Here is a 72,089-nt window from a genome sequence, read left to right on the forward strand (position 1 = left end):
TCTAAGTTTCCAAAGGATGGTTCAGTTAGGGCCACATGCAGGTTGCAGCTTGTGCATAGTGATGTTTGTGGACCCATGCAAACTTCGTCCTTGGGCAATTACCTTTACTTCGTGACTTTCATTGATGATTACTCTAGGCATGCATGGGTATTTCCGCTTAAAGCAAAGTACAAAGTTTTTATGTGCTTCAAACAATTTCTGGCTATGGTTGAAAATGTCTCGAAATGTAGTGTGGCTACCCTCTGTTCCAATCGAGGGGGGGAGTATATGTCTCATGAATTTAATGCATTTCTATCTAGTCGTGGGATAAAACACCAATGTACATTGCCTTATACACCTCAGCAAAATGGTGTTGTTGAGAGGAAAAACAAGTCACTTACGAAAATGGCACGATGTATGGTCAAAATTTCCCATTATTTTTGGCTTGAGTCCATCATATCTGCCACTTATATACTAAAAATGTGTCCTACGAAAGCTTTGCAGTCTATTACTCCATATGAAGCATGGCATGATAGAAAGCCTTCTATTGAGTACATGCGTGTTTTTGGTTGTTTGGCATATGCTTTGGTGCCACAAACATAGTGTAGAAAATTGGATGATAAGGCTATCAAATGTATTTTTGTTGATTATAGTGTTGAAAGCAAAGGTTACAGATTGTATCATCCATAAATAAAGTGTATTCTGGTTTCACGGGATGTGTTTGTGGAAGATTTTGTTCAACCCTTGTTGCCATATACTAGAGACGGTAATGTAAGCTCACAATACATTTATGACACTTTGTTGCCTCTTTTCAGAGGTGAAAGTTCGGATGTAAATTCCAATGAGGCAAATGTACAGTATATGACGGTTTCTGAAAATGTTACAGATCAACCTATTACTGATGCAAATGTACATGATGTGGATGCACCTTTGTCTAGTCGTACTTGTTCAGGTTCTTGTCATGCCTCTTATGCATCATATTTTTATGCTTTGGCTGTGTCTAGCTTACATGATGTTGAGGAACCTCTGTCTTTTAATGAAGCACAGAATTCAAAAAATTGGATGGTTGCCATGCAATCAGAATATGATGCACTCATAGAAAATGACAAATGGACTTTATGTGATTTGCCTTCTGGAAAAAAGGCCATTGGTACAAAGTGGGTTTACAAGTTGAAAAGCAAACCGGATCGTGAGGTTGATCGCTATAAGGCTCGACTTGTTGCAAATGGCTATGCGTACCAAAAAGGCATAAATTATGAAGAAACGTTTACTCCCACTTGTCGTATGACTACTGTTCATTTCTACGTGCATTAGCAGCTCATTTTGGTTGGGATGAACATCAATCAGACATTGTTACTACTTTCTTGATTGGTGACATATTTAAGGAAGTTTATGTAACGCAACCTCGTGATTTTGTCAAGAAAGGACAAGAGGACAAAGTGTGCAGATGTAAGAAGGCTTTGTATGGGTTGAAGCAATCTCTTTGTGCTTGGTATGAGAAAGCTAACACTCATTTGGTCAACCGAGGCTTTCGTAACAATCCAACAAAAAGCACATTGTATGTCAAGCATGAGGGCGATGTACTTCTCATTGTTGTTCTTTATGTGGATGATTTGTTGATCAATGGTCCCAATGAGGCACATACTGCTGAATTAAAGGCTGATTTGAATTTTACTTTCAAGATGAAAGATTTGGGGTTGTTGCATCATTACTTGGGCATACAGTTTTAAGTAGTGTGATGGTGGTATTGCTTTATGTCAGAAAAGTTACATAGAGACATTGTTATGTAAGTTTGGACTTGAGGATTGCAAACCTAACCCCCAAGTTTGGACTTGAGGATTTGACCATAACCCCCGAGTTTTGTTCAACCTTTTTGGCTAGACCATGTGGAGCTGCGCAGTAAAATGAAGACCAACTATGTTTTCTCAAAACACTAGGAGCTGCAGTCGCGGTCTGAATATCTGACGGATGAGTGAACAACACTTGCCCATGTGATGGTAAGTCTCAAGGAATTTATGTGGGAATGCACTTCGCAAACTGTACTGAACTATTCAACAAAATATACACCTAGCATGTGGTCCGAACGAGTCCTTGACCACAAGGGGCCAACGAATAGTTAAGAATCCACATCCCTATCCCATTCCTCGAGATAAACCTGCTAAACACGTGCAGCCACCACTTTGTGTTGGTGAACAGTAGAATAACACAACTCTTGGAGTACCCCATCACCCAGTATTATTTAGGACCTTCACATGACAATCACTCTTCATGAAAATGCATTCTTCTGGTGATCCAATGAGGCAATTAGGAACCTTTCCACCTATTAGTCATATATGCTACAAAATGTTACCGAACGCAAGTATCGAATTTAGCCATTAAAACTTACCACAACTTCACGAGTTGTGCATAACAGCTTGATGCAACTAGAACTTCCATGTTAGGTACTAGAGAATACTATCAGATGGTGTTCAAAGTCCTCAAAACATACATGAGCTATGTTGAAGGATTAAATGGTCATCCATTTGCATGAGATAATGGATTATGGACAACACATATCAAGCTTCAAAATACAAGGGATGACCATCATAATAAACACAATACTTTTATAGGCTTAAAACTTAAAACACCAAGAGATGTAAAACTTTGCATTAGACGAAGTAAGTCAGGTCATGGCAGAAGGCTAAAAGACAACAAAAGAATTACGCCAAATAAACTTCATTTTAACAATTTTACTGTGAAAATGCGTGCGCGTGTGCGTGCACGTACGTGTGTGTGTGTGCATGCGTGTGCACGTATGTGTGTGTGTGTGTGTGTGTGTGTGTGAGAGAGAGAGAGAGAGAGAGAGAGAGATTGCACAACAAACGCAGCTTTGCGTCATCAAAATTAGGGCAATCATTCTTCAATGCGACAACCAGACAGACATTCTTACTTGAAACCCCGAACCAAATACAGTTGCAGTATGCTAGAAGAAGACCAACTAAAAGAACATCAACAGCTGGATACTCTGCAACAATTGAGTAGAGATATAAATAATCCGATGTATCCTCGAAGCTTCGGCTCCCATTTGTGGGGTATGTAAGCATGGGTAGACCTCACTAGCAGAACTGGCTATGGCACCTAGCCCTGAACCAAAGCCCTCTGCTGCATTTATCACTAATGGGTGAATAAAGTCTACACTACACCAAAGGACATGCGACTAGCCAGCCTGCTTTCGAGTATCCTCTTGTCAATTGCTGCGTCAACAGAATTCATCTGATGCAAAAGAAGTTCATCAGTGTTTTTGAGAAAACAAATGAAAGAAAGGTGGTACCACACTAGTGTGGACATTACATCAAACCAATTTCAGAAACCCAATGAGATTCCTGACCTGTGTCAATGGCCACTCCCAGAGCAATTATATAAGCAAGGTTAGCACGAAACAAAGGAGTACGCATGCCTCCAACTTAGCTTCACTTTGTAAGGCAAAGGAGTTAAAAAGTCCTCTAATAGCTGATAGAACTTACAGAATTCATTCAAAATCTTATGCTGCACAAACATGTAAAGTTGAGGACCTCGTGATATGATGATACCAGGGCCATTCACTGCCATGACTATCTAGAATCGCAACATGTAATTGGCTCGATTTATGGCTAAATATATAGACTAAATAGATACGCACATAACCTCAAGCAAGGCTAGACCCATTCGGAAGTCCGCTCTCACTATCCTACAGTAGAGGCACCTGTATGAATAATTTTCTTTTGGAGTCCCAACAATATATTAAAGAGAGATTTACTAGGCCCATTTGGTTGAGCTTGGTCATCTTCTGGCACCAAACAAGAAGCCCAAAAAAAGAGCGGCTAGAGCCTTACCTGGAAAGCTTCATCATGAACCTGATATCTCGGGAGTGATAGCCTGCGTTCCTCCTGTGGTAATGACACAAACGACATGAGCTTTCCAAGCCAGGCAATATATAGCAGCAAAAGAAGTAAAAAGGCTTACCATAGACATAGCTTCGTCATCCCAAACTAGGTAAACCTCATTAGCAGTGGTTTGTCCAGGAGCCCTGTTAGCAATGACAGGCGGAGGACCAATGCAAGGCGCTCCAGTGTTTGGTGCTGCAGCATACATGTGCTGTCCGGGGACTGGGGGCGGAACTGCAACCCCTAGTTGTTAAGCAAAGGCAATGAGAACACTACTTTCAAACAAGTAAGATAGAGAGCTCCCAATGTAAAGCAAATGCTTAAGTCATAGGTGAATCAAGGAAAGCCTGAAGTCATGTACGAAACTGAAAGAGTCATCCACCACAAAGCAACATCAGGTATAGCATCGACTGATTACAAAATCTCACTAATGGGTGTAGAACTGTGTCAAACCCACCCTCCCCCCCCCCCCCCCCCCCGCAAAAACGCAGACACATGCACACTCGCGAGCGCGAGAATCCAACATTCAGATGCCTGTATCTACAAAAGATAACCACCGTGTGACTACACGATGTAAACAGCAATAATCCTCAACATAGCTTGGCTCACAAGCAAATTGGTGAATTCACAGGTCTTAGATTTCACTCTGCCTCATAAGCTTTGAGAAATGCAGAGACATAGTGCAACCAAAAACAAGAGACCACCAATTAAAGCAATTGCATCACCCTAGACAAATGCAGAAACATAAGCCGACCTTTTAAAATCACCCCTCCTAGATATCTGAGCTTTAATCAGCCTTGAGAAATGCAGAAACATAATGCAAACAAAAGCAAGAAACATCCTTCAAAACCACAGCTATTCAAATGGACAAATAACAAAATCTCTGCTACGGATACGTAGCCAACCTTTAGTCCAGCCCCACCCCCTAGTTAGGACCACCATCTGACAACGTGGGGTAGCACCTCTAAGTCATGCCATACCACCCACCATCAACCTGGCTCCTCTCCACTAGCACTCTACCAGTGGTAGTCGTTACAAATGAGGCCAACAACTCCCTATAAGTGACCAGTGACTCCAACAGTGATCGCACTGGTGTCCTCTCAGACATTGTACACCTATCCCAGCCATGTCCTAGACTAGATCCCTTCTCTTATGCTAAGGACATATCTGCGGCAAGCCCACAAGGAGGGAGTTTATCAAATCTTGATGGATGACCTCACAAGAAAGAAAGTTTTAGCCAAAAACTCGTGGCTCAAGACGAGTGCACCACATATTTGAGAATACATGCAGAGCGTAGTGGAAAAAATAGAGGATATTGAAATGACTTGACAAATGGAGTCGGAGCACCATACCTGGTAATGCGTGAGAGTTTGGCAATGTACTTGACAGTGTGGAAGAGATACTTTGAATCATCTCCCCTGGAGGAGTTTCACCTGGGGCACCCATAGTTGAGGGCAACAAATTTCCAACTACTGGAGGCGGAACACCTGGGGGTGCGCCAGGAGGCCCAGGAAATGAATGTTGAGGCTGTGGCATGGGTGCAGACGCTTGGGGTATAGATGAATGAATTGGGAAAAGTGGCTGTGGTGGAGGTTGAGGGAAACCTGGTATAGGTGGGGGCACAGTGGCACCTCCTTGTATTGGGAAAAGGGGCTGCGGCACAGGCAGAGGTGCCCTTTCGGGAGCTGGCCTTTGAAATGGGTAGTTGGGAGGCCATTGTGATACCGAAGGTTGTGGTGGCCATACTGGGGGACGGGGTGCGCCTGGGAGAGGAGGAGCGTACCTGGAATAAGATAGTTTTCACCAAGATCAATCATCACAGTTAGCCCAAAACTGCTTTTTCAATCGCGGTACTCAAGACTTGAAACAGAATCTCGAAACTCACATAGGGGGCACCGGGGGGAAAACTGGCTGAGGAGGCACCATTGTAGATGAAGTTATCAGGGCTCCTACGCTGAAAGTAGGAACCTCCACCTTTGCAGCTTTAGCAGGCTTCTCATCATCTGACAACAAAAAGAACTTTAAAAATTTACAGAGCATTGGGATGGCATCGCAAGCATTGCTTCTCCACATTACCTGGATCTACATCATGTGCAGCTAGAATATCTGCAGGAATACCTTCCATGCCAAAAATTTCCAGCTCCGTAGACTCTCTTTGAGGTTTAGCATTAGGTACTCTGTATGTCAAGTGAATGAGAAATTTAAGCACAAACCAAACAAGGAGACAAAGCAGCTTGCCCCTCCAACAAATGAGTAGCACTATTATTGAGCATTGTTTCAGATCCTAAAATGGATTCCAAACAAAAGCTGCTTGAACAGTAAGGCAGCTTACTGGTTCACACTGCATAAGTGCTCAAACAACTAAGGAAGATGATCTACGACCGAAACCTTCAAAATTGCAAGAAAGCCCAGCCACTATAGCTATCCAAAAGCACATCCTGATACAAAAAGACCGATGACTGACCAGACGAACAAAGTACAGCTAAGTATTGGCCTACCTAAGGACATACACACCCTTCAAGGAAGGACTTTGCAAGCTAACTAGTCGAACTTTCGCCGTGACTCGAAACCCTCCATCAGGTCATGCAGCATTGATTGAACAGAACAGGAAAGGGCTATAATTGAGTACACTGACATCAAAACAATACATCATATAGTTTGACTGTACAACAGACAATCGCACAACAAATACGAAATAGGGAATGAATGCATGTTAGAGATATTCACAATCTGGACGAAAGACACTGAACTGATTGATAGCACAAGGAGTACCTCAAGTACTTGCATTATGGAACAACTATGTACTGAAAATGGAGTTGAGCTTTAGAAAATGAAAATTGAAGAGGACAGCAGCAGTATGTACCTTAATCCCTTGTCTGGACTGCTCAACAAGAAGCAACCATATTCCTGAACCCTACTCACTTCAACTTGTACAGCAATCGAATACTTGAGAATCCATTGATACATATGAAGGCAATGCTTAACTGGAATGTCTATCATGATTGAAAGTTACCCTCAAACAAAAGCCACCAAGTGTTAACAAATGGCTTAACCCTTGCAGAGGTTCACCGTCCACATGCTTCAAATTCTGCATTTTTCTCTCAATCACAGCATGGCCCTCACTTATGGTTGGCCATGTGCATATTAGGGCTTGTCCTCAGTCCTGTCCATTTCCATCTTAGGACTCCTTTGGCAACCTTGCCGATTTTTAGGCATTTCCATTTGATTCCATTTATCATGGTTTTCTAGATTGGGGGGTCATGGGACTCTTGCGGTGGGCTGCCCTGCGTGCATGGCCCTTTAGACAGGGCCCCCTCCAAACGGGAGCAGATCTTATTTTTGAGCAATTGAGTCAAAAGCAGCATCCATGGAGTTCATCAGCTCCTCACACTCCCGTTTTGTATCGGCACCTACTTTTGTAGTGCTGCCCTCTTCTTAAGGTTCTCTTTTAAAATATTTTAGTGCTGCCCTTTCAGAGGGTTAACCCTCATTCTCTCCCCCCCCTCTCTACGCTACTCTCTCCTCCTCTAGAAAACTGCGACCGAATGATGATGTGGTGACCCTGATGGCAGAATGGATGACAGTATGGATGCTGTACGAACTGCTGATAGCATGACAGAGTAGAGTTCAGTGCTACTGATGTGGCAGAACTGTACGAACTACTGAACACGCGACAGATTGTGAGGATGTGCTGACAATGCCTGACATGGCAAGCTATATGCTCAGCTGACATGGCAGGACCACATCAAAGATGCTTTTTGCAGTTCCCTATGTGGGCTGCTTTATGTACAAGGTTTTTAGCAATTGCTTATACAACACAAGCTATAAAAGTGGCACCAATGTTGTACTCAGATTCTAAGAGTGGTCTCGCCAAGCGGAGAGCATGGAGCTTTTAATCGATTAATAAAGAAATACCGCCAGAGCCACCTACCTTCGGATCCAACGCATCTCAAAGGAAAACTATGGCTCTCTTGTCTCTTGCAGGTGTTCTCTTGAGTCTTAAGTGTGTTGCATTTTAAGTGTTGTGTCGAGCATGTGCAGTTATCTACCGTCTCTGCTGCCAGCAGGACACAAGGTCAAATAACAAGAAACTTCGCAATAAAAAACCCTGAGCAGGGAGGTATACAAGGAATACAAACCAATAGGGGGGAAAACTACTACTGATACAGATAAACAAAATAGAGGTTACGATCAAAGAGCTCATGGCTACATGAAAGATGGGAAGCTACTGCACTCCATGGCTGCTACAAAGCCACCAAAAGGGGCCACCCACACATTCCAGCGGATAGTCTGGCAGGATAGAAGAGTCAGTAAACCATCTCCAAATCCGTATCAAAATCACTATGAAGGAACACAAAAGTCTTCAAGAAAGATCATCACCAAAACCAAAGAAGGCCTAAAGGCCTTGAAATCACCCCAACAACAAACAGCAGGCTATGGAACCTTGCAACCCACAAAAGCCAACGTTTGTCATAGCAAAGCAACACAAGAGACTAGAGACTCTTCTCCCCAGCCTATCAACCAATCGAGACCATCAAGAAGGAGATATTACAAAAACACAGGAAGAGAGGAAGAAGTTTTAACGTCATAGGAGCAATCCCAAGAGGGAAACCAAAGAAAGTCAAGGAGAAAAAACAAAAACACACAAAGAGAGGAAAAAGTTTTAACGTTGTAGGAGCAATCCCAAGAGAGAAACCAAAGAAAGAAAGCAACCTAAAAGACGATACACATATATAAATACAAAACACGACAGAATAAAGAACAAACATGCAAGAACAACCGAGGAAAAGAAGAAAAAAAGAAAATGCATATAGCATTAAGAAAAGAATTGAGAACAGTTCACACTTGAATATTGTAAATGACACAAAAATTGTGCTGCTAAATTAGCTTTATCTAACAGGAAAAAAAATCGAAATGAATTTAAGTGAGGGTTTTTCTCATTCAAAGAGAACTTTGAAGAAAAACACTTGCTTTCTGAGAAAGTTGGTTGCTTTTCGGAAAAGCGGTCTATGTATGCATTACATCTGTGCATGTGGTTGCATCTAGGGACGCCTGGGAAGTGATGTGTAAACATTGTTTTCAGCTAATAAAGTTTTATTGAGTTTTAAACAGGTTCATACCATTTTTAAAAAGAGGCCGGCTTCCCACTTAAATCTCTAACAATAGACATGTCACAAAGTGATGACGTGGCGGACAGCAGAAACCCTAATTTCTAGCTGAAACCCTAAAATTCCTGCAAACCCTAAAATCTGCCAGAAACCCTAATTTGCAGGAAACCCTAATTTCAGGCTGAAACCCTAATTCAGTAAACCCTAATTCTGCCGGGGGTGCCACGTGGCAGCAGCAGTACGGAATTCCGTGATTTGCGGTGGAATTTGCGCTGGCAGCTTTTCTTGCTTTTTCTACGCAAATAGCAAGAGAAAGAGAGAGAGAAAAAGTCTTTTGCTTTTTCTTTGGGACTCTCTCAGAGAGAGAAAGAGCAGATGCTTTTGACTTTTCAGAGCTTTTGATTTTGAAGCTTTTGGGGCTCTGCTTTTGCGCATCCCTTGTAACCTTTAAATAAGTGGTGAGGGCTTCACTTCTCAGAGCATCTGGACGCTGAGTCTGAGAGTGAAACCCTAGCCACTCTCTTGTACTTTGATTTGATTAATATAAAAAGAAATACCGAAAGGGGCGCCAGTCTTTGGGGCCAATATCTCTAGGCACGGAACTCCGCCGGGCCAGTGCAAATCTATTGTGATCTGTGAATTGTTTTGAAGTGGTTATTTGGTGCTGTCGCGGTTGATTCTTGACTTGGAGTGTCCAAGTCTGTTACAATGGTATCAGAGCACGGCTGATTTCTCTTCTACGGGAAATCCGATCCCCAATTTTTTCCACGGCACCTATGGCTTCAGGAAATGATCAGTCGACTCCCTCTGCATCTGGAGATGCGGGCTTGGATCACAACGAAGATTCCGGCACGGAGTATGGCCCGCCTAGGCCTACTCAGGCGGAGCAACGAGAGATGGAGCGTCGTCAATTGATTGACGATGCAACAAAGATGATGCTCAATTTTGCCAAGGACCCGAAGATGGCAAAATATATGAACCAGACCTCTTTGGAAGAGGTACAGGCGGAGTGGCAGAGAACCACAACACCACTCCCGAAACCCGCTCTCAAGAAACCTTATGCCTCCAAGAAATATACAGAGAAGGAACTGGAGAACGTGGTTGATGCACGGATTGCTCAGCTTTTCGACGTGCAAAAGAAAGACAAAAAGCACAGCAAAAAGCAGAAGAAAGGCACTAACTTCCCGGGATATTTGGGTCGTCGGTCGACATTCGACAAGGCAAAGAAACAGAAGAAGCGTGTCAAGTTTGAAGGCTTACCCAATTCTTCTTCTTCTTCTTCTGACAGTTCTTCTAGCTCTTCATACTCGAGCGATAAGACAAAAAAAGCAAAAAGCGAAGCAAGAAACAACGCTTTGGAAAGGGCAAGAAAAAGGCAAAGAAGTCTAAATCTCGCCCAGTGAGTGACACTTCTACAGAGGACTCGTCTACGGACAGTTCAAACTCTGACAACGGAAACTTTTATGCGAACAAGAAGAATTTTTACAAAGCCAACCAATATGACTTTCTCGAAGATAAAAGCAAGAAAGTCCGAGAGTTTAAGGAAGGTGGCCAAGCACTTAAGTTTGATACTTTTTCAGGATACTCCGATGCTTCGAAGGCTTTGTCTTTTATACAACAGTTTCACATCGCTTTCGCGGGAGGACGCTATTCAGAGCACTCCAAGATTCGGAGAGCTGCTTCTTATTTTAAGGGGAATACTCGCACTTGGTGGTCCACGCTTCTATTAAGCAAGACTATGCCAATTACATAGCTGAAATTCAAGAGGCTTTTTATTTCTTCTTGGTTGACTCAAGAGTTTGAACGAGATATACGAGCTGCTTGGAACCATCTCCGAATGACCAAGAGCGATTCAGTGAATTCTTATTGTGAAAGATTCTAGAGCTCTTTTCTACCCGCCTCTTCATTCAAGAAGATCTCGTTCAGAGAACAGATTGAGCGGTTTACCTTGGGTCTACCTACAGAGATCCGAGATCACTGCTTGGAACAGAAGTCAGCTTCTATTCAGAAGTTGATGAGTCATGAAAGTAGAAAGAGAAAGAGCAACCCAGAGAGAGGATGCACGACCCAAGCTTACTCCTCAGGAGAGAGCTCGCTTCATCAGGGAGGGGAAGTGCTTTGGATGCGGGGAACTTGGACACATCTCCGCGAAGTGCCCTAAAAAGGCACAGAAAGAACGAAATGACAAGGACGACGAAAGGCCTGAGAGTTCGAGGGCAGCTGAGGACCGTGTACGAAAAGGCAAGATGAAAACAGGACTGATTCCAGATTGTGTGGGTACTAATCCCGACACCATGGATGAGAGTACAAAACTTTGCCAAGCTTGGGGCAAAGAGAAAGATCAAGAGGCCCTGATTTTCTTTGATGGAGGAGCCAAGGCCAACTTCATTTCACCGGAATTGGCGGCGCGGCTCGAGATTACTCCCGATCGGATGGGACCACTTGCAGAGGCAGTTCTAGCGGCACCCGGCAAGGACGTAGCCATTACACCCGTCATTGGCAAACTTCGGTTGCATTGTCAGGGGTATTTGGGGCATGAGAACTTCTTCATAATGCCTTTGGAGGGTTGTGATGTTCTCTTAGGGATTCTCTGGTACCACAAGAACAACGCCGTGGTCGATTATCGGGCGAGAAAAGCGACTTTGACTACAGAAAAGGGCAGAACAATTGTACTTGATATTAAACTAGAGGACGAGTCTGTCCCTATTGTATCGGCTTCTGCCATTTCCAAATTAATGAAATCCGGTCTGTTTGTTTACTCGATCTTTATGAAAGAGTTGAGTGATGATGATAGGACAAATATGTCTAAACTTGATAAAGAACGCCAAGATTTTCTACACTCACGCCGATTGCTTCTCAGAAGGCCTGCAAGGTGAGTTACCACCTGCTCGTCCTGAAGATCATACCATTGATCTGATACAACACCACCGAACCGGCCACCCTATCGTGTGAGCCGAGCATAGAATGAAGAGATTATGAACCAAGTGAAAGACCTCTTGGAAAAGGGTCTTGTCCAGCCTAGTACTTCACCGTAATGCTCTCCAGTGTTGTTGGTTTTGAAGAAAGACGGATCTTGGAGAATGTGCATCGATTATAGAGCTCTTAACAAAATCACCATCAAGAACAGATTTCCGATCCCTAGGATGGATGATATACTCGACAGGTTACAGGGATCCTCGTGCTTTAGCAAGATTGACTTGAAGAGTGGATATCATCAGATCAGGATAGCGCCGAGAGACGTCTACAAGACAGCTTTTCAAACGACTTTTGAGTTATTTGAGTTTTTGATGATGCCTTTTGGCTTAACCAATGCTCCTGCGACATTTAACCAGATGATGGACAGGATTTTTTGAGAGTACAGGCTATTTGTTGGCACTTTCTTTGACGACATCATTGTTTTCTCCAAGAATGAGGCAGAACACAGAGATCATCTGCTTCAGGTCTTTCAGGCATTACGAGATCACAAGTTAGTGATTAAGGCAAAGAAAAGCGAATTTTTCCTACCAGAGATACACTTTTTGGGACACATTGTGTCAACAGCAAGAGTGCAAATGGATCCAGCCAAGATAGAGACTATCCGTGATTGGTCAAACTTGAGGAATGTCCATGAAGTTAGAAGCTTCTTGGGACTGTGTTCGTACTACAGGCGGTTCATACGAAAGTTTGCAGAGGTTGCTTCCCCTTTGCATATCTTGACACAGAAAGGAGTACCTTTCTCGCGAGGACCCACAGAGGTGACTGCCTTTCAGACATTGAAACAGAAATTGACTACGAGACCAATTTTGCCTTTGCCGGACTTGCAGAAGTCATTTGAAGTATATTGTGATGCTTGTGATCGTAGTTTGGGTGCGGTCTTGATGCAAGAAGGCCATGTCATAGCTTACGAGAGCCGTTTGTTCTCTAGGCCGGAGATGACAGCACAGATCTATGAGAAAGAGCTTTTGGCGGTTATCCATGCTCTCACTCAGTGGCTGCATTACCTACTCGGAGCGGATTTTACTGTCTTTACAGACCATCAAAGTTTGCGCTACTTCTTGTCACAGAAGCAGCTTTCGGAAAAGCAGATGCGGTGGGCGAACATCTTGTCACAGCTCCAATTACACATTGTCCACGTGCAGGGACAGAAGAATGTGGTGGCAGATGCTTTGTCTCGAAAACCATTGGTTCTGGCTATTTCCGCGATTCATCATACGAGCTTCGAGGATATGGTCGATCAGTATGCCCCAGATACAGATTTTGCAGATATTTTCACACGGATACGGGATGGGGAGAGAGTAGCGGGATACTCCCTTCGGGAAGGCTACTTGATGAAAAAGACTATGTTGTGCGTAACACAACCGTTGAGGGAAAAGGTTATGGTTGAATGCCACTGTCCACCTTTTACGGGTCACCGCGGCATTGCTACCACCATGAAAGGGGTAGAAAGATACTTCTTTTGGCCGAGACTCAAGAAGGATGTGGAAGAATTTGTGCGCAATTGCTTGGTATGCCAGAAGGTCAAGTTTGACAGGCATAAGGCACAGGGATTGTTACAGCCTTTACCTATACCCACCCGCCCTTGAAAAAGTATAGCGATGGATTTCATTTTTGATCTCCCGAGAACACAGAGTGGTCACGATGGTATCTGGACTATTATTGACAGATGTAGCAAACAGGCTCATTTCATTCCAGTGAAGAAAACAGTCAAGCCGGATCACTTAGCGAGACTGTTTGTGGCCCAGATTTTCAGATTACATGGCATGCTTGAGACGATTGTCTCGGACAGAGACCCCAAATTTACAAGTTTGTTTTGGAAGGCAATTTGGGAGAACATTGGCACGCGGTTGCAGTTCTCGTCATCGTTCCACCCGCAGACTGACGGGCAATCTGAGATTGCCAATTCAATGGTTCTAGATTTATTGAAGTCTTATATCACTGATCAGAAGACTCAATGGGAAAGATATTTACCTTTGGTGGAATTTGCCTACAATAACACGATACATTCTTCAACGGGGAAGGCGCCATTTGAGATGTTGAAGGTGCTGCGAAGGTCCCACCCTTCCTGAGCACGAAAGATAAGATCTTTGAAGCGGATGCATATACGCGAGATCTGGATATGAAGGAGGATGATTGGGTGCTCTTACGTTTTGAGAAGGCACGCCTACGAAAGAAAAAGGGAAAGGAGAGGCTTTTTCCAAAGCTTAGTATGCGATACTACGGCCCTTTCCAAATTACTGAAAAGATAAATGATGTCTCCTTCCGATTGAAACTGCCAGATACTTGGAGGATTCACAATGCATTTTATATCCTTGTTCCTGAACAGATTTTGGCACATAAGGATACGAAGAATAAAGGTAAAGTCCGAAGGCGGTTCTTGGTTAAGTTCAAGAATTATCCTACACCAGATGCGAAGTGGATGGAGGAGGAGGACCTAGCAGATACTCCTCAGATTGTGAAACTTTACCTCGATGCTTTTGGTTTAGCATAGTCTGCTCCAAATGGAACCCAGAATTCAGCTTGGCCGGAGATCTGGTGCAGTGGGATGCACAAGAGGGGAGTCACTCCACTCCTTTGTCAACAGATGCCTTGATTTAGATACTAGAGTCATTGATGTCTCTTTGAGCTTCAGGGATACTGAGAGCTGACAGTATTCTGCTGTATGACTTTATGAAATGGAATTCCTGATAATGATACTGATTTGTTTCTTCACTTCTTTTGAGTGCAGGAACTGATAGACGAAATGACTGCAGCATTTTGGTCTACTTGATCTCGAATAGACATGGTTGCAATAGGGGTCAGTCAATCGGACATCGATGAGGTCCCGATTGGACCTAGATGTGATTGCTAGCTACATTGCCGATAGATCATGGTCTAAGATCCGAATGAATATACCTAGATGAACCCAGGATAAGCCTAGATTCACCCTTGAAGGAAAGTGCAAGGTATAGACCCATGGTAGTCACCCACAAGACAATATAACCATCAAATCCATCATGCATAGTACCACGACATCCCCACTAACGTTGAATGTTGAATGTCATGTGATGTCCTGTGATGTGACTGTCGATTTGGTACATGTGCTAGATGTGTGTTCCTAGTACGTAGGTACTAATAGTCAGTGTCTGCTAAGACGGTTTATGGCTTTTGTCGGTTTTGCAGGCGTAATCATGGTCGATTACAATGCTTTCAAGAGGGGGGTATGTCACAAAGTGATGACGTGACGGACAGCAAAAGCCCTAATTTCTGGCTGAAACCCTAAAATTCCTGCAAACCCTAAAATCTGCCAAAAATATATACCTTCATAAGTTCAGAATAGTCTGAACTCACGAATTATAAGAGGGAATAAAGCACTCATTAAACTATAAAAGCAAGGGACACATGAAAAGAAAAGAAAAACAAAAACAAAAAAACAAACAAACAAACAAACAAACTAAATCACTTTGTTTGCCACGAAACAAAACTAGATAAAACAAAACATTATTAACTTAAAAATGTTTTTTAGAAAAGGCATGTGTAAAATAAGTTGACGCGACTTACTTGGCTTAAAACAAGTACTCAACTTTAAGCAAAAAAAGGATAAGACATCTTAAAAACTTAATCCTAGAAATCAAACTTCACACAACAACTTATAACGGAACACATTCTTAAGTCCTCAGGTAAGCTAAATATGGAATCGAAAAATAACAAACCTACGAAGAGCAAAGAACCAAACTAAAATATGCCAAAAACCCTAATTTGCAGGAAACCCTAATTTCAGGCTGAAACCCTAATTCAGCAAACCCTAATTCTGTCGGGGATGCCACGTGGCAGCAGCAGTACGGAATTCCGTGATTTGCGGTGGAATTTGCGCTGGCAGCTTTTCTTGCTTTCTCTACACAAATAGCAAGAGAAAGAGAGAGAGAAAAAGTCTTTTGCTTCTTCTTTGGGACTCTCAGAGAGAGAGAGAAAGAGCAGATGCTTTTGACTTTTCAGAGCTTTTGATTTTGAAGCTTTTGGGGCTCTGCTTTTGGGCATCCCTTGTAACCTTTAAATAAGTGATGAGGGCTTCACTTCTCAGAGCATATGGACGCAGAGTCTGAGAGTGAAACCCTAGCCACTCTCTTGTACTTTGATTTGATTAATATAAAAAGAAATACCGAAAGGGGCGCCAGTCTTTGGGGCCAATATCTCTAGGCACGGAACTCCGCCGGGCCAGTGCAAATCCATTGTGATCTGTGAATTGTTTTGAAGTGGTTATTTGGTGTTGTCGCGGTTGATTCTTGACTTGGAGTGTCCAAGTCTGTTACAAGACATCCAGTGTGTCCTCCTTGGTCATCCTCAGATGATTCCAAGCTGTGATTACATCTCATTCGTATTCATGAGCGAGCCATTAGGAAGTGAAAACTCACTTGAACAGTAGCCACTTTGTTGGTGCTTCTCTCCGTAGAAGTAGGGTAGATCACCAGGTTTGTGCGTTCCCCTTGAGGTAGGACGTCGTTCTCTGTACCTGGAATGCTCTGAGTAGCGTCCTCCAGAGTAAGCGATGTCAAACTGTTGGATAAAAGCGAGGACCTTGTGGGTATCAAACTTTAATGTCTGGCCACCCTCCTTGAAATCCTTAGGCTTCTTGCCCTTATCCCCAAGATAATCATACTCAATGGCTTTGTATAAGTACTTCCATTTCGTTGCATACATCGGCTAATCCAAAAACCGAGCTCTCAGAGGACAAGAATCCTCATCCGAACCGTCAAAAGTGCTTCCGAGACCATCTGCGAAATCTGTTGGAATAGCCTTAGATGTGATTGCTAAATACGTTGCCAAGAATCATGGTCTTATATTTGGAATCATTTTCTATGTGATTGATCTGATGTGAAAATGCACTGACTGTGTCATCTTTGTGCAAGTGCTAGATTTGTTTTGTCTAGTGTGTCGGTACTTAAGAGTTAATGTCTACTAAACTGGTTTATGGCCTCTGTTTTGCAGGCGTAATCGAGGGCAATTACCATTCTTTCAAGAGGGGGGTATGTCACAAACTGATGACGTGGCATAACTAATAAAGTGTTCCAACTTTGGGACACCTGCCGACAAGGCCTAAGTGACATAAGGATTAAAAAATTGAGCAGAAGCATGCTGACATGGCTGGCTATACGGAAGCCTGTAAATTGCGCTGCTGACGTGGCCTGCTATACGGAATCCCGCGAATTGCATTGGCTGTTTTGGGCAACAGCTTTTGGCACCAGATGCTTTTTGAACTGAAGCTTTTCATGTAAACTGCTTTTCCAAGGCCAAGGACCTTTAAATAAGATCCTAGGCTCCCTCTAGCTTATACAGAGCTGATGAGCCAGTGAGCAGAGAAGAGCCAAGGGCAATTGTACTTGCTCAATTTGTTAATACAAAAAGAAATACCGAAAATGGCGCCAGTCTTTGGGGCCAATCTCTCTGAGCACGGAACTACACCGAGCTGTGTCGACTCGATTAAACTGTGATTGAATTTTGTGAAGTGTTTTAAGAAAATCTCTCTCATGTTGCGACATATTCAAGACTTGGGGTGTCCAAGCTTGTTACAACAATTCCATTATCTACATGAAACCAACATGATTATTAGATGATCTGTCCACACCTAAAGATGCAGCGAATGCTCCAACCTTCCCAATCACAATGGCCATCAAGCATAGTTACGCATAGTCATAAGGCACGCGTCCCGAGGAGCGGGGACAAGGGACAGGGGACGGGGCTCAAATGGATTTTTAGTGTAAAAAAGAGGGCGAGACGGCAAGTGGGGACGGGAAGCCCAAAAATGGCCATCCCCTATGATTATGGAACTTACAGGCAATGGCCATTTTTCGGTCTCCATCCCCGTTTCCATTCTAGCTATTACGAGGCAATGACAACCACTAACTTTAGTTGTTGGCTTCTTTCCCTTGATTTTAATTTAATTTTGGGATCCACTTGTTGAAGTCACAAATGGCTGGAAATTGTATGGCCAGTGTGAAATGGCAACAATGAAGGCTAGGTCGCCATGAGATGGTTGGGCCGATCAACACTGGAATCCGAGTAGTAAGAGGGTGGCTAGGCTCAATTTGAAGTCATTTAGGCCCCACTCGATACTTCATAAGTTGGTGGGTACTAGGAAATTAACCCAAAAGGACAAACTAGAGACATGGCAGCTCCAGAACAATTTGCCAGACACATCAACGAGGGTTGGCGCCCCAAATCAATCAAGAGTGAGAGAAGGGCTGATTTGACTTGAGAAGTGAACCACTGTGTGTGAGTAGTTGGTGCACGTGATCACAGCTTTAATGGGAAGCTTGCCTTCTCCTCTGTTCTATGTTGCACGATGATTCTGCTCTAATACACCTCTCCCCCCTTATGAATACAGAGTCATGATGCCCACTATAACAAGCTTGGATACTCCAAGCAAGAAATCAATAGCAACACACGAGCAGAAAATTCAAAGTCACTGAACTTTTATATATATATATATATATATATATATATATATATATATATATATATATATATATATATATATATATATATATATATATATATATATATATATATAGAGAGAGAGAGAGAGAGAGAGAGAGAGAGAGAGTCGACACCGAACAGCGGAGTTCCGCATTGGCCCCAAAGACTGGCACCCCTTTTGGTATTTCTTTATTTATTGATCACAATAAGGGTACAACTCCCTAGGGTCCTCTGCTCTCAGACTCTGCGTCCAGATACTCTACAGAGTGTGGCACCAAAGGTTCTTTTATTCTTACAAGGGATGCCCAAAAGAAGAGCCCCAAAAGCATCTTTATCAAAAGCACTGCAAACCCAAAAGCAACTGATCCAAAAGCTTGCGTAAAACTGCCACATCAACAGCCCAACGTAAATCACGAAAATCTGTACAGCCTGCCACATAGCATCTGCAGTGCAAATTGTGAAAATTTCATGCAGCCCTGCCATGTCAGCATCCGTACACTCTGCCACATCAGCATGTCAATGCATTGTACAGAATTTTCTCCCAAAGTTCAAGCTTTTAGTCTTTAGGGTTTTATGCCCCACAACCAGTGCTTCATAAGTTGTTTAAGAAGTCCAGTCAATTTCTCATGGCCGAGTGTTCATTTCTCTTCCATTTGGTCAGGCCACGTAATCACTTTGTGACACCCAGACAGGTGCTATTCATATGTTTGTACTGTTATGTGGCTTCATGCGTGATTGTTGAGGCAAGAGCCTCTTGCACAGGTACCAGATTAGCTAACTGCTAATCCCCAGCAAGTACACTTGACTCGGAGAGATTTCTCGCGAGAAATCTCATCCAAATCATAGGACAAGTATCCCTACAGATGTGAGAACTCGAGGGCTTGCTACGGATGCGACCAGCACGAAAAACCGAGCCACGAACAGAGAATTACAGCGTGCTGTAATTTTCTCCAAGTTTAGGGTTTCGACACTTTTTGATGCCAAAAAGTCCGAGGAGCTTCGTGAAGCTAGGGAACTGCAAAACAGGTGTTCCAATGCATTTTAGAGGCGAAAAACACAGATTTCAGCGTGCTCTATTTCTCACCAAGTTTGTCTAAGTGTTGTAATGCACTCGGGAAGTCACCTAGTACATGGGCATTTTTGTTTGTGTAGCCTTCTTCTGTCATTATGCTGTCGAAATTGGGCTAGAGTAGGCCATTTTCACTTTGCAAATTTTTCCCAAAGTAAGAAATACCAAAAGGGGCGCCAACCATTGAGGCCAACGCAGTGTCACTGTCTACTTGGGACCACTCTAGCTGCCAAGTCGTGATTTGTTTTTAAGTGTTGAATTCAAGTCACAGGTTTATTCGTGAAGTTCTTCTGTGTCGTAAAGTACAGGTAAAGTTAATCAATGTAAAGATCGGGTGAAAGCCAAAGTCTACCGCCCTTTAATGAGTCTATGGGCCAGTTTCACTAGCTCCCCGTTCCACATACCCGTTACTTTTTTTAGACATGACTATCACATGAGTATCCGTAATAGGGAATGGAATTTCATGCCCTTAGCCGTTCCCCGTTCCGGGTAACTATGTCCAGTATCATACCATACATGCAACATAATCTTGTAGTTTCTCATATACTTAAGGGACTGGATAGCCCCTACATTGTGCTTCAAGCACGTCCTCATTGTTATGTGCAGCGGAAGTGATTGATGGTGTGAGCTTAGGATGAGTGCTCAGTGCGTACCCAAGGTTCCTTTTACTAAATGAGAGAGTTCCTTTTACTTCATGAGAGATGTGCAAATACTAGAGAGAGGAGAGTGATATTGTGAGTGAAGGTCCTGTGGGTGATAGAGAGAGAGAGAGAGAGAGAGAGAGAGAGAGAGAGAGAGAGAAGACTAACACCGGATACATACTGGCGATAAGGGCTGAATCTGCTGGCTGGTGACAAAGGCTGAAATCGCTGATCTGCAGTTGATGATGGGCGGCTGAAAATGCTGATTAATGATGCTGAAAACGTTGGGATCTGTGGACTGAAATCGTTGGTTTGATGAGACTAAAAAACACTGAATTGTTGAGGTTGGCAACACTGGCGATGAGGCTGAGAACGTCGAATTGAGGGCTGAAAAACGCTGGCCTTGTACTGCGGGTACTGCTAGTACTTGAGGATACTCTCATGCTGGTAACTTATATAGCGCTTGCAAGCTGGGTCGAGCAGTGCAAGGAATTGACCCCCACGACCTTGGGAAAAATGGCTAGCATGTCACTTATTGATAAGTTGAGACCCTACTAGTAAGAGGTGTGTCGTATGCACTTGAATCTAGGGAACACTCCACGACATTGGTTGTGCTCTTGTGCAATCAGAGGGTCTACTCTGAAGTGCCTGGACATGCACATCCTACGTACAGGCTCACAAGGGTGCCAAAACAGTTCCTAGTTGGTACTAATAGGAACACTCCTGTAACAGACTTGGACACTCCAAGTCAAGAATCAACCGCGACAGCACCAAATAACCACTTCAAAACAATTCACAGATCACAATAGATTTGCACTGGCCCGGCGGAGTTCCGTGCCTAGAGATATTGGCCCCAAAGACTGGCACCCCTTTCGGTATTTCTTTTTATATTAATCAATCATTAAAGTACAACAGAGCGGTTAGGGTTTCACTCTCAGACTCTGCGTCCAGATGCTCTGAGAAGTGAGGCCCTCACCACTAATTTAAAGGTTACAAGGGATGCCCAAAAGCAAAGCCCCAAAAGCTTCTAAAATCAAAAGCATCAGTTCTCTCACTCTCTTAGAGAGTCTTTTCTCTTCTTTTTTTTTTAAAAGCAAAAGCAAAATTCGCGTCGCTCATCATTTTCCAAAAAAATATTTTTTTTTTTTATTTTTATTTTTTTAATAATCCGTCTCCGTAATTTCCGGAATTTAGGGTTTTTGGCAAAAATTAGGGTTTGCAGGAATTTTAGGGTTTCTGGCAGAAATTAAGGTTTCTGCTGTCCGCCACGTCATCACTTTGTCACATACCCCCCTCGTGAAAGCATTGTAATCGACCGCGATTACGCCTGCAAAACCGACAAAAGCCATAAACCGTCTTAGCAGACACTGACTCTTAGTACCTACGTACTAGGAACACACATCTAGCACATGTACAAAATCGACAGTCACATCACACGACATCACAGGACATCACCAGACATCACAGGACATCACATGACATTCAACATTCATTCGGATCTTAGACCATGATTTATCGGCAATGTAGCTAGCAATCACATCTAGGTCCAATCGGGACCTCATCGATGTCCGATTGACTAACCCCTATTGCAACCATGTCTATTCGAGATCAAGTAGACCAAAATGCTGCAGTCATTTCGTCTACCAGTTCCTGCACTCACAAGAAGTCAAGAACAAATCAGTATCATAATCAGGAATTCCATTTCATAAAGTCATCCAGCAGAATACTGTCAGCTCTCAGTATCCCTGAAGCTCAAAGAGACATTAGTGACTTTAGTATCAAAATCGAGGCATCTGTTGACAAAGGAGTGGAGTGACTCCCCTCTTGTGCATCCCACTGCACCAGATCTTCGGCCAAGCTGAGTTTCTGGGTTCCGTTTGGAGTAGACTATGCTAAACCAAAACATCGAGGTAAAGTTTCACAATCCGAGGAGTATCTGCTAGGTCCTCCTCCTCCATCCACTTCGCATCAAATGCAGGAAAGTTCTTGAACTAAACCAAGAACCGCCTTCGGGCTTTACCTTTCTTCGTATCGTTATGTGCCAAAATCTGTTCAGGAACAAGGATCTCCTCGTTTTCTTCCACTTCGGGTTGCTCATCAGGCTCCCCATCATCAGGCACATCACCCTTAACAGGGTTCAAGAGACTCACATGCAATGCATTATGAATCCTCCAAGTATCTGGCAGTTTCAATCGGAAGGAGACATCATTTATCTTGTCAGTGATCTGGAAAGGTCCGTAGTATCGCATACCAAGCTTTGGAAAAAGCCTCTCCTTTCCCTTTTTCTTTCGTGGGCGTGCCTTCTCAAAAGTAAGAGCACCCAATCATCCTCCTTCATTTCAAGACGCGACGATGGCGATCTGATGCCTTTTTCTGTCGTTCTTGAGACTCCTGCAAAGTCTCGCGAACCTTGGCAAAAGCCGTATCCAAATCTCGTGAATATTCATCCGCTTCAAATTTCTAATCTTTCGTGCTCAGGAAGGATGGAACCTTCGCAGCAGTTTCAACAATCTCTCATGGTGTCTTCCCCGTCGAAGAGTGTATCGTGTTATTGTAGGCAAATTCCACCAAAGGTAAGTTCTTTTCCCATTGAGTCTTCTGATGCGAGATACAAGACTTCAATAAATCTAAAATCACTGAATTGGCAATCTAAGATTGCCCGTCAGTCTGCAAGTGGAACGATGACGAGAACTGCAACCGCGTGCCAATGTTCTCCCAAATTGCCTTCCAAAACAAACTCAGAAATCTGGGGTCTCTGTCGGAGACAATCGTCTCAGGCGTGCCATGTAATCGGAAAATCATCGTGATCATTCTGTATTCCCGGGAGATCAAAAAAAATGAAATCCATTTCAATATTTTCCAAGGGGCGGGTGGGTATGGGTAAAGGCTGTAACAATCCCTGTGCCTTATGCCTGTCAAACTTGACCTTCTGGCATACCAAGCAACTGCGCACAAACACTTCCACATCCTTCTTCAGTCTCCGCCAAAAGAAATCTCTCTACCCCTTTCATGGTGGTAGCAATGCCCAGGTGACCCGTAAAAGGTGGACAGTGGCAATCAGTCATAACCTTTTCCCTCAACGGCTGTGTAACGCACAACATAGTCTTTTTCATCAAGTAGCCTTCCCGAAGGGAGTATCCAGCTACTGTCTCCCCATCTCGTATCCGTGTGAAAATATCTGGAAAATTGGTATTTGTGGCACACTGATCGACCATATCCTCGAAGCTCCTACGATGTATCGCGGAAATAGCCAGAACCAACGGTTTTCGAGACAAAGCATCTGCCACCACATTTTTCTGTCCCTGCACATGGACAATCTAGAAGTGGAACTGTGACAAGATGTTCACCCACCGCATCTGCTTTTCCGAAAGCTGCTTCTATGACAAGAAGTAGCGCAAACTCTGATGGTCTGTAAAGACAGTAAAATCCGCACCGAGTAGGTAATGCCACCACTGAGTAAGAGCGTGGATAACCGCCAAAAGCTCTTTCCCATAGATCTGTGCTGTCATCTCCGGCCTAGAGAACAAACGGCTCTCGTAAGCTATGACATGGCCTTCTTGCATCAAGACCGCACCTAGACTACGACCACAAGCATCACAAAATACTTCAAATGACTTCTGCAAGTCCGGCAAAGTCAAAATAGGTCCAGTAGTCAATTTCTCTTTCAACGTCTGAGAGGCAGTCACCTCTGGGGGTCCCCACGAAAAAGGTACTCCTTTCTGTGTCAAGATATGCAAAGGGAAAGCAACCTCTGCAAACTTTCGTATGAACCGCTTGTAGTACGAACACAGTCCCAAGAAGCTTCTAACTTCATGGACATTCCTCAAGTTTGACCAATCACGGATAGTCTCTATCTTGGCTGGATCCATTTGCACTCCTGCTGTATGGTGACACAATGTGTCCCAAAAAGTGTATCTCTGGTAGGAAAAATTCACTTTTCTTTGCATTAATCACTAACTTGTGATCTCGTAATGCCTGAAAGACCTGAAGCAGATGATCTCTGTGTTCTGCCTCATTCTTGGAGAAAACAATGATGTCGTCAAAGAAAGTGCCAACAAATAGCCTGTACTCTCGAGAAATCCTATCCATCATCCGGTTAAATGTCGCAGGAGCATTGGTTAAGCCAAAAGGCATCACCAAAAACTCAAATAACCCAAAAGTCGTCCGAAAGCTGTCTTGTAGACGTCTCCCGGTGCTATTCTGATTTGATGATATCCACTCTTCAAGTCAATCCTGCTAAAGCACGAGGATCCCTGTCGAGTATATCATCGATCCTAGGAATCGGAAATCTGTTCTTGATGGTGATTTCGTTGAGAGTGCTATAATCGATGCACATTCTCCAAGATCCGTCTTTCTTCAAAACCAACAACACTGGAGAGCAATACGGTGAAGTGCTAGGCTAGACAAGACCCTTTTCCAAGAGGTCTTTCACTGAGTTCATAATCTTTTCATTCTGTACTCGGCTCACACGATAAGGTGGCCGATTCGGTGGCGTGCTTCCAGATATCAGATCAATGGTATGATCTTCAGGCCCTCTCAAAAGCAATCGGCATGAGCGTGGAGAAAAAAAAAAATCTTGGCGTTCTTTTCTTCAGGTCAAAACATATTCAACCTTTATCCATCGTTCAGTTCTCCCAAAAGAATGAGTAAGAAAACTGAAGTTCATCAAGTACAATCTCTAAGCCCTTCATTTATCAAAGTCGCTTTCTCGGCCCGGTAGTCAACCACGGCGTAGTTCTTGTGGTACCAAGGGATCCAGAGTAGAACGTCACTCGCGTGCCTTGAACGCCCCCGTCATTGCAAACGAAGTTTGCCAATGCTCGGTGTAATGGCAACATCCCATCCGGGTGCCAGTTGAACTACCTCCGCCTGTGGCGTCAGTCTGTCGGGCGTAGTTCCAAATCGAGCCGCCAATTCCAAGTGAAAAGAAGTTGGCCTTGGCTCCTTCAAAAGAGCTTCTTGATCCTTCGCTTTGCCCCAAAAGCGGCAAAGTTTGTACTTTCATTCATTAGATTCGGTGCAAGTCCCACGCCATGTGATACCAGTTCTACTTTTCTATCTGCCTTTTTTGCCACATTCCTCAACTGCTCTCAAACTCTTAGGCCTGTCGTCGTCTTTATCATTCTGTTCTTTCTGTGCCTTTTTAGGGCACTTCGCGGAGATATATCCAGTTTCCCCGCATCCAAAGCACTTCCCCTCTCTGATGAAGCCAGCTCTCTCCTCAGGAGTAAGCTTGGGTCGTGCATCCTTTTTTATCTCTGGGTTGCTCTTTTTCATTCTACTTTCATTCCGAGAAGTCTGTTCGGCTCGTTGTGTCGTGGCCTCATCTGTGGGGTAGGTCAGACTGCCAGAGTGAATGGCAAAGCCCCGCTTCGCATGACTCATCAACTCCTGAATAGAAGCTCACTTCTGTTCCAAGCAGTGATCTCGGATCTCTGTAGGTAGACCCAAGGTAAACCGCTCAATCTGTTCTCTAAACGAGATCTTCTTTAATGAAGAGGCGGGTAGAAAAGAGCTCCAGAATCTTTCACAATAAGAATTCACTATATCTTTCTTGGTCATCCGAAGATGGTTCCAAGCAGCTCGTACATCTCGTTCAAACTCTTGAGTCAACCAAGAAGAAATAAAAAGCCTCTTGAATTTCAGCCATGTAACTGGCACAGTCTTGCTTAATAGAAGCGTGGACCACCAAGTATGAGCATTCCCCTTAAAGTAAGAGGCAGCTCTCCGAATCTTGGAGTGCTCTGAATAGTGTCCTCCCGCGAAAGTGATGTCAAAGACACAGCCTTCGAAGCATCTGAGTCTCCTGAAAAGTATCAAACTTGATCGAGTGGCCACCTTCCTTAACCTGTCGGACTTTCTTGCTTTTATCTTCGAGAAAGTCATACTGGTGGGCTTTGTAAAAATTCTTCTTGTTCGCATAAAACTTTCCGTCATCGGAATCTGAGCTATCTGTAGACGAGTCCTTAGTAGAACTGTCAGTCTCTGGGCGAGATGTAGCCTTCTTTGCCTTTTTCTTGCCCTTTCCGAAGCTTTGTGTCTTGCTTCGCTTTTTGCTTTTTCTGTCTTCTTCGCTCTAATCCGAGGAGCTAGAAGAACTGTCAGAAGAAGAAGAAGAAGAACTGGGTACTCCTTCAAATCGAACACGCTTCTTCCGTTTCTTTGCCTTGTCAAATGTCAACCGACGACCCAAATATCCCGGGAAGTCAGTGCCTTTCTTCTGCTTTTTGCCGTGCTTTTTGGCTTTCTTTTGCGTGTCAAAAAGCTGAGCAATCCGTGCATCAACCACGTTCTCCAGTTCCTTCTCCGTATATTTCTTGGAGGCAGAAGGCTTCTTGAGAGCGGGTTTCGAGAGTGGTGTTGTGGTTCTCTGCCACTCCATCTGTACCTCTTCCAAAGAGGTCTGGTTCATATATTTTGCCATCTTCGGATCCTTGGCAAAATTGAGCATCATCTTTGTTGCATCGCCGATCAACTGGCGACGCTCTATCTCTCGCCGCTCCGCCTAAGTAGGCCAAGGCGGGCCATACTCTCTGCCTGAATCTTCGTTGTGATCCCAGCCCGCATCTCCAGATGCAGAGGGAGTCGACTGATCATTGCCTGAAGCCATAGGTGCCGCGGAAAAAAAATTCGGGGATCGGATTTCCCGTAGAAGAGAAATCGGCCGTGCTCTGATACCACCGTAACAGACTTGGACACTCCAAGTCAAGAATCAACCGCGACAGCACCAAATAACCACTTCAAAACAATTCACAGATCACAATAGATTTGCACTGGCCCGGCGGAGTTCCGTGCCTAGAGATATTGGCCCCAAAGACTGGCGCCCCTTTCGGTATTTCTTTTTATATTAATCAATCATCAAAGTACAAGAGAGCGGTTAGGGTTTCACTCTCAGACTCTGCGTCCAGAGCAATCTGAGAAGTGAGGCCCTCACCACTAATTTAAAGGTTACAAGGGATGCCCAAAAGCAGAGCCCCAAAAGCTTTTAAAATCAAAAGCATCAGTTCTCTCTCTCTCTTAGAGAGTCTTTTCTCTTTTTTTTTTTAAAAAAGCAAAAGCAAAATTCGCGTCGCTCATCATTTTCCAAAAAATAATAATAATAATAATAATCCGTCTCCGCGATTTCTGGAATTTAGGGTTTGCAGGAATTTTAGGGTTTCTGGCAGAAATTAGGGTTTCTGTTGTCCGCCACGTCATCACTTTGTGACATACACTCCCCAGTGTCTACACCAAGCGGACATTGGTTGTGCTCTTGTGCGATCAGAAGGTCTACTCCAAAGTGCCTGGACATGCACGTCCTACGTACAGGCTCACAAGGGAGCCAAAACACTTCCTAGGTTGTCCCGAACCCTTAGAATAGGAATTAGCTGGTCCACATGCACATAAGGTTAGATGTGCATGTGACATCCCCTCCTTTTCAAGGTGAGGTACTGGTACCGAACTACTTGGCTTTCGTGTAGTCTGTCAACAACTCAGGATAATATGTGAAGAATCGCCATCGACCCACACTGCCTCGTAGGTGCCTCGGTCCTTGAACTTCAAAAAGTATTGTCGCGCTTGTTCCTTTTTGCCATGAAAATCGCCATTGACCCACACTGCCTCGTAGGTGCCTCGGTCCTTGAACTTCAAAAAGTATTGTCGTTTTCTAGACTTTGGGACTGTGTCTTGAGAGAGACTATGGGACTCCGTACTTTATCCTCTTTCAAAACATGAGTGAGAGATCAATGACAAAGACAGAATATTCTTCTCACAACGAATAACCACGAGGAAGGCACCTTTGACTGCAAGAGAGAAAGTGTTTTCTTTCCAATTAACTTGTGGATCAAAATATTTAAACCACTTCATGCCAGAAATTGTATCACATCCAGACAGAGCAGAAACAACGAACTTGAGACGAAACCCTATGTTTTGAACTAAGGCTGTCACATTATGACATTTATGCGCAGGTGATGAGTGCATGCCAGAAGCAAATCTAGAGATCACAATGGGAATCGGAATAGCTTCTAACAGTGAGAAATTCACAAGAGAATCACTAATCGCATCATGAATGCTGTCGGAATCATACAAGATCATAATACGCTGACCATAACACTTCATAAGAGACTCATCTAGCTGATCATTAGAAACTTGGGACACATTAGTTACTTGGTGAGCCAAAGGCTCTTTTCCGCCTATCTGATCGCACAGGCCACCACGTGGCCACTTCTCACTGGCACGCTAGCAAAAAGCAAGCTCAAAAACCCGACTTGGTCCCCGCTTAATAATAATAAAAAACGCCGCCTGGTCCCACAAAAACGCCGCAAGTACAGCGTTGCAGGTTCTCCAGAAGCAGTTCGCACACAGACTCCAGCGCAGTTCGCAGCCCACAAGCAGCTCGGACAGCTCGCAGGTTTGGTGATTCGACTCCAGATTATGCCAATTGGTCATCGATTGAAATCTGATATAGTAGAATAGACCTCTGCGGCTTGATCGCACGAAATATCTGATCATTGAGAGTATATCTTCTGTTTCGCACGAAATAACTCCACTGGAAGCGATCATCATAGTATGCAAGTAACTCCACTGGTTTCAGAGGTGAGACCTACATGCTACCAATTGTTGGCGCTTGGGCATAAGGAGAAATGTAGCCGCAGGGAATGTTGATGGGAGTAGGAGCGACAAGTTTGAGAGCGGGGGAGCCAACCAGCCGGGTATGGGGGAAGCTATGGCGGAAGCTCCATGTGTAGCAGTTGTTTCTTGACAAAAAGGTGCAAACTAAATTTAACCAGACATTAGAGGAAGCTCTTGCAAGGCGTTTTCCTGGCTGCAAGCGCTTCTATATCCTTCCAAGTTTTTGGTGAGCCCAAGGCTCTCTATCCGCAAGCACAGGCCACCACGCGGCACGATTAATTTTTTTTCTAAAAAAAACTAGTGATACTGTGAAACCGAAACGAAACGAAAAGCAACGCCATGAAAAGCTTATTTTTGGCGTTGATTGTTGATGGCCTACGTAAATTGCCACTTGATTTTCCTTTATCGCTCGACCAGGTTAGCCATCAGCCCTCATCCCAACGTAAATCAACCCTCAACCTGCAAGGTCCTATGGTTGCAAATCAAGTTGCAAGCTCGAAGTGACGATAGTGTGGTGCATGCTCGGGATAAGCTTGTTGAGCAAATTAGGCCGATTAACATCTTGTGACAACAGATCAAGAGGTATGGGTTCAGGTCATATCCAAATGTAATCACCTATGCTTGCATCTTTAATGCATGTGGCAATTTGGAAAACTCCCAAGAAGAGCAGGGAGGACAGGAAGCTGTGGGTTGTTTTCATCAGATGCAAAGTAATGGGATTTCACCGTATTCCCAACAAGGACAGGGACAGGAAGCTATGGGATGTTTTTATCAGATGCAAAGCGAGGGCATTTCTCCATATGTAATCACCTATGCTTGCATCTTGAAGGCTTGTGGCACTTTTGTACACCAAAAGGAGGCTTGAAGGGGCGGAGGGAAGATCCTAAAAGCGTCACCAGTTTGGTGTGCATGGAACAACGGCAAATCCATTGTCGAATCCAGGAAAGAAGCAACATTTTCTGCACAACACAAGCATAATATTTTTTTGATTGGACTAAACGCCCGTGCTAAAAATAAGAATTCTTACAAAATGAGCAAGATACACATTGAGCCCACTATTCACATGTTTAGGGAGTACATTGGTGAGTATGTATGCCAAATGTGGTACCCTCACGAAAGTACAAGAATTACTTTATGAGCTTCCTTTCCAAAATGTCATTACTTCGAACGCCTTGATTGCATGATATGCTCAACATGGCTCTGGCAAGGAAGCACACTGGATGCAAAGGAAAGGCCTCTCTCCAAATGTAACTACGGCCTTACACAAGTCATTGACATGGGTAAGAGAATTCACAGTGAGAATGCTAGCCGGTCTGCTGTCACGCGTCCCGAGGAGTGGGGACGACGGACGGAGCTCAAATGGATTTTTAGTGTAAAAAAGAGGATGTATATTTATCTCTTAATGGGTGTTTTGTGTCTGGCAGGGAGGACATATATTCACAATAGTGGACATTTCAATTGCACAAGCGGACTCCATCTCGACAACACTACAAGGTTCGTTATCTGTATCCAACACCCCATGACTATGCGTTTGCTTGGCTCAGCACATAAACACTACGGGGCAGGGCACGGCTTCCGTTTCTTATAATTTTTGGAGAGACCACAGTGCCAACTCTCCACCATACTTTTGTATGGCACCTCTGCATGACGTGCACTGTATACTTTGCAGTTTTAGTTTGTGGCGTTTCATTGCAAGAGGATATGTTTAACTATTCACATTGCTTTTTTGTAGCTTGAATCAAACATTGTTCTTCGACTTGCACAATTGGATGACATTCGTACATGATTATCAGGTTAGTAGTATAGTTCGATTTTTAAACTCTATTTATGGTTTCTATATTTTTTGAGTTTGTGAAAGCTTCAATTTAGCCATATGTTTTCCTCACGAGTGCATGCTCAATTTCGATTATCGTATCTATTTACCAAATAGACATACATTTCTTTTCGCACAGTTTGGCAATTCAACCTATATATTGTAATAAAGGAAAATTGACTACGATTGATTGAGATAAGATGGGTGTCTCAAAGATGGTTCCACGGTTTAGAGACTAAACGGTCTCATTATTACTAGATTGAATGGTGCAATCTGCAAACAACTACCAAACTAGGTTAACTTGCAACCCTTTTGCTCTATTCAATTACCCTCTTTAGTAGCCCAATGTCCTATATGGAGCACTATGGGACACAACTTGCTTCTTTCCAATGCTCATCAAGTTCCAAACTGAGCTATTATTGGTGCTTATCAATTGGTTCCACTCATTTTCTTGAGTCACCACAACAAAACCCAAGGCGACAGCAATCACAACCAGCTAACCAACTAACCAGTTGCGCTCCAAAATCCATCAGATTATGTGCGGCAAAGGCCCACCAAGCAAGACTAGTTTTCTCATTGATGATACTAACAAAAGATGTGGATTCTGTAGGATCTTTTGTGGGTTCTTTTGATGCTTCCTTAGGACAATCTCTTTTCATGTGACCTTTAGCCTTACATTGGAAAATCTTCCTTCCTTTCCATACTCGGTTTGTTCTTCAAGACTTAACCAACCTCCAATTCCTTTATTATCATTATCGAGTGAAGAGTGTTGTGCCCTAGGTATAGTGAAAGCCTTAGAAGAGGAAGAATTACAGTTGTTCTTACCATTATGTTGGTCCTGAGGGGTACTTGACTTGTTCTTCTTCAGCTTACCTTTGTTGTGCTTCATTTCTTGCGCGAGAGCGATTTTGACGACGTCATTGTAGTCCTTTAGGTCGAAGACTTGCACATCGTATTTGATGTACTCGTCCAAACCAAAGAGGAAAGCCTCCTTGTGATCCTCATCCGACTTACAAAATTGAACGCCAATGTGCAAAATACGGTTAGAAAAAGACATAACGGGAGTTCCATTTTGCTTGAGACCTCACCAATCTTCTTTCAACCGATCAAGGTCTTGCAATGGCATAAAACGAGTCGTGAGCTTGTCTTGGAAATCGATCCAACTATAAGACAGTAGTGGCCCACCTGTGGTATGCTTAAGATGCTCAGCCACCTGTGCCTCTTGCAAGCTTGACACACTATCGTTATTGTTTTCCTTGTTAGTCGCAAAGTAAGCATTAAATTGACGCAACCAAGAATAAATCACAGAAGCATACATCTTACCATCATACTTACTGACAGTCAACTTCTCAATGACTCAATTGTTGGAGTCATCGTCTCTACCTAGGCTACGTGATGACTCGTCGGCCTCCTTGAGTGGCTTGCTCTTCGAGGATAGCATTTGGAGGACCAACTCTTGCATGCATTTGTCTCGCTACGTCTCACGCTCTAGCTCCATAGCTGCCCTCTTTTCTTCTGCGGCTATGCGTTGAGCTTCGCGTGCTTGCTTACGCTCTAGCTCCATAGCTGCTCTCTTTCTGTCGGCTTGCTATGCGTTGAGCTTCGCGCGCTAGCTCACGCTCTAGCTCCATAGCTGCCCATTGAGCCTCTTGTTGTAGCATCATCTCCATCATGGACTTCATCAAAGTCCCCATAGAATTTGGTGCAATCCGTGGTGTACGTGGAAACAGAGGAGGATATAGAGACAATCCTCCTGGTGTGGAGATTTCTTCTCCTCCAATTCCACTCTCATCGTCTTCATGCAAAGTATCCATTCCACTTTTGATGACAACCATACACTGAGTACTTGGGTACTTGGGGTACTTGAGGTACTTGGGTTCTTGGGGTACTTGGGATACTGCTTGGGGTACTTGGGTACTTGGGATACTTGGGTTTTTGGGATACTTGAGGTACTTGGGTTCTTGGGGTACTTGGGGTACTGCTTGCAATTTGCGTTTAAGAAGGCTTTTCTCTTACCCAAGCTCAACTCCTTCCTGCGGATGAACCCCTTGGCGGCCTTGCACTCACACCAAGGTTGCTTCTTCCCACCTCACGTCGATTGGCTTGCCACAATGTGCAACGTCCGCTCTCAATGAGTGGAAAAGAGGAACAAGGGGGGTGTTACCATACATATGTGGTAGTGATGTGTGTGAACACACTTAGGACCGTCGGGGCATTTTTTCCCTCACTAGGAGGTTTTTTCCCTGTTCATTATATATACGCCCATCACTCTAGGGCTATCTCATCTTTCATTGTGCACTAAGCAATGCATACTCTCTGTAGCGTACCTTGAGCTTCTTCGTCTTCTCCAAGCTGTGCGTCTTTCCTTGCAACCCTATTTCCAACAATTGGTATCAAAGCACGTTGCGTCCTCCCGGGCTTAGTCAGGCTGGCATCGCCAGCTCGCTTTCTCAAATTTCAGTGAGCCTTGGTGAGCATCAGCAAGTTGACAAATACTTTGGGAAAGCTCGTAGAACTGAGTTTGCTCAGATTTTCCATTCTGGCTCATCTCGGCCTCCATTTCCACTATAAGTATTGCGCGGGCAATTTCATCATTTTGTGCATAATTTTTGCCAGTGTCATTTTCTACATAACAAGTCCCTTACAGTCTTCTTCGAGTTGTACTGTTGGAAACACTTCGTCTAGGAATTCTGGTGAAAAGGGAAAAAAGATGCGTTGCTATTATAGTAAAGCTAATGACCACTTGATTAAGTAGTGTCCTAAGTGGCAAAAGAGACTAAGAAGAAAGAGGTTGGTTCCACTACAAGTGCAACAATTGTAAAGTCTTCTACGAAAGGAGATTGTGATGCTGATGTAGATGCAAAATGGGCATTTAGTGCTGAGTATACTTATTATCCTTCTATCCATGATGCATGTATGTCAATTGTTGCAGATGCTCATGTGTGGTACTTTGACAGTGGTGCTACAAAGCACATTACCTCACATCGTGACTTGTTTACCTCTCTCGAGGATGTCCCTCATGGGAATTCAATCACTTGTGCCAACAATGCCTCTTATCAAGGGAGTTGGAAAGATTGTGCTAACTACTACTGTAACAGAATTGGCACACTCCAAGTCAAGAATCAACCGCGACAGCACCAAATAACCACTTCAAAACAAGTCACAGATCACAATAGATGTACACGGGCCCGGCGGAGTTCCGTGCCTAGAGATATTGGCCCCAAAGATTGGCGCCCCTTTCGGTATTTCTTTTTATATTAATCAATCATCAAAGTACAAGAGAGCGATTAGGGTTTCACTCTCAGACTCTGCGTCCAGATGCTCTGAGAAGTGAGGCCCTCACCACTAATTTAAAGGTTACAAGGGATGCCCAAAAGCAGAGCCCCAAAAGCTTTTAAAATAAAAAGTATCATTTCTCTCTCTCTTAAGAGAGTCTTTTTCTCTTTTTTTTACAAAAAAACAAAATTCGCGTCGCTCATCATTTTCCCAAAAAAAAAAAATCCGCGATTTTCAAAAATTAGGGTTTCTGTTGTCCGCTACGCCATCACTTTGTGACATACCCCCCTCTTGAAAGCATTGTAATCGACCGCGATTACGCCTGCAAAACCGACAAAAGCCATAAACCGTCTTAGCAGACACTCACTCTTAGTACCTACGTACTAGGAACACACATCTAGCACATGTACAAAATCGACAGTCACAACACACGACATCACAGGACATCACATGACATTCAACATTCATTCGGATCTTAGACCATGATTTATCGGCAATGTAGCTAGCAATCACATCTAGGTCCAATCGGGACCTCATCGATGTCCGATTGACTAACCCCTATTGCAACCATGTCTATTCGAGATCAAGTGGACCAAAATGCTGCAGTCATTTCGTCTATCAGTTCCTGCACTCACAAGAAGTCAAGAACAAATCAGTATCATAATCAGGAATTCCATTTCATAAAGTCATCCAGCAGAATACTGTCAGCTCTCAGTATCCCTGAAGCTCAAAGAGACATCAGTGACTTTAGTATCAAAATCGAGGCATCTGTTGACAAAGGAGCGAAGTAACTCCCCTCTTGTGCATCCCACTGCACCAGATCTTCGGCCAAGCTGAGTTTCTGGGTTCCGTTTGGAGTAGACTATGCTAAACCAAAACATCGAGGTAAAGTTTCACAATCCGAGGAGTATCTGCTAGGTCCTCCTCCTCCATCCACTTCGCATCAAATGCAGGAAAGTTCTTGAACTAAACCAAGAACCGCCTTCGGACTTTACCTTTCTTCGTATCGTTATGTGCCAAAATCTGTTCAGGAACAAGGATCTCCTCGTCTTCTTCCACTTCGGGTTGCTCATCAGGCTCCCCATCATCAGGCACATCACCCTTAACAGGGTTCAGAGACTCACATGCAATGCATTATGAATCCTCCAAGTATCTGGCAGTTTCAATCGGAAGGAGACATCATTTATCTTGTCAGTGATATGGAAAGGTCCGTAGTATCGCATACCAAGCTTTGGAAAAGCCTCTCCTTTCCCTTTTTCTTTCGTGGGCGTGCCTTCTCAAAAGTAAGAGCACCCAATCATCCTCCTTCATTTCAAGACGCGACGATGGCGATATGATGCCTTTTTCTGTCGTTCTTGAGACTCCTGCAAAGTCTCGCGAACCTTGGCAAAAGCCGTATCCAAATCTCGCGAATATTCATCCGCTTCAAATATCTAATCTTTCGTGCTCAGGAAGGATGGAACCTTCGCAGCAGTTTCAACAATCTCACATGGCGTCTTCCCCGTCAAAGAGTGTATCATGTTATTGTAGGCAAATTCCACCAAAGGTAAGTTCTTTTCCCATTGAGACTTCAATAAATCTATAATCACTGAATTGGCAATCTCAAATTGCCCGTCAATCTGCAAGTGGAACGATGACGAGAACTGCAACCGCGTGCCAATGTTCTCCCAAATTGTCTTCCTAAACAAACTCATAAATCTGGGGTCTCTGTTGGAGACAATCGTCTCAGGCGTGCCATGTAATCGGAAAATCATCGTGATCTTTCTGTGTTCTCAGGAGATCAAAAATGAAATCCATTGCAATACTTTCCCAGGGGTGGGTGGGTACGGGTAAAGGCTGTAACAATCCCTATGCCTTGCTTGTCAAACTTGACCTTTTGGCATACCAAGCAACTGCGCACAAACTCTTCCACATCCTTTTTGAGTCTCGGCCCAAAGAAGTATTTCCCTACCCCCTTCGCAATGTCGCGGTGACCTGCAAAAGGTGGACAGTGGCATTCAGTCATAACCTTTTCCCTCAATGGCTGTGTAACGCACAACATAGTCTTTTTCATCAAGTAGCCTTCCCGAAGGGAGTATCCAGCTACTCTCTCCCCATCCCGTATCCGTGTGAAAATATCTGCAAAATCTGTATCTGTGGCATACTGATCGACCATATCCTCGAAGCTCCTATGATGTATCGCGGAAATAGCCAGAACCAACGGTTTCCGAGACAAAGCATCTGCCTCCACATTCTTCTGTCCCTGCACATGGACAATCTGGAAGTGGAACTGTGACAAGATGTTCGCCCACCGCATCTGCTTTTCCGAAACTGCTTCTGTGACAAGAAGTAGCGCAAACTTTGATGGTCTGTAAAGACAGTAAAATCCGCTCCGAGTAGGTAATGCCGCCACTAAGTAAGAGCATGCATAACCGCCAAAAGCTCTATCTCATAGATCTGTGCTGTCATCTCCGGCCTAGAGAACAAACGGCTCTCGTAAGCTATGACATGGCCTTCTTGCATCAAGACCAGACCCAGTCTACGACCACAAGCATCACAATATACTTCAAATGACTTCTGCAAGTACGGCAAAGTCAAATCTGGTCCTGTAGTCAATTTCTCTTTCAATGTCCGAAAGGCAGTCACCTCTGTGGGTCCCCACGAAAAAGGTACTCCTTTCTGTGTCAAGGTAGACAAAGGGAAAGCAACCTCTGCAAACTTTCGTATGAACCGCTTGTAGTACGAACACAGTCCCAAGAAGCTTCTAACTTCATGGACATTCCTCAAATCGGGCCAATCACGCATAGTCTCTATCTTGGTCGGATCCATTTGCACTCCTGCTGTCTGGTGACACAATGTGTCCCAAAAAGTGTATCTCTAGTAGGAAAAATTCACTTTTCTTTGCATTAATCACTAACGTGTGATCTCGTAATGCCTGAAAGACTTGAAGCAGATGATCTCTGTGTTCTAGCTCATTCTTGGAGGAAACAATGATGTCGTCAAAGAAAGTGCCAACAAATAGCCTGTACTCTCGAAAAATCCTGTCCATCATCCGGTTAAATGTCGCAGGAGCATTGGTTAAGCCAAAAGGCATCACCAAAAACTCAAATAACCCAAAAGTCGTCCGAAAAGCTGTCTTGTAGACATCTCTTGGCGCTATCCTGATCTGATGATATCCACTCTTCAAGTCAATCCTGCTAAAGCACGAGGATCCCTGTAACCTGTCAAGTATATCATCCATCCTAGGAATCGAAAATCTGTTTTTGATGGTGATTTGTTGAGAGCTCTATAATCGATGCACATTCTCCAAGTCTGTCTTTCTTCAAAACCAACAACACTGGAGAGCAATACGATGAAGTACTAGGCTAGACAAGACTCTTTTCCAAGAGGTCTTTCACTGGGCTCATAATCTTTTCATTCTGTACTCGGCTCACACGGTAAGGTGGCCAATTCGGTGGCGTGCTTCCAGATATCAGATCAATGGTTTGATCATTGATCTTCAGGCCCTCTGAAAAGCAATCGGCATGAGTGTGGAGAAAAATCTTGGCGATCTTTTGATTAGGTCAAAACATGTTCAACCTTTATCCATCGTTCAGTTCTCTCCCAAAAGAATGAGTAAGAAACTGAAGTTCATCAAGTACAATCTCTAAGCCCTTCATTTATCAAAGTCGCTTTCTCGGCCCAGTAGTCAACCACGGCGTAGTTCTTGTGGTACCAAGGGATTCTGAGTAGAACGTCACTCGCGTGCCCTGAACACCCCTCTCATTGCAAACGAAGTTTGCCAATGCTCGGTGTAATGGCAAAGCCCATCCGGGTGTCAGTCGAACTACCTCCACCTGTGGCGTTAGTCTGTCGGGCGTAATTCCAAATGAAGCCGCCAATTCCAAGTGAAAAGAAGTTGGCCTTGGCTCCTTCAAAAGAGCTTCCTGATCCTTCACTTTGCCCCAAAAGCGACAAAGTTTGTACTTTCATTCATTAGATTCGGTGCAGGTCCCACGCCATGTGGTACGAGTTCTACTTTTCTATCTACCTTTTCTGCCACGCTCCTCAGCTACTCTCGAACTCTCAGGCCTGTAGTCGTCTTTATCATTCTGTTCTTTCTGTGCCTTTTTAGGGCACTTCGCGGAGATATGTCCATGTTCCCCGCATCCAAAGCACTTCCCCTCTCTGATGAAGCCAGCTCTCTCCTTAGGAGTAAGCTAGGGTCGTGCATCATTTTTCTCTTGGTTGCTCTTTTTTCTTTCTACTTTCATTCCCAGAAGTATGTTCGGCTCGTTGTGTCATGGCCTCATCTGTGGAGTAGGTCAGATTGCCAGAGTGAATGGCAAAGCCCCGCTTCGCATGACTTATCAACTCCTGAATAGAAGCTGACTTCTGTTCCAAGCAGTGATCTCGGATCTCTGTAGGTAGACCCAAGGTAAACTGCTCAATCTGTTCTCTGAACGAGATCTTCTTGAATGAAGAGGCGGGTAGAAAAGAGCTCCAGAATCTTTCACAATAAGAATTCACTGTATCGCTCTTGGTCATCCGGAGATGGTTCCAAGCAGCTCGTATATCTCGCTCAAACTCTTGAGTCAACCAAGAAGAAATAAAAAGCCTCTTGAATTTCAGCCATGTAACTGGCACAGTCTTGCTTAATAGAAGCGTGGACCACCAAGTACGAGCATTCCCCTTGAAGTAAGAGGCAGCTCTCCGAATCTTGGAGTGCTCTGAATAGCGTCCTCCCGCAAAAGCGATGTCAAACTGCTGTATAAAAGACAAAGCCTTCGAAGCATCTGAGTATCCTGAAAAGTATCAAACTTGATCGAGTGGCCACCTTCCTTAAACTCTCGGACTTTCTTGCTTTTATCTTCGAGAAAGTCATACTGGTGGGCTTTGTAAAAATTCTTCTTGTTCGCATAAAACTTTCCGTCATCAGAATCTGGGCTGTTTGTAGACGAGTCCTCAATAGAACTGTCAGTCTCTGGGCGAGATGTAGCCTTTTTCTTACCCTTTCCGAAGCTTTGTTTCTTGCTTCGCTTTTTGCTTTTTCTGTCTTCTTCGCTCGAATCCGAGGAGCTAGAAGAACTGTCAGAAGAAGAAGAAGAAGAAGAAGAGCTGGGTAGGTCTTCAAACTTGACGCGCTTCTTCAATTTCTTTGCCTTGTCAAATGTCGACCGACGACCCAAATATCCCGGGAAGTCAGTGCCTTTCTTCTGCTTTTTGCCGTGCTTTTTGGCTTTCTTTTGCGTGTCAAAAAGCTGAGCAATCCGTGCATCAACCACGTTCTCCAGTTCCTTCTCCGTATATTTTCTTGGAGGCAGAAGGTTTCTTGAGCGCGGGTTTCGGGAGTGGTGTTGTGGTTCTCTGCCACTCCATCTGTACCTCTTCCAAAGAGGTCTGGTTCATATATTTTGCCATCTTCGGGTCCTTGGCAAAATTGAGCATCATATTTGTTGCATCGCCAATCAATTGACGACGCTCCATCTCTCTTTGCTCCGCCTGAGTAGGCCGAGGCGGGCCATACTCTGTCTGAATCTTCGTTGTGATCCTAGCCCGCATCTCCAGATGCAAAGGGAATCGACTGATCATTGCCTGAAGCCATAGGTGCCACGGAAAAAAAAATTCGGGGATCGGATTTCCCGTAGAAGAGAAATCGACCGTGCTCTGATACTACTGTAACAGACTTGGCACACTCCAAGTCAAGAATCAACCGCGACAGCACCAAATAACCACTTCAAAACAAGTCACAGATCACAATAGATGTACACTGGCCCGACGGAGTTTCGTGCCTAGAGATATTGACCCCAAAGACTGGCGCCCCTTTCGGTATTTCTTTTTATATTAATCAATCATCAAAGTACAAGAGAGCGGTTAGGGTTTCACTCTCAGACTCTGCGTCGAGATGCTCTGAGAAGTGAGGCCCTCACCACTAATTTAAAGGTTACAAGGGATGCCCAAAAGCAGAGCCCCAAAAGCTTTTAAAATAAAAAGCATCAGTTCTCTCTCTCTCTTAGAGAGTCTGTTTCTCTTTTTTTTATAAAAAAAACAAAATTCGCGTCGCTCATCATTTTTCCCAAAAAAAAAAAATCCGCGATTTCCGAAAATTAGGGTTTTTGGCAAAAATTAGGGTTTGCAGGAATTTCAGGGTTTTTGGTAGAAATTAGGGTTTCTGTTGTCCGCCACATCATCACTTTGTGACAACTACGAATGGCAATTCTTTCACACTTGTTGATGCACTTTATGTACCTGGGATCAAGAAGAACCTTTTGTCTGTATCAATACTTACTAGACTTGGTCTTGTTGTCAAATTTGTGGATGACAGATGTACAGTTCATGATCAATTTTGGTGATAAAATTGTTGCATCTCGTGTCGTGGGATGTATAAGCTCACTTTATATGACAAGTGTGGGTAGAATTTTGCAAATGCAATTGTGGATTCAAAGGCTATTTCAAATGCAAAACTTTGGCATGCACGTTTTGGGCATCTGAATTTTGCAAGTTTGCTGCGTTTACAGAAAATATGATATGGTTGCTTCTTTGCCGCCTCTTGAAGCACATGTGAAGCATATATTTGTAAAGGCTGTATTTTGGGTATGATGCAACGTTCAAAGTTTCCAAAGGATGGTTCAGTAAGGGTTGCAGCTTGTGCATAGTGATGTTTGTGGGCCCATGCAAACTTCATCCTTGGGCAATTACCTTTACTTCGTGACTTTCATTGATGATTACTCCGAGCATACATAGGTGTATCCGCTTAAAGCTAAGTCCGAAGTGTTTATGTGCTTCAAGCAATTTTTGGCTATGATAGAAAATGTCTCTAAATGTACTATGGGCACCCTCCCTTCCGATCGAGGGGGGAAGTATTATGTCTCATGAATTTAATGCATTTCTCGCTAGTCGTGGGATAAAACACCAATGCACAGTGCCGTATATACCTCAGCAAAAGAGTGTTGCTGAAAATAAAAACACGTCGTACGGAGATGGCATTATGTATGGTCAAGAGTCAAGCTTGCGACATGCGTTTTTACTTGAGGTTATCATGTGAACTCCTTATGTACTTAACAGGTGTCCTACGAAAGCTTCGCAATCTATGACTCCATATGAAGCATGGCATAATAAAAACTGTCACAAATTGCTGACGTGTCAAGCCACTAAAGAACGGAGCCAACCTTCACATCTCGGAAGAGGGACCTTAACCCTAAAAAGAAGCAACAGAAGAAGTAAAAGTTCCACCAACTTTTGGGACCTTGTCCGATGGGGCCCAGAGGACATAAAGGCATTAAAATAATGTTGGACCCACACACACACACACAAGAAAAAAGAACAGAAAAAAAAGAAAAAGAAAAAACTGATGACCTGGTAACTAATACGGATCTCTGGATTTCGTGTTGATCGATGACGTGGCAACCTGTACGGATTTTCGCTTTTTGCGTTGGCTTGCTCACGTAGCAACCTGTAAGGATTTCCATGATTTACACAGGCAGCTTTTGAGCACCTACTTCTGGACCAGATGCTTTTGAGATTACTGCTTTTCATATAACTGCTTTTGAGGCCAAGGGCCTTTAAATATATGCAGAGGGTTCGTTCTCTGGCATGCTTTGGTGAGGAGGTGCAAAGTGTCATTACCGGCATTGTACTGAGTTTTAAGTAATATAAAGATATACCGAAAGGGACGCCAAGGTTTGGGGCCATTACTCTCTGGGGTGGAATCCGTCACTCCGTGTTGCATGTGCTCTCTCTTTTTTTTTAGTCCAATTGTTTTTGAAGTGCTAAAGTCCGTCCAGTCTGTTCTTTTTTATCGGCGCGTGGTATCCGTCTTGTGACAGTGGTATCAGAGCATCAGGTGTGTGCTTTTCTGAAGCATACCGGTCCTACAAAAGAGGAGACAAAGCAAACCGGCGCTTCCAAAAGGCTACTCGAATTTTATTTGAAGAATCTTCGTGCTTCGACCCCAAACTTATTAGCGACTCCCACCCTTACTTCATCGCGCATCGGACGCGCTCCCGTCTTCACCGCTGTCTTACAGAGCATACGCCATAAAAAAATCCAAGACATGACGTTCATTGATTCAGCAGAATATTTGCAGTTTCTTCTCGATGAGCTTCGCGACATTCTTTGACGGCTTCCTCAACAAAATCTTCTAACGCTACAAACTTTTCAACAATTTTTGAATTCAATGTTACCCCCTTTGATGCCCCAAGTGGTACCTCCTCCGGCACCAGAAAATACGAGAGCTTCCAACCAGCAACCTTCCCACCCGTCTACCCGTCTATTCCGATCAGGGGAGTCTTCAGGAATATGGTGCAGCCATCTGACCTGATCCAGTGCAACCACCATTGCCCCAACCACCGCCACCAGGCTACAACGGTTGGAGCCCATATGGATACCCTTATTATCCATTCTCGAGATACGCGCCTAACAAACCCAAAAATTTCAAGGATGAAGGCACGACAGTCAAATTTTCACTTTTTCCATAGTGTGAGATCGGAAGAAAGCATTGGAACCCTATTTCCAACAAGGAGGTTAGACAAGCCCTTCTTTTCTAGGTTACCTGTCACTTCAAAAACACGGATTAGAGAGATAACACGCCCAAGTGGTCTTGTGTTACATGCAATCTCAAACAAGCAAAAAAATTTATGCAGTTCTTTATTGCTTGATTGCCCTTAAGACAGAGCGATGAAGACGAGAGCGCGCCCAATGCGCAATGGACTAAGGGTGGGAGTGGCTAACAAGTCCGGGACAGAGACTCGAAGACTCTTGGACAAAATGAATCTAAGAGATTCTTTAGATTCTTTGCTTGATTGATGATACCGAACATTGCGGAAGAGCTCTGGTACCAATGTTATATATAACGGAAGTGATTGATGGTGTGTGCTCAAGATGAGTGCTCACTACGTACTCAAGGTTCCTTTTACTGAATGAAAGAGATCCTTTTACTTCATGAGAGATGTGCAAAGACTAGAGAGGAGAAAGTGATAGTGTGAGTAAAGGTTCTGTGAGTGATAGAGAGACAGAGAGACAGAGAGAAGACTGACACTAGATGGGGTCCCATACCCCCATCCAAGGGCCCCCTCTCTACCCCTAGAGAGATGTTTGCTTTATAGAGAAATATTTGCTTTAGATTGCACAAATGCTGATACAATGATCCTAAATTTGGGGATATTGATAAGTACTTGCTATAGCTGCTTGGTGTTGCGAGGCTATAAGCTGAATGTTGAAGACGCTACTGCTTCTGACTAAAATCTGCTACATAATGGCAATAAGAGCTGAATCTGCTAGCTGGTGACAGAGGATTGGAAATTATGGGAACTTCTAGTACTGGAGGATACTCTCCTACTCCTTCTTGCCTTGAAGTGATTCCCTTGGGGTCACTTATATAGCACTGGCAAGCTGGGTCGAGCAGTGCAAGGAATTGACCTCCACAACCTTGGAAAAAATGGCTCCCATGTCACTTACTAATAAGTTGAGACCCTACTGATAAGAGGTGTGTCGTATGCAGTTGAACCTAGGCTTGGTACTACTGGGAACACTCCCAAGTGCCACACAAAGCGGACATTGGTTGTGCTCTTGTGCAATCAAAGAGTATGCAGATATTCTAAAGTGCCTAGGCATGCACGTCCTGCATACAAAAACACTTCCTAAGTTCCGAGACTATCTCAAACCCTAGAAATAGGAATTAGCTTGTTCACATACACAAAGGGTTAGATGTGCACGTGACATGCATCCATGTCATAAAATCTATGTGACTAATCCCAAAGTAAGATGCAATCCTCTTGTGCAATAACATTGACAAAGATGGAGGATGGACCCAATCATCCTCCCCCATGAAAACCAAAGAAGGTGCCTAGAAGTAGCCCACATGTGACCATACTCTTAGTTATCATCCAATTAGACGACCACCATCTTCTGTGAAAAGACCTTAAAACCCATGATGCTCTATACATCCATCAAAGTTTGCTCTATCAACACATCTATGATTCTAATCTATGACACGAAACACAAAAGCACGGCATGTAAAAGAACAGATAAAGAATAAGAAACATCTTATGTATTTCTAAACTGAAAAGGGAGAAAAACACAAAATTTACTTTGAAATGCTTAAGGCTTAGGCTGAAGAAGGCTTATTTATTGAAAATACTGAACTTTAGAGACAATCACAACAAGGATAAGCCAGCACAAAGACTTGATCCTACGTTTCGGACTCCATATGACATACAAACAAAACTCTTATCCTTATGTAGGTTGAATAGTCTACTACCTACTCACCCACAAGCGGCAAAACATAACCACCCACAAGGTGCAGGTTTATATAGAGTAACTCACAATTAGAACATACTCTGTAAAACCAAGCATTTCTCCTTCCTTGCTCATAAAAACCATCAAAAGTAGCATCCATCCATAGTAAAAATGAAGACTAATGTGATTCTACAAGCTGTGTCTTCTCACTATTTCTTCCATACATGCAACACAGAAATCACACATCCAACGGTACGATTCCCATGGACATATCCTGGTAGAAATAATCAAAAAGCAGAGTGTTTGCATGTTAGTATCCTAATACTAATAACACGTCGGCCTTATATAAAAAAAAAAATATGTAGAGCAATCAGGAAGCAGGGAAGGCAGGCCTCAGGCTTACCTTGCATATTAGAATATAAACAAAAAAAAAGCAGAGCAAGAAGGAGGCGTACTTGGTGATTGTCTGCTTGTGCACCTGCAGGACATGGATGACAAGCCCACCTGCAGTAGAAAGCTTCTTGTGACAAACAGTACATTTAAAATGCTTTGCCTTCTGATGTTGAATCAAAATCTTCTCATCATCGAACTCGCGATCGCAATAGAAACACCAGACCTTGGGAGGTGCCTTCTTCTTCTTCTTTCCCATTCTATCGCTGGCTGCCTCCCCTTACCACGCTGTGGATCTGCCTTCTGCCTTGAAAACGTGCCTTGCTCCGTGTCCCTAGGAGCTCTGATTCGCCATCACACCTGCCTTAGGGTTTCCCGCAAAGGTCCGACGTTCTGCAAAGAACGTAGCAAGTAATCGTGTTGAAAATCTTATACCTTCCTTATTGGATTTTGTCGTTTAATTTTATTTGCCTAAACGATTTTTGGCGAGCCCAAGAATTTAAGTAAGGTTGTGAGCCTGCGGAAGAGTATTGTTGTCCACGATGTTCGCAGCTCATTGGAGCAAAATGAGAAAGGTCTTGTTTCTGGACCCACCAGAACATGGGCAAGCCCCGCCCTCAGAAGAGAAGCTTTGCCCACCATAAATCACGTGCAACCAAGGTTGATCTTGAATCCTATGGCTCATGAGCGTTACACCAACTACTGTGCTACAACCCATTGAATGGAGTTCAGGGCATTGAATTTCTACATCCACTCCTTACGAACAGCAGCACAGGGGCAAGTGATAGGAGCTCGCTCTATTGTCAGGCTCGTCTAAACACGGCCTAAGGACTATGTGATGGAGAACTTTATAAGTCTGGTCGTTGTACTCTCACACTCGATGGCCATCTATTCCCTTTATGTGGCCCACTCAACGACCGTGCTTGCTCCATGTTCTGTCACATTCGGCAGTGGCCATGGACGACAGAGGCTCGCTTGGCAGCCATGTCACGTCCGAAGTGGAGTTAATTCTCTCCAATGGATCACCCTCGCCCATCCCTACCCTTAGAGCAAAGCAAGCTAGTAGCTTTAGTGAAGACCACCGCCTTGTGTGCCTCGCCAAGCGAATAAGAAGAGCAAGATATAGCTTGAGTGCATGGTAAGGTTGTTCCACGTCAGCCTTGTCCATTGGTAATGTGTGACATAGGCCTAAGTTCAAAAGTGATTATGTGTTCTCTGTGTGATTTTTTCTCAACTCAAAACAATGATGAATTTTCCAAGGGTTATGTGTTTATGTGTTAAGTGTTGTCTCTTCTTATCTCAAAGAAAGCATGATGGATTTTTTAAGATTCTTTCCCATTCGTAGCTTTCTTTGTGTAGATGTAATGTGATCAATGTAGGTCCACCTATATCTTAAAGACCTCATGAAAGCATCTAACTCATGATACCATTCTATTACTGCTTGGTTCAAAGCTTAAAGGATTCTCTTTAGCTTTTACTCCAAACTCTATTCGCCTTTCCTCAACAAACCCTTTGGGTATGAATGTAAATGTCATCACGAAGATCCAATGTAAGAACATTTTTTTACATCCATTGGACCAACTCTATGTTCCTTTGCAGCCAAGGCAAGTATTGTCCACCACTGCAAAGGAAACAACTACTTCAAAATCTATAATTTTTTCTTGAAAGCTTTGACAAATCAATCCAACTTGTACTTAGGCTTAGCATCATTGGGTGTGAAATGCAAATTGTAGACCCATTTACAAGGCATAACATCATTCACTTATGGCACATATACTAAGTCCCAAGTCTATTCTTCTACAAAGTCTAACTTCATAGAATTCTCCCATTTTAGCTTTTCATCCTGCAACATAACCTCATCATAGTGAGAGGGCTCTCACAATCTTACAACAAATTAGAGTCTAGGCTTAGCACAAACTGTTTAGGTAGTTTTAAGACTCTAGATAGGAGAATCGAGGCGGATGTGCAAGCAACAATGAAGTGCAACTATGGTTCCCACAAAGCCATGGTAACATGGTTTATGTCTCTTCATGTATTTGTGTTTATCTTTTGACTTCAGAGCGTTTACAGGACACCAAAAATGTGGACTTCAAAAGGGGAAAGTGCTTTCAATGGCTTCCTTGCAGCTGGATGGGAAACTAAGGTGGTCAACCACTAGGAAGATAGAATCAAGTGCTCTGTAGTTGCTAACAATTTGGTGTTCAGATACCATATTGCAAAGCAAAGCTTGTCAATGGTCTTTCCCAATAGAAGATGGAAGTTGTCCATGGGAGAATGGGAGGCACTAGACTTTGCTGCTAGAGAATCAGTTGACCTGCAAATATGCCTCCACGACGATGGAGTGCACGCCATTGCAGTGAATAATGGCTCGCACCTCAGTCACCTTCGCAAGTATCTTAATCTCAAATATACCTTGCCCAAGCAACATCTCTTTGTAATCAATGAAAAGGTTGTTCGCTTCAAAAAAGAGAAGAGCTTTCTCTGTGAGAACATTTCGTTTTTGCTATATGTGAGAACATTCCATTTTTGCTATGTATTTTATAAAAGCTTGTAGTTGACAGGGATTTTGCTCCCATTAATACATACGGTGTGTAATGGAAATGGCCTATGAACTTTGAGAGTAGTGGAATTTGGGAAATTAGAGGAAGCGCTTTTGTGAGATTACTTTGAGTGCATAGAGGGTGAACTTAATTGATGGTAGCAACATAAACATAGTACTTAGTTAACTTGGCATGAACAAACTTTTGCGAGAGAGAGAGTTAGAGAACATGACAACACTTGAGGACCGGATTCATGTGGAGCCGGTCCCCCCTCCAAATAGGCATTTGTATTGTAGATTCTCCCATCAAGAGAGACTTGGTACAATACAATCTTTGTGTTCCTTGTGACCTAAGTGATGCCAAGAAGATGGAAAGCTTCATGCATCACGAGCATAACATAAACTTTGCAAAAGCATTAACTATCCCAAGACTCAGTCCCAAGGCCTCAAGCACCTTCGAAGGTGGAGAGAGCTAGCAGGGAATGAGGGTAGGGAAGAGGAAGAAGAAACATTCCATAGGAGAAATAAATAGTTCCTCACTTATCATCACTCTTCTTGCTAGCATACATAACAGCATAGTAATGAAGATGGAGAAGATGGCAAGCTTAAGCATTGAAGCATGGCTCTTGGTTGGATTTGCATTCCATAGCCAAGAGTGTTGGTGTAGGCTCTCAACTTCTCTATTAGCTTGGAGAAGGAGATGGAGCTCTTGCACCTTGCACTTTGCACTTCGCACAACGAGAGTGTGTGTGGGAGAGTACACCCCCCAAGCAGCCCCCCTTCTTGCTTTGGTCGACCCCCCCTTGTAGCTCATGCTTGAAGCTCATTGGACCCCTCCAGGCCTAGCCAATCACATGCAAGAGGCATATCAAGCAACAAGGGTAGCCTTAGGACAAGTATCCCCCTTTCATTTGAAAGAGAGGACTTGATAAATGCAAAAACAATTGATTAAATTAACTAATTTATCATTGGACCCCTTGGGAGGCCAACCAATAGGCTTCAGGCACACCATGAGGGCAACATGGGTAGGGGCTTGACATGTGTCCTGAAGTGTGCATGCAAGAGTGTGTGCGTGAGTGCAGCATGGAGAAGAGAGGAGAAGAGATGAGACAAGGTTTGGGTGGACTCCAAACACGATAGTGTTAGGGTTATGAGTACTTATTCTTTTATATAGAATGAATGGTCAGTGTCAGTTCCCGATAGTCTCCGGCGCCCAACACTCAGGCGCAACACGTTGGGCTTTACCACCCCAACAACCTCCCACTTAAAGGACAATGTGCCTTTAAGCTGGGGTGACAATGTATATAGACATACAATAATACAGGTAGACAATGACCATCATCATCTACCCAATGCCTATGAGTGCGCGACAATGTGCAAACCTCTCTGAAGGTAAGCCCTTTGTGAGCAAATCAGCAGGATTCTCAGTGGTGTGAATATTGGCAAGCTACAATCACTTGTCCTCAAGTACCTCACGAATGAAGTGATACTTCACATCCACATGCTTTGTCTTTGCATGAAACACTGGATTCTTTGCCAATTGTATAACACTTTGGCTATCACAATGTAACACATGCATCTCAACATTGATTCCCAAGTCTCCCACTAGCCGACCAAGCCATATAGCTTCCTTGCAAGGTTCTGAAGCTGCAACATATTCAACCTCTGTAGTAGACAAGATATCGCCATGAAACTGCACCTCCAGTGCATTCAAAAACATAGCCTAAAGTGGACCTTCTCTTGTCCAAGTCTCCTGCATAATCTGCATCCGTGTAACCATTACACATGCTTCCTTTCTTCCAAAGCATTCACTGGTACTATGGTCCACATAGTACTAGTGAATGCCCTACTTTTAGAGTAAAATTCAATGGGAATTGCAATGTCCGTGGGAGGTATGGTCATCAAGCTAAGGATTGCACAGTATTTAAGCGCGCGATGGCCAATAGACCAACCTTAGCATGGACAGACACACCTCGAGTGCCTGCATAGATGCCGGCTCCACCTCTTGAACAAACGCCACAACACATGGCTCTAGGGCCCAAAATGTTGTTCAAACAACACCCTTACCACCTCCAATGCTAGGACCGCAACCACCACATCCAAGAATCACTTCTATGAATCAAGTGGGTTGTGAGTCATTTATTGCTTGTTTGGAAGGCTGTGAGGAAGATATAGACCCTAATATTGCCTATGGGATGGATGCGCTTGAAGAAAGTCCACAATACTACAAGGAGGACTATTGGGGACAAGTCAAACATGTCTATCAAGTAGCTGCTCTTGCTGTAAGAGGCCAAAATATCAATTACACTGCTAAGAGACCACCTCTTTAATGCTATGAGTGTGGAGGTCCACATCGTGTCGCCGAGTGTCCTATTAGGCTACAAAAGAACGCCACACTAATGCAAACCAATCAAGCAAGCACATCTACAATGCCAATACTCATGTGTAATCGATGTGGCACCGAAGATCACGCCATTAAACTTGATTGAGATTTCCGAGGAGCCATCACAAAGTACGCCTATGGTACCAGTAAACGTACTCACACGATCGATGCTCCAAAAACAAAATTATATTCTTGAGGAAAGAGACATGGCATCAATTGCCCAATCTCAGAAGAAGAAGAAAACACGAAGGAAGAGATCGCAAAAAGCAACGAAGTCAAACCCCAATTCAAAGACCAACATAGGGACTGGTGACGACCCTGTATATATGAACGACGCTGAAGAGGATTCTGATTTAGGTGAAACGTGGAGACCAAAACAACCACTAAGAAAGAAACCAGCAAGGAAGATCGTCATGAGCCACAATGGCCAGGATCCAAGAAGAAGATAGGAACTTATCCAAACCCTACAGAGGAGATCGAGTGGGTCAAGTAATTAAGGAGTTTGGTAGAAGATACCCAAAGGGATCTAGAGCCAACACCTAGGTAGATCCAGATTACAGACACAGTGTTCCCTACGCAATGACAACCTTAGAAAGTCCATAGACCCCTAGCCATACCTAGTGTCATCCAAGAAGAAAGTGACTTAAAGTCATGGGAAAGTGGACGTACTCACTTCTTGTTGGAAATAATGTTTACAAAGGGACTACCTGACCCCATCGAAGAAATGGAGATCCCATCTTCCCCATGTCAGGGGACTGAAGCCCAAAAGGTGCCGTTAAATATTGCCAAATTGATGGATTTCATGGCTTCAGAGGTTAGAACCACCATCATGTCCAAACTATATGGAGACCCTGAGCTATTCTTAGCTCTTCGAGCTTTCCTCAATGGAGAACTGAAGGTCGGGCTACCACAATTTGCACAAATGGATGGAGTTAGGGAGATGCCAATAGAGGAGGAACACTTAGATACACAACCCAACCTATATGAGAACCCTATTGTAGAAATACTTGCTAATAAGTTGGGATAATACTTTGAGGGAGATGAATCCAATGCAACCATACCAATCACTACCAAGGGATTAACTGTGAAGGGAATCCTTGATGGTGGTGATGGGGTTAGCATTGTGACTAAAAATTGATGGGAAACTATGGGAAGACATCACCTTAGAACCACAACCACAGTAGTAAAGATGGCCAATGGGTTTATTGTTAAACCTATTGGGATGCTAGAAGATTTCAAGATCAAGGTCTTTGGACATAGAATAAGAATTACCTTCATTGTTATGGATTTCTCCAAGCACACTATGGCATCTGAGATGATCTTAGGACGTCCTTTCGTGAGGGAAGCAAAAATGGTGCATGACTGGTCTAAAAACCATGTCTACTTACAGTTCCAAGATTCTGTCATTCGAGTGGATCTTGTAACTGGTCGAGCACATCCTCTAGGAAACAGGTTTATAATTGATCATAGATCTGACACCACAGTTCACTTGGCCCCATTGTAGTATTGTTACACGTGTAAAGCGGACACTGATGTTGGAGAAGATTCTCCTTATATGGAGGTACTACCTGGGATGACTGAGTCGGACAATGTGGATTGGGTCCACCTAGCAGCAACCATAGACACTTGGGGAAACAGGGGGACGACCTAGGTAACACCTAAGGGGGATGAAATGCCACCACTCGTACCCTTAAATATGCTGGACGGAATGCATATAGCTTCTGATGACCTACAAGATGAAGGTTTGACTGGCAATGGAACCAGTAGCGTCTCACAAGACTGTAACCCACACGATTTGGGGTCAGAATCATCAATTGAAGTTGACTATGAGGATGAAGAATCTGAGTTAAATCTTACTGCAAATGTGGGGACAAACCATTCAGGGCCCAGTGGTACCTTAGATGACAATCTATCCAAGGGAGCAGAAGACACAAGTAACGATTCATCTAGTGACTCTTCACTAAAGATCGGCCATAATCGAAAATTAGACAAGAGAGTAAGAGGTGATGATATCGAGCAAATGTGTGTGCTAGAATAAAGGAAAAGAAATCTACCACAGAATGGCTTAATTATACAGGGGCATGTGATGCTCATCAGAAGTTGGTAGATAACTCGGGTGAATATCTTCAAAGCGTTATGTGGTGTAGTCCACAACCCATTGACATCGCACAAGTAGATGCTATAGAGAAGCCAAAGTTGAGCCGTATTGTAAGGAGACGACAAAATCGAGAGTTAGCTCAACAACAAAAGGAATTGGAAGTGAAATCACAATCCACAGAACAACAGAACCCCACATACTTACACCCTGCACCTGAACATTTCAAATCCTACACCACAAAGGAACGTAAAGTTGTGTATACAAAGGCTTAAAGAAAACTTGTCATAATAATCAATATCTAATTCTCCTAAATGATTTTCTCATATTAAACTAATCATTTAATGTGGGGAAGTGCCAGGGGAGAAAAAGCTAGAATATTGGTTAAGCTAGCAGACCGGCCACAGTAGGGATCCAAAGGAGGGAAAATAGGGATCCAAAAGGGGGGCCATCTGCAAAAGAGCCATGTGCAACAATGGGCTAAAAAGACCCTAAGGTTCAGCCCATTAAGACTTCCAAAATGCTAAGGTTCCAAAATTCAAAGGTTATGTCCAAAGGTCAATCAACCCTAGGGGAATTGGATGCTTTGTGTGTAAAAAAAAAGTCTTTGCATATCCCTACATGGGAGGGGGCGAGTCTTTCTTCTAGGGGATGAGAGAGAAATCCACACACACACACACACACACACACACAAGCTCCCTTTACACAAAGGGAATGAGGGACACATGTCAGCTCCCTAGGCCAGATGCCCACAAGGTGTACCCAATTCCTATTGGATGGCCTTAGAGGTGGACCAATGAGAATTAGGCTAGAGTAAATCTAGTTTAATTAATTTAAACACACTTAATAAAAAGAACCAATGAAAATTAAGTCTCCTGGATGATTATTGGACAGCCCGTGAAGGGGTCCAATAGGAATCGAGCAGCCCAATGGGCTACTTAATTCCTATTGGTCATAATGGGGAAAGATCCAATGGGGATTTAATTCATTTAAATCAATTAAGTTTAATTGATTAAGCTCTCACAAAAGGGGAAAGGGGGACACATGTCAGAAGGCTATCACTTATGCTGCTTAATAGCCATTGGCTTGACTTGGGGAGGTCCAATGGGGAGCCTGCAAGAGGGCTCGCCCAAGAGAGAGAGGGGGATGATTTTTGCAAGGCATTATCACACACACACTCACGCAATCTCATGTGTGAAGAAAGAGAAGACTATCTCTTCCCAAGCTTTAATGGAGAGCTCATCACCTACTCCAAGCTTGTGAGATAGAAGCCTACATCAACTCACTCTTGGCATGTGGATGCAGATCCAACCAAGAGCCAAGCTTCAATGCATGCTCATCTCCTCTACCAAGCTAATTACTAAGCTAAGCTATGCTAATATGAGTGATTATGTGAGGAGATGTACATCTTTCTCGTAAGATACTCCTTCTTCCTCTCAATCTACTCTCATACCCTACTAGCTCTCACCATCTTTGAAGGTGTGTGAGGTCTTGGGTCTGAGAACGAGGATAATTAAAGTTGTGTTTGCTAAGTGTTTTGCTTAGTGCATGAAGCTTTCATCTTCATTGCACTAGCTAGTCTTGAAGGAACACAAAGAATTGTATTGTACAATGTCTCTCTTGATGGGAGAAACCATAATACAAAGCCTTTTGGAGGGGGGACCGGCTCCATGCAAATCCGGTCGTCAACTGTTGTCAATAGCTTAATTTCTCTCTCTTTTGAAAGTATTGTTGATGCTATCTAACTAGGTGTTATGCTTTTTGTTGCTCTCTCCACCCAAGCACTCTTGTAATTCTCATTAGGAATCTATTCTAATGAAATGCCCACTATGTTCATGCTAATTTCCGCTACACACAAGTTTTTAGGCCATTAAATGTTACATTGGTATCAGAGCACAAGGTTTCTCTTTTCTTGTTCAAGAAGGGAGGTCCTCAAGCTAGCTATAAATGGTTGGTATTATTAATTAGCTGTGAGTAAGTAGAATAGGGATTTTTCTGCCTTGCAGTGCGCCTGCCTTCGTGCAGTTAACGGGGAATCACCGTCGAGAGCTATGGTCTTAATAGTGGAGTCCTACGGGGCTTGCCTATGGCTTAACCACTATTGAGCTATTAGAAGCTTGACAGGAGCCGGTGTTGTTTTGGTGTCGAAAGACCCTCTCTTCTATTCCTTGCAATTAATGGTATTCGAACCGCGGGTACAGTAGCTTGAGTGCTTTTTCTAAAGGGGTAAAGAGGAGTAGCAACTAGGGCTTGAAGTGCCAAAGTACACCTAAAAAGTTTACACCTAAAAGTTGTTAGAATGGCTGACAATAGTAAAGAGAGTGAAATTAATGTTGATAACTTTGATTTTGCTCATGAGCAAGCTACTAATGATGCTTCAATGCTTGTTAACTACCTTGTTTCTAGGCTTCAACAATCCATGGGCAATCCATCTCTCCAAAGCGAAGTGCAACAACAGCTCCGTGCTCACGGGATTCTCCAAGCTCATCACCATGATGAGAGAACACCTAGGAAGCCTCCTTGTGAGACTACCAAAAGAGGTCTCTCTCCGATTCAGGAAGAAGAAGAGAATCTGTACGAAGGGCTCAAGAATTTACTTCTTGATGATGCATCTCCTTCCCAAAGAAGAACTCAAGAGCCTCCACCGAAGGAACGAGAAAGAAGTGAGTCTCCCGCCACCTCGGCGGAGATGGCTCCACTAAGACGGCGGGCTAAACGCTCTCCATCACCACCAAAGCGGAGAAGACCATCACACTCTTCTCCATGCCATAATTCAAAGAGGGATGATAAAAAGCAAGAGAAGAAAAAGGCGAGAAAGAGGACACCCTCTTCTCCATCTTCTTCATCCTCTTCCTCTTATGAAAGTGATGGTGAAGACAACGAAGATCAAGACAAGAAAAAGGCGAGAAAGAGGTCACCCTCTTCTCCACCTTCTTCAAATTCTTCACCTTTTGAAGAAAGTGATGGTGCAACCTTTGAACCATCAAAAAGAAGAGGCCATAGGAAATCCTATGCCGCATGGAAGAGGTCATCCAAGCTGAAGAAATTCAAAGATGGAGGGAAGAGCATCTCTTTCCTTACCTATGATGGTACCTTTGGTGCTACGGACAAAGTCTTGGACTTTATCCAGCAATTCGATGCGGCGTTTGGAGATGAGGGCTTCACAGAGTCCTCTAAGCTACGCCATGTAGCTATGCACTTTCAAAAGTCCGCCAGGCAATGGTGGTCTAGCCTACAAGCCAACGGTGAAGCTCCACGAACATGGAAAGCTTTAAGAGCTTCCATTATGAAGCAGTTTTTGGCCACTGATGCCAAAGACAAAGTACTCACCGAATGGCGAAGCTTAAAGCTCTCTCCCTATGAATCCATCCACAAATATGTAGACAAGTTTTGGGACCTACAACTCAAAGCCACTATCTTCAAAAAGTTGGATTTTGGAGAGCAAAAGCAACAATTTTGTGCAGGCTTAACCGAAGAAATGGCGGAGTATGTCAACTCCCAAAGGCCACGTACCATATCGACGGTAATACACCATACTATGGTGGCCTCTCGAATCAATTTTCAAACGGGGGCTAAAAGAAATAATAAGCCCAATGAGCCTAAGGGGAAGGACAATGTCCAAAAGTCTCCTAAGGACAACTCCAACAAAGCTAAAGAGAAGGGAGTTTACAAAGGTAAGAACAAACTCTCTCCTGAAGAGCTTGAGCGTTATCGCAAGGATAACCGGTGTTTCAAGTGCGGCGAACAAGGGCATGCGTACCGCGCTTGTCCCCAAAAGAACAACTGTCAAGATCCTCCTAGAGCTTCCTTGGTTGAAATCCAAGAGGAGGAGACTCACCAAACTCACCACAAAGGATCTCCTCTATGCCATGCTTGGGGAAAGGTAAGAGAACATGATGTTTTTATTCTCTTTGACCCTGGTTCTACTCACAATTTTATATCTATAGAGTTGGCCACCAAGCTAGGCATACAATCCTACGAGATGGGAGATGTCCTACCCGCAGACAGTGCCTTCAAGGGGCAAGAAGCTTCAGTCACTCCCTTAATCGGGAAATTGAGGCTTCATGTCCAAGGCTATGTGGACAAAGAGGACTTCTTTATCTCTCCTCTCAAGCATGAGGATGTAATCCTAGGGGCACCATGGTTTGATCGCCTGGCTGCCGATGTTAAATTTCCTGAAAGGAGAATCTCCTTTAAGTTCAGGGAAAAAGACATGTATATAGATGCTAAGGAAATGGGTAACACTATTCCCATTGTACATACACGAGCTTTCAACAAGTCAATAAAGAGCTCTATTTTCGTGTACATGATTTTTGTTAAAGATTCTCAAAATGAACCTAATGCTTTAGCAAAAGAAAATAAAAGCAACCAAAAGGAATTAGAGTTCTCCAATTTTCTCAAGGGGTTTCAATATGTTTTTATTGACGACATCCCTTGTGAGCTACCTCCTAAACGAGGTAATGATGACCATGCAATTGAACTTCTTCCAAGAAGTTCACCGCCTAACAAACCTCCTTATAGAGTTTCTCAAGCTCAACAAGAGGAGATTATGCGGCAAGTGCATGAGTTAGTTGAGAAGGGCATGGTTAGGCCTAGCTCATCTCCATTTTGCTTACCTGTGCTATTAGTGCAAAAGAAAGACGGCACATATCGTATGTGTGTCGACTATAGAGCACTAAATAGGATCACTATCAAAAATAGGTTTCCCGTTCCACGGGTAGAAGACCTATTTGATAAGCTACAAGGATCGACCTACTTCAGTAGGATTGACCTAAAAAGTGGCTATCATCAAATAAGGATAGTTGATCAAGACATTGTAAAGACCGCATTTCGCACCACATTTGGTCTGTCATGCCTTTTGGCTTGACGAATGCACCAGCCACATTCAACCGCTTGATGGAGAAGCTATTTAGGCCTCATCGAACCTTCACTGGAGTGTTCTTTGATGATATTATCATCTACTCTAATTCATTAGACGAACACAAGAAACACCTCCAGGTAATATTTCAAGTTTTAAGAGAGAATAAACTTTATGTTAATCGAAAGAAAAGTGAATTTTTCTTGCAAGAGATTCAGTATTTAGGTCACATTATCTCTCAAGATGGCATCCAAATGGATCCATCAAAGTTAGAGGTAATAAAAGGATGGCCTAAACCAAGGAATCTTCATGAACTAAGAAGCTTTATAGGTATGTGTGCATACTATAGACGCTTCATAGAAAAGTTCTCACAAATTGCGGGACAATTACATGACCTTATAAAGAAAAGCGTTAGGTGTATACACATGGTCTGCTAAGGAGAACAATGCTTTCGAAAAGCTCAAAGAAAAGCTTATCTCTCAACCTATGCTTACACTACCGGATCTCTCAAAACCATTTGAGGTCCAATGTGATGCTTGTAGTGATTGCCTTGGAGCTGTTTTACGCAGTGATTACGCAGTTGATTTTAGCGTTTTCACGAACTTGTGGCGATTGGAAGATTTTGTGATGGTGCGGAGGAAGAAAGACGAGCGATATGGAGGAGCCATCGCAACGGTTGATGCAAGAGTGAGGGTGCTGAAGGCGTTGGTGACGGGGAAGGGAGGAGAGAACCAAAAATAGCCAACTGAAAAAGCATCAGTGTCAAATACGTAGATTATGTCCTCTAGGCATTCTTCACGCCTGGAATTCTCTTGGGTGTTGACTTTGTCGGTAGCCTATCACGACTTGATGAAGACTCCAGATGAGAAACACATAGTCAGATTCATCTTTGTGTGCACTCTATGTCCCTTATCGCAGAAGGAGAACTAAAGATCTGCAAAACAAGCTTGAGCATGAGGCTGACAAGTAACAAATTAAGCATTTAGACTCACTCTTCCTTGGGCTTTCTGAGGGAGAATCAAAGATCTGCAAAATGAGCTTGAACATGAAGCTAAGTTGAAAGAAGAGGAACAAAACATATGTATTGGTGATGGTAGACATGATAGCATAAGTGAATGCAAAAATCGACACGATACAAAGCTATTGTAGGAGTTTAGTCCACAACAACAGGTGGGATCTAAATATATACAAGCATGCCAGGCGATATGAAAGTGAGTGTGACTGGCTAAATCGCTTATAACTTGTTTTTTACTTGGTAAGCCTAATCTGCTCTTGTGATTACTTGAGTCCACAAGCAGCCGCTTTGTATGACCAAATCCATTGCCCTGGACCTTAATTAGACGGCTTCAAATAATAGGGCATGCTTTTATATTATCTAACGAAAAATCAAAGCGGCGACTTGATCTCCTTATCCCACAACTGTCTCCTTTTTTGACCTCCTTCATGGATGACATTGTACGTACTACCTATACACGATTATCAGGTTGGTAGTACAATATAATTTTTCTAATTTGTTGATGCTTTTTTTATTTTTTGAGTTTGTCAATGCTCATTCTTGATCATTGTATCTATTTAGTTTGCCAATGCACTTTGCATTTCTTTGCTTAAGTGCTAGATGCTTGATGTCATTATGCATATATTCTATTATGTTGCATTGATGATGACGATGAATATTGTCTATCATTGTCAGGACAAAAGTATGGAGCAACCCCCTATGCTCACCGGTATTCGTGTTGTGCGTCGTCCTAAAAGCAAACTAAGCTTTCACATTGAGCGCTTTTTAGCGTCCCTAATGAGAGAGAGAGAGAGAGAGAGAGAGAGAGAGAGAGAGAGAGAGAGAGAGGCTAATAATGATAAAAGGACATAGAACATAAAGTTACATCTGCTTCTCTTTAAGCTTAATCAATATCCTACATCTTATGTATTCGCCTTAATGTGTGTTTTGTGTATGGCAAGGAGGACATATATTCACAACACTGGACGTTGTGTTGCAAGCGCATCTCCATTCCAACAACACTACAAGGTCCGTTATTTGCATCCAATTTCCCATGCGCATGTGTTTGCTTGGTGCAACACATAAATGCTACGGGGCAGGGCACGGCTTCCGTTTCTTATAATTTTTTGGAGAGATCACAGTGCCAGCTCTCCACCATACTTTTGCATGGCACCTCTGCATGACATGCACTGTATATTTTGCACTTTCAGTATGTGAGGTTTCATAATAAGACGATATGTTTAACTATTCACATCGCTTTTTTGTAGCTTGACTCAAATATTGGCCTATAGATTGGACAATCCGCAAAAAGCACAAGTACAACATTGCAGGTCAGTAAAGCACCTCATTTCTTGTTGCAATTCATTGATGCACTTAACGTTGTATCCTCCCATAACACAATAACAATTTTAAAATGTGCGTGCTTCTCTTTAAAAATCAACTAACTCTCTTAAAAATCACCCCTATAATCTCTATTAGTTGATGCCACTTATTTGTCTCTAACCAAAAATATAATAACATTTTCTAAATGTATTTCCCTCTCAAGCCGTTGCCGAGTTAGACACAATCTCGTTTCCTTTAGTGCTAGATGATAAATGTCAATTTGCATATTCCTGTTATATTCTATAGTTGTTATATAGCAAGGCCCACCAAGGAAGACTAGTTTTCCGTGTGCATATTGATGCATCAAACTTTACTAAGCTCAACCAGGAGAACATAAATTGGACTACCCCATTAGCTTTGCAAGTCGTCAATTGAATGATGTCGAGAGAAACTACACCACTACGGAGTGAGAAGGTTTAGCTATGATTTACCCAGTGAAGAAATTTTGCTACTACCTTCTTGCCAACAAGTTTATTTACTATGTGGATCATCAAGCCTTGTTGTATCTAGTAAATAAACCTTGTTCCACGGGAAGAATTACACGATGGTCGTTAATTCTCCTTGAGTTTGATTTTACCATTGTGGTGAGACCTGGTAAAAGACATGTCATGGCGGATCATTTCTCTCGCATACCCAATAGTGAAGCCCCTACTGGAGTCGATGATGAATTGCCCAATACTTCTCTATTCCTAGTCGAAACCATACCTGAATGAAGTGAGAAGATTGTGAACTTTCTAGTTAATGGTTTTGTGGTGAGACCTGGTAAAAGACATGTCATGGCGGATCATTTCTCTCGCATACCAAATAGTGAAGCCCCTACTGGAGTTGATGATGAATTGCTCGATACTTCTCTATTCCTAGTCGAAACCATACTTGAATGAAGTGAGAAGATTGTGAACTTTCTAGTTAATGGTTTTCCACCCAAAGAGCTTCGTAAAGGACATAGCTCGAAAACTGTAAAAAGAATGTGAACCTTATTCTCTCATTGCAGGAACTCTCTACAGGCTAAAGAAGGATGATATTCTTAGACGTGGTGCCCGTGAGGATGAGTATTTATATATACTGCAAGAAGCCCACATGGGTATAGCTGAAGGACATTTCTCAGGGGAACTAACAGCTAGAAAGGTGTTGCAATCAGGCTATTGGTGGCCTACCTTATTCAAAGATGCATCACTTTTTGCAAAAGGATGTGATGAATACCAACGTTACAAGATCACACAACGAAAGGATAAGATGCCCTTACATCCTGTTAAAGTGACTCAACCATTTGAAAAATGGGGGTTGGACTTTGTAGGCCCAATTAGTCCGCCAGCTGGTAGCACTCAATCTCGGTCCAAAGCATATGCCAAACAGCCAAAAACACGCATGTGCTCAATAGAAGGATTTCTATCATTCCATGCTTCATATGGAGTAATAGACTGCAAAGATTCCGTAGGACACCTGTTTAGTACATAAGTGGGGCACATGATGGCCTCAAGCCAAAAAGAATGCGGCAAAGCTTGACTTTTGACCATGCATTGTGCCATTTTTGTAAGTGACTTGTTTTTCCTCTCAGCAACACCATTTTGGTGAGGTGTATAAGGCACTGTACATTGGTGTTTTATCCCACGACTAGCCAGAAATGCATTAAATTCATGAGACATATACTCCCTCCCTCGATCGGAATAGAGGGTGCCCATAGTACATTTCGAGACATTTTCAGCCATAGCCAAAAATTGTTTGAAGCACATAAATACTTCGAACTTTGCTTTAAGCAAAAATACTCATGCATGCCCAGAGTAATCATCAATGTAAGTCATGAAGTAAAGGTAATTGCCCAAGGACGAAGTGTGCATGGGCCCACAAACATCACTATGCACAAGCTGCAACCTGCATGTGGCCCTAACTGAACCATCTTTTGAAAACTTCAAACGCTGCATCTTACACAAAATACTGCCTTCACAAATGTGTTTGCACAAGTGCTTCAAGAGGCGGCAAAGAAGCAACCATATCAGATTTCTGCAAACGTGCAAACTGGCAAAATTCAAAAGACCAAAACATGCATGCCAATGTTTTGCATCTGAAATAGCCTTTGAATCCAAAATTGCACTTGCAAAATTCTACCCACACCTGCCATACAAAGTGAGCTTATATAGCCCATGACAAAATGCCAGATGCAACAATTTCATCACCGAAATTGAGATCATGTACTGTACATTTGTCATCCACAAATTTGACTACAAGACCAAGTCCAACAAGTGCAGATACAGACAAAAGATTCCTCTTGATCCTAGGTACATAAAGTGCATCAACAAGTGGGAAAGAACTGCCATTTGCAATAGTAAGCACAATCTTTCCAACTCCCTGAACCGGATAAGAGGCATTGCTGGCACAAGTAATAGAATTCCCGTGAGGTACAGAATCAAGAGAGGTGAATAAATCACGATGTGAGGTAATGTGCTTTGTAGCACCACTGTCAAAATACCACACATGTGAATGTGCAACAACTGACATGCATGCATCATGGACAGCAGGATTATAGGTACACTTTGCACTAAAAGCCCATTCTGCATCAACATCATCATCACATTCTCCTTTCACAGAAGACTCAACAATAGCTGCATTTGTAGTCGAACCAACATTTGGAGTGGAACCACCATCTTTCTTCTTAGCCTCTTTGGCCCTCAACTTAGGACACTGGTTTATCAAATGATCATTAGCTTTACAATAATGGCAACGCATCTTATTTTTGCCCTTATCACCTGAATTTCTAGAAAAATTGTTGCCAGCAGAAGCATTAGGAACATGTGATTTTCCACTCTTAGAAGAACCATAAGAAGTGGCTGCATTGCTGTTACAACCCTTTCTTTGAGCAGCACTAAAAGCATGTTCAATTGCACGCTATCTAGTCTTGTTTTTTCTAGAAAGTGACTCTTGCAACAGTAATGTGCACAATGCATCAAACTTGACAACTTCATAATTTCCTTGGGTCATAAGTCTCCAAGTACTAACAAAAGTCTGGTAAGAGTTTGACAAGGCATCAAGAATAGTCTGCACAAGGGAATTGTCTGAAATGACTTCACCTGCAGAAATAAGTTGCTCATTGATATCCTTGGCACCAACAAGGAAAGTGTCCATATCATCTTCCTCATGCATAATCTTCGAGTCCAGCTCTTTAAGTAGCAATGCAATTTTTTGTCTCATTGCGGCTTGCATAAAGACCAGTCAGAATATCCCAAGCCTGTTTTGCCGATTTCACTGAACGAATGTGAGGAGTAATGGTGCGCTTCACAGACAATGCAATTAGCGCATGAGCCTATGCATCCTTTACATCCCAACGAGCTTGTTTTGCCGCAGGCCTTACAGCAAGGCCTGCAACATCCTCAACATCGCCTACATCCTCAGAACCAGGACGTACATCAATGCCCTGTACAATATTCCAAACACCCTTTGACACAAGAACATGTTGCATCATGTAAACCCACATAGGGTCATTGTCCCCATCCAATCAATCCTCAACAGCAAACATCTTGAACACATCTGTGTTGTTGTCAGCCATGGTAAATGTTGCACCTGTTGTAAAAACTACCCATAAAGAGGAGAAACGAAGTGGGAACAACACGTGCTATGTAGCAAAAACCGTAGAAGACTGTAAGGGACATGCTATCCAAAAAACGGCACTAACAAAAATTCTGCACAAAATGTCAAAATAGCATGTGCGGTACTGCTTGTAGTGGAAACGGAGGCCGAAATGAACCCGAATAAAAAATCTGAGCAGACTGGGCTCTACGAGCTTGCCCAAATTTTTTGTCGACTTGCGAACGCTTGCCAAAACTTACTGAAATCGGAGAAAGTGAGCAGGCGTGTGCTGAAGCTGCTCTGGCGACTAAGCTTGGGAGGATGCAACCTGCTCTGATACCAATTGTTGGAATTACGATTGTAAGAAAACACACACAGCTTGGAGAAGACGAAGGAAGCTTAAGGGACACAATAGAGAGTATATTACTTAGTGTGAAATGGAGAGATAGATTGCCCTAGAGTGATGGGTGTATGTACAATCCACGCGGGAAAAAACCTCCTAAAGAGGGAAAAAATGCCTTGGTGGTCCTAATGTGTTCACACACATCACTACCACATGTATATGGTAACATACAAGACTCTCATTCTGCTCTTGTGGTTGATGATGAAGACTATGTCTCTACTTATGGGTTGTTTGATGAGTTGCCTATGGCTGCCAGATGATGATGTAAATGCTCTTGGTGATTTGACTTGTCATTTGGATGTTAATGATACCAATACGGATTCATTTAATGTAATTGAAGAACCCATTGGTGAGGATGAGGTGGTTGATATCGAAAACTATGTCTTCCCTTATGGCTTGTTCGATGAGCTATCAGTTTCTCCAAGCTCCCACTTTGATAAAGAGAGCATTTGTTTTGACTTTATGCAAGAAAATGAAGAGCTTGATTGCCTTGAAAAATCTGATATGGTGCATGTTATTATGCCTCTTATGAAAGGTTTTGAGATGCAAACAAATAAGGAAGATCATATGAGGGATGATGTAGGTGTTGATTGTGAGAAACAAGGCACTGATGATAGTTGGCCTCTAGTTATGCCAAGCAAGGATGACATGGATTGTGTGATGAGTGAGAAATGCCTTGATGTTTATGTGATGAAGATATTGGGTAGCTTTAAAGAATATTTTGATGCATCATTATCATGTGCCTATGATTGTCATGCCAATAGTTTGTGGGAGATGAATAGCTTTGACTGGCATTGTTGTGGACAAGGTAGCAAAATAGTTATATGGTATCTCTTTTATGATTGTGTATGGTAGATACATTGGGAGGTATCATGCTAATCTTCATGAGCTTGAGAATAGTTCTTTTTCAAATGGGAAAATGCAATTTTATGTGTATGACATGGGTAAGCTGCAAGTCTCCAATGTGTTGGCCTTTTGGCATTTTGGGTTGAGAAGAGTCTTTAAATGGTTTTTTTTTTGTGGTTGGATGCTAGATGCAATGTGCATATGGTTGATAAGAGAATATAATTTGTTCCCGTCTCTCATTATGTGCATATTGTCTTGCATGTAGTGTAGGCTTTGAAGGTGCTTACAAGAAGTTGCAATGTGGTTGAAACACTTGAAAGTGTTTTAAGCTTGTTGGGGACCCAATATGTGACGTGTTTTTGAGAAATGATGCGAACCATTCCAAAGTCTTTATGTTGAGCTTTGGGATCAACCAAAAGTTGATTGTACCCCAAAAATCCATCTAAAAAGTTGTAAGCTTCTTTTCCTACAACTCGTTCTAAAACATTCTTGCTGATTGGAAGAGGATAATTGTCTCTAATGGTGGCTACATTCACTTTTTTGAGATTGACACACACTCTTAATTTTCTAGTTTTCTTGGGTACCACCACAATTGGAGACACCCAATATGTGTGTTCAATTTCATAAATTAATTCAGCTTCCTTTAGATTTTCTATCTCTTCTTTGATCTTTCTGGAAAATGTTTCATTATACGTATATGGACGTTGTCTACTTGGTTTATCATCATCTCTCATAGGTATGGTATGTTGACAGATTTTTGGATCAACACCCTTGAGATCTTTATAAGACCAAGCAAAGGTATCTTGGTACTCTTTCAGTAAGCTTAGCAAAAGCTCTTCTTCTTCTTCAGTCAAGTCATTTGCAATGTAAGCAGGTGTAGGCTCTTCTCTTAGTTTGGCTAGATCTATCTTCTTTGCATTTTCAGGTCCTTCATAGGACTCACCCTGTTTTCTTAGTTTCCTTACAGGTTGTTCGACTATGATCTTTTGGTCTTGGAGAGTATATTTCTTGTAATGCGATGGAACACTCATTGCATCTTTACTTTCTTCTTCCGTCATTTCCATTTCAGTGGTATACATCTCCTTTATAGCATTCTTTAACTCTAAATATTTATTCTTTCATTCAACTCAGGTCATGGAGGAATCATCATCCTGGTGTTTAGGTTTTGATCGAGTTTCCTTTCTTGTTTTCCTTGATGTTTTTGATGTTCCTTATTTGTTTTCTAAAAGATATATACCCGTGATTTTGTCTTTGACACAATCATGTGCATCTATCTGCATTAGAAGCTGTGTTCTACTAGAAACTGATGGCATAGGTTTAGATTTCAAGTTTCTAGTGTCTCTTTTTCTTCTATACCATTTCTATTTCCTAGGTTTTTGGTTTGGAAAGTCAAAAAACTTTTCCTCTCCTCCTTTTATGAGTAATTTGGCTCTCACATGTTCTTTTTCTGACCCCGAATCATTAGATGTAGCTGAATGTTCTTCAAAATCATCTGTGGCATCATAATAGAGGTATGAAAGACTTGTTGAGCTTTCAATATGTCCTTGGGTTCTTGAACTTCATCTTCAATGTGAATGGTCGAAATCATTTGTATGGGAATAATGTCATAGCCATCCTCATTGCAAAATTGAGTAGGCATAGACATATTCACACACACATCCATTGTTCCCAAAATTTGAGTCCACTCAAATGGCTCAAACAAATGCTCCGAAAATGGTTTTGGTATATATGCTTCATCTGTGCAATCCCTTTCTAAAATACATTCTTCTCGTTTTAAACTCCCATTTTCTGAGGCTCCACACATCCAAATAGGCATGTCTTTGTTTAAGCAAGATGGAAGCTTTGATTCAGCTGAAGAGATTGAGTCAAATTCTTGAATGGGTGTTTTCATTACATCTCTATAAGTGTGATCTTTCAAATTAACCCTTGTGATTGATCCCACTTGCTTCAAATACAAGTAATTGTTTCCCTAATCCTGAATGAGTTGTACTTGTTGCATGAATAGTCTTCCCAAGATGATTTCATAATTAAGTTTCTTTCCAAAGTCCACTATTGCAAAAGTATGTTAATCAATTCCACAAGAACTATCACTTTTTCAAGCAGTCCTAAGGGTCTTTTGATGTGTCCATCAGCCAATTGTAATTTCATTCGAGTTTGTCTAATGGCCGGTTTTTCCCATGATTCCCATACTACTTTTGTGGCTATGGCTATGCCTGCCCCACTATCCAGTATTGCCATGGTTTGTACATCATTATATCTCACCAGAAGGGTTGTGTTTCCTTCTTCCCCTTCATAGGATTCTCTGACTTTGTTCATTGGGACGGATCTAATCTCTTTGTTATCCATAAATATGGTCTGATTTTTAACAGTTCTCCCAAGGTAAGAGTACATTGGATGGGTGTAGACATGATTGAATGGATGTTGTCTATCTCTAGGGTCTGTTTCGCTCTCTTTATCTGAGTGGTTTTATACACTATGGATTCGTCTTCGTTGTCTCCTAAGTAAGAGGGTAGTGTTCTCAAAGTCATTGGTTTAGACATTCTTGATGCTTGAGATCCGAAATCCCCATACAAGGATTGGATATCATTGTCCATATCAGAAGGTAAACGGTGTTAACCACCGGCGTCCACTTCTAGTAGTCATGGGCCGGGCTTGTCGGTCCAACAGGACAAGGGTAAGAGTGAACCGATGAGAGGTGCACTCTAGCTGAACATTCAAGGGTTAGTTGGCTAAGCATGGGCGCTCAAGTGTGAATAGGCGAGCTCATATAAAAGTCATGTAAACCTAAAAATCACTCATTCTCTCATTTGTGCAATTGAAGAGTGCTCTTGCTCCATCTCCGTCTTCTTCTTCTTCTCCTTGTGTGTGTGTGTGTGTGTGTGTGTGTGTGTGTGAGAGAGAGAGAGAGAGAGAGAGAGAGAGTGATCGAGCATTGCAACGACACGGCGACGGCGAGGCGGTTGAGCGCGGCATGGTGATAGCTCTCTCTTCTTCGTGGCGAGGAATCCTCCACGAAGGCGAGCATAGGGCGGTGAGTGACACACCCTTGCTCTCTTGAGCTTGCTAGATTAGTCTGGTTGTGTGCTTGCAGCCATTTGTGGCTCGCACACAGTGCACGGCAAGTTCCTTGCTTTGACACGTGCGATAGATGCACACATTTTTGGCACCATTGTCGGGGAAATGCCCTGCACTAAGCTCGAATAGCACTCTATGCTGCTTTGTGGTGCATTATGAAATGTAGGAAAGGTAGAAAAAGAAGGTGTATGGCTTGTTGAGAAGGATTTATGACCTTTGTTTTTGTTGCAGTGTAGTGTTTTTGTTAATAAGGTGTTGCAATGTACTGTGTTTTCTATTCATAAGGTGTTAGCTTTAAGGTATTAGATCTATAATGTTAGATCTATAAGGTACAATAAGTAGATATGTTAGTTAATTAGTTGCTGTAGTACCGAGTTTGGTTGTTTAGCCTTCCTTGTATCCAAGAATCTCATGAGACCCGTTGAAGGCGTGTGGATCCCCTTGTTCTGTATCTCTAGCTCAATAACCCTATGGATGACCTCACAAACTATTTGTTGTTGATCCTCCACACTAGTAGCATCCATTGTGGATTGTAGGACATCTAACCAACCCAGGGGATAGGTGTGACATGTGTATAGGCCGGTTAGAGTTTCCCTTTGTAGTTCGTACTCCCAGTTCTCATTTAGGAACTCTCCATCTAGGATTGAAGTGCTAGAGGTGTGACATGTGTATAGGCCGGTTAGAGTTTCCCTTTGTAGTTCGTACTCCCAGTTCTCATTTAGGAACTCTCCATCTAGGATTGAAGTGCTAGAGGTGTCTTTTGAACAAGATGCAATGTGGCTCTCTATGGGTTGACCCTTAGTGGTCGCTAATTCAAGAGCACTCGATTGCTCTCCTAGAAAGGATATTGACATAGGGGCTTTTGCTTTTAACTCTCTTCGTTGCTCCACCTTGTGTAAGCTCTCGATTTCCTTTTCCCTAGCCGCAATGATATATCGCTCAACCTCTTGCACTTTGGCAAGGCTTCTACCATCAGGTAATATAACCTCGGAGGGGAATAGTTCTGAAGAGTCACGGGGTGCAGTGAATGGAGTATTCACGTGCACACTCTCTAAGAGCATGGGGTCTACGCCGGTCATGAATGGCGAATTTACTTCCCCACCCCCCTCATTTATATCATTAGCTTCATGTTGGTAGCGAGGGTCTCTACTAAAGGTTTCCTTCAAGCAGCTAAGCACGCTCGGCCCGGACCGTGGGCCCGTGGCATGCATGTCTTGGCTTGAGCTATCGGGATTAGGCATTGGGTAAACCTCCATGATGTCATAGTCAAAGGAAGAGTCACTAGCCGCTATGTTTGGGTCTTCGGTTGTACTACCTTGGGTCCCTGCCAAGGGCCAGGAACCTAAGGTAGATAGATATTGAGAACCCGCGTAAGTCGAAGTGCTTGCTAGCTGCTCGACCTCTAACACATGACTAGAGCGTAGATGCATGTGCCTTTGGCACCCTACAAGCGTTGGCGAATACCCTCGAAGGTTAACCGCTTAATTTTTTTGGGCGTTTTGCACCCCGTTTTTCACTCATTTTTTAACGTTTTTAATGTCTTTTTACGATCGATTTCTGGATTAGAGCGTGTGATAGCTCAAAACAAGCGTATCGCTCAGGGGGTCGTGGTGTACTTTACAACACAATGTTCGGTTACCCGAAGCTCCGTTGGTCTTCAAAAGGGTCGATTTTTACTTAGACGTAAGGCTAAAATAAGTAATTCCAAAGGGTGACTTAAGCCTGAGTATGAGCGTGGGCTTGGGCTTGGGCCTGGGGAATATTCTCGATCTTGATCCTTCCTTTAATTTTTATTTTTTTATTTGGATAAGGTCACCGCGGTCGTGCCACGCGCGCGAGTACACACACACCTAACCTACCTACTTGTAACTAACAGAACTACTGTTACACATCGAGTAGTTGCTACTTACCCTACTCCTAGGTACTGAAGTGAATCTATGAACAAAGACAAACAAAATAGTGCAAATTGAAGGTGAAATGGAATATGAAACAATACTTTTAAAGCATAGAGAAAGTTAAAGAATAAAATGCCTTGCGTATCTCACAACTCTCTTTGCCTCTCAAGAGTAGATCTAGCAAATCCTTGACTTCTAGCCTCTACCACACCCCGTGTCTAGCTGCTTCATTGCTAAGGTGAAAAAAAGGGAACGGGTAACAAAATCTCTAGAAAAGAAGGCTATGGATATGACTAAGTCACTCACCACCTAAGGATCATATCTCCAACAACGATGCCAATGTTAGCGGTCTCCGCAATCGGACGTCTGTAGTATAGCTATCTCGGACTAACATAATGTCAATACTCAAGGAAGTAACTCAAATGGGGCACGGAGACTCTTTGAGGGTGTCAACCTCAAGAAGTGAATCTAATGAACTAATCTATCAACACAACCAACAAACCATCACTCTCTAGTTTGGGGTCGCTATAGGTCATCATGTCATTTTTTCGACTAAATGAACTTGGATTGCAAAACGAAACTTTAGGAGAAGCTAAATTAGGCCTAAGGGCACTAATCTACAAAGTCTGGAGGTCATTCAACAAGGAACCAAAATCCCAAAATATCACGGTTCAACTCCTGAAAATTACAACAGAACAATCTAGACAAGTCTTCCTAAGGTCTAGGAACACTCTCCTATGGTTAAAATGTCAAAAAAAAACTCGTTTTGGTACTCAAATCTACAGATATATTTCACAGATAGATAGTCACTAACCACAACAAAATTGAGAAAGATTATACTTAAATGAAAGAGCATGAGACAAGGAACACAATGCACTTCTTGGAATAGAATTCTGATTATCAGATCATGAGAAAATTCAGCTACAAGTTGTTGTTGAGTAGCCACTCAAAACTTCTAGATAATGATACAATGTGTCCTTTCAGACTAAGGATTTTGAGCTTTATACCTAGGGATTTTCTCATTATTCCTAAGCCTCAAATAACCATAATACCATAATAAATAAGAATTAATCATTAGGTAATACTCTTTACCAGGACATTGTTAGGGTCAGCTACGTCAAAGTCCTCATCATCATCATCCAAGGGTTCCTCATCATCCCCCTCAGCAATGTCGATCTCCATAAAGTCTGGAGGGTTCATTAGGGTTTATGGCCTCTACAAGTGCATCAATGTCCAAGGGCAGGCTCTCTAGATACGTAGCACATTCGCAAATCACGTGAGGTAATTGGTGAATACGCTCCTAAATGGGAGAGAATCTTGTGTCTACGGCCAGATATTTTGGTCGAGGTTAAGCCCGCAACAACGGATGAGAGAAAGCCCAAAAAACCTAGAGAACTAGAAAAATGAGAGAAAACCCAAAAAACCTAGAGAACTAGAGGGTGACAGCGAGGACACAGTACGAGATGGGTAGGCTTTTTTTAAATTCTCTAGCAAATTAAATGCGAGGAAAACAAAAATGATGGAGATTGTTGCCCATTTATGGCCAGTTTTCTTGAAATTTAGAATTAAAGACTCTCTTGAGAGTAAATTTTAGTCTAACATTGTTGTTCTTTGTCATAAAATCTCACATCTAACCAACCCAAATGATTTTCTCATATTAAACTGATCATTTAATGTGGGAGAATAAATGGGAATAAGGGTTAGAATATAGTCATGTGCTTACGGATCTATCTCAATACGGGGACAATGGTAAAGGGGTCCAAATGACAGATGGTTTGTCAAAGAGAAAAGCTAGCTAATGGAGCTTGAAGACCTTAGGGTTAGCTTCATGAAAGACCTCCAAAGGTTAGTGTCAAAATTCCTTTGACCTTAGGCAAGCTAGGGTTGTGCTTAAGGTGGGAAAACGTCAATGGTGCATTGTAGTTTTCACTGCGGGAGTCGGTTGCCAAGAACTTTGTAGCCGAACTTTGATATGCAAATTCTTCCTTGTAAACCCTCCTTTTCTGCATGCATGAAGAGCCCCTTAGCTCACTCAACACCTTAAAGCTTTGAATAAACAATGCTCTCTAGAGCTTCACATTACTCTTATTCTTTGTAAATGTAGAGAACATAGAGAGAGGGTCGCAACAAGTGACAAAAGGTGGAATGACGATGGCGATAGGGGTACAAGGTCGGCACCTCACAAGCTACGCAAGGTGCTTTAGAAGAACGGTGGCTACATCGATTGTGCTCAATAACAGTGGTAGTGAGGGGATGCACGGCAATGCGTGATAGACAGCGATGACAAGAAAATGCATGAAGGAGACGGGGTGCACTCAATGGGTGGTGCTGCAAAAGTATGTTGCGATGCCACTGGCGGGCTGGTGGAAGTTGGTGGTGGCAATAGTAGGCCTTGGTGGATGGTGACAAACAACACTGATAGGACTTGGTGGATGGTGACAAACAACACTGATAGGCAACACAAGGGGCTCCACAGGTGGGCGATGAGGCGGGTAGCAAGGTGCCGATGTGCAATGTGAAGCGTTGCGCATGCAGCGTCGATGACCAGTAGGGCGGCAGTAAGCGGGTGAGAGCACCGTCCAATGAGCAGCCAACATGCGAAGGGAGAGAGAGCGCGTGGTGAGAGGTGGTATCGAGAGAGAGAGAGAGAGAGAGAGAGAGAGAGAGAGAGAGAGAGAGAGAGAGAGAGAGAGAGAGAGAGAGAGAGAGAGAGAGAGAGAGAGAGAGAGAGAGAGAGAGAGAGAGAGAGAGAGAGAGAGAGAGAGAGAGAGAGAGAGAGAGAGAGAGAGAGAGAGATATTCCCTCTCTAAGCTATGGTGCATGAGCTCCTACAGTGCTTCTTCCTCGTAGAAATTTGATCCACCTTATCTTCTCCCAACCCCCATTGATCCAATCATTGGTGGATTAAGGTATGTGTGGGCCTGTTCACACACAAACCTATGTCCATCTCTGACACCAATGTTAGAAATTGCTAATGCCGCAATGGACAACTCTGCCTTGAGAGGGTAAGGTCATCAGCTCTCCATCCAACCTCGAGAGAATGAGGCTTACCCCTCATCCCCAAACCTTATATAGAAGTGTGGTATGGCATCCATATTGGTCCCTGACTGCCTAGGCACTATGGCCAGGTAGTCTCCACCTCTTGAACCTTGTCCCAACTCTATAGTTGGAGGGCAGTCCACCTAGTCAAAATCGTTACAGGCTACATGAAAATATTTTCACCCAAACGATCTAACACTTTCTGTCGATGTTTGTCTTTCAGCCTCTTGTAGATTCCATCAAAATACAGATTGTGAACCTTCTCTTCCAGGAAATCTATCCAACATAGAAGGTTAATAAAGTGGCTCAAATAGCGTACCTTTTGTATAAATGACACTAATTTCTTTAGGTTTGAAGGTTCCGGAAGAGCAAGAAGTGACCACTTTCTTGAGGTCATCTTTTATCCCTTTCTCCAACACTACATGTACCAAAAGTGTCACCTAGACTATGGCATCTCTGACACCAAGAACATAGAGAAGAGTCGAACGAGCACCACGATGGCCTTGCCCTATCACAAGCGAACCTCTCCTCATCAAGTAAGACTCATCAATCAACTGAACATTACACCCATGATCTCTGAGCTGCAAGATGGAGATCAAACTCCTACAAG

General features: G+C 43.1%; 1 protein-coding gene across 6 annotated transcripts; it reads right to left on the minus strand.

The window, feature by feature from the left end:
* Positions 1–2,829: 2,829 nt before the first annotated feature.
* Positions 2,830–44,847, minus strand: SUF4 (zinc finger (C2H2 type) family protein). 6 transcript variants are annotated; one of them, XM_086521743.1, is made up of 9 exons: positions 44,638–44,847; positions 44,477–44,525; positions 5,958–6,058; positions 5,767–5,884; positions 5,234–5,664; positions 3,961–4,124; positions 3,831–3,884; positions 3,347–3,504; positions 2,830–3,231 (listed from the first exon to the last, which is right to left on the minus strand). In XM_086521743.1, the coding sequence occupies exons 3-8, from the start codon at positions 6,004–6,006 to the stop codon at positions 3,388–3,390; spliced, it is 933 nt and encodes a 310-aa protein (XP_086377869.1). In that variant the 5' UTR covers positions 6,007–6,058; positions 44,477–44,525; positions 44,638–44,847; the 3' UTR covers positions 2,830–3,231; positions 3,347–3,387. The 6 variants fall into 6 exon arrangements, with proteins under 6 accessions (XP_086377869.1, XP_086377865.1, XP_086377864.1 ...); XM_086521739.1 differs by having other exon boundaries at positions 3,961–4,115; positions 44,477–44,847; XM_086521738.1 differs by having other exon boundaries at positions 44,477–44,846.
* Positions 44,848–72,089: the final 27,242 nt, after the last annotated feature.

This window comes from Adiantum capillus-veneris, chromosome 10 (genome assembly GCF_014529385.1).
Source record: "Adiantum capillus-veneris isolate H3 chromosome 10, ASM1452938v2, whole genome shotgun sequence".
In the NCBI taxonomy this organism is placed as follows: Eukaryota; Viridiplantae; Streptophyta; class Polypodiopsida; order Polypodiales; family Pteridaceae; genus Adiantum; species Adiantum capillus-veneris.

What these genes read in the sequence shown, in the direction of transcription:
- SUF4 (XM_086521738.1), bottom strand. Translation starts at nt 44,670, where the DNA reads ATGGGAAAGAAGAAGAAGAAGGCACCTCCCAAGGTCTGGTGTTTCTAT. An exon ending in TTCCCCCCGGTGCCCCCTAT is followed by an intron (nt 5,665 to 5,766) that starts GTGAGTTTCGAG and finishes ATCTTATTCCAG; the next exon opens with GTACGCTCCTCCTCTCCCAG. An exon ending in AAACTCTCACGCATTACCAG is followed by an intron (nt 4,125 to 5,233) that starts GTATGGTGCTCC and finishes CTTAACAACTAG; the next exon opens with GGGTTGCAGTTCCGCCCCCA.